General features: G+C 38.9%; 1 protein-coding gene, 1 long non-coding RNA gene and 1 gene segment (V, D, J or C); 2 read left to right on the top strand and 1 right to left on the bottom strand.

Annotated features, from left to right (window-relative positions):
- The first annotated feature begins 1,243 nt into the window (after window positions 1-1,243).
- Window positions 1,244-14,889, top strand: slc2a1c (solute carrier family 2 member 1c). The gene is made up of 12 exons (XM_074661730.1): window positions 1,244-1,387; window positions 2,079-2,217; window positions 5,882-6,021; window positions 8,033-8,131; window positions 9,158-9,318; window positions 9,402-9,642; window positions 10,694-10,856; window positions 11,098-11,282; window positions 11,620-11,721; window positions 12,002-12,103; window positions 12,977-13,180; window positions 13,735-14,889. Exons 1-12 carry the CDS (start codon window positions 1,244-1,246, stop codon window positions 13,912-13,914), a joined length of 1,860 nt encoding a protein of 619 aa, XP_074517831.1. The 3' UTR covers window positions 13,915-14,889.
- Window positions 14,890-36,740: 21,851 nt separating this feature from the next.
- LOC141784048 (T cell receptor beta variable 16-like) lies at window positions 36,741-37,538 on the top strand. The segment is given in 3 exon segments: window positions 36,741-36,786; window positions 36,926-37,251; window positions 37,500-37,538. Coding segments are annotated over 3 exon segments (411 nt in total).
- Window positions 37,539-45,917: 8,379 nt separating this feature from the next.
- LOC141783547 (uncharacterized) lies at window positions 45,918-49,464 on the bottom strand. The gene is made up of 3 exons (XR_012597291.1): window positions 49,243-49,464; window positions 47,894-47,945; window positions 45,918-46,364 (listed from the first exon to the last, which is right to left on the bottom strand). It is a non-coding gene; the product is annotated as an uncharacterized LOC141783547 (long non-coding RNA).
- Between the last annotated feature and the right edge of the window lie 2,454 nt (window positions 49,465-51,918).

Genomic DNA, 51,918 nt, shown 5'->3' with positions numbered 1-51,918 from the left:
CTTCTGGTTTCACACGGGGCACCAACACCGGTCTCCTGGGAAAAAGTCTGGTGTTTTTTGACCCACCCATCCACCTCGACATCCTCCCTATGCAGCGTTTGTCGCTCTTTATACTTCCCGGTTTCCAATTACGTGTATTACATACAAATTGATTTTGTGAGATATATATATACACAAATCACAGTGCATTCTTTTTTCGTAGGTATAGCTACAAATGGTGTTTGACAACAGCCTGAAATGCTACACATTGTTCCTTTAAAAGCGGATATAATGTATCAAATGAAAATGTGGAAATAATGTGAAACATGTCCCGTCAACTTTATGAAGCTTTATAGCGAGTTTCAGCCACTGTTAAGCTGTCTGGCACGCAACTTTACTGTTTTGGTTCACTCTAAAATGCTAAAGAGACATATTTCCCACAGAGTTGGTAGAGACCAAAAACAAAGCTAAAAGAGTGAATATTGGACTTATAACAAAACATTTTCACCTGATGAATATGTCAGTATGCTGTTCACAACTCGTTTCCGCTGCCCCCAAAGAGCCCAAATAAAATCAGCTATTGCATATTAACACTTTAACGTTCTAGTGACGGAGATGTGACACCCTACAGAGCTAAATTTGGTTCCCAGAGCACCAAGATCTTGGATATAGCTGTCACTTATGAAAGTGCACATTATAGGGAACATTGTTAAGATCAACAATTTTCTCCTCTCTTCTTCGTCTTAATCCATCATAGTTGCACTAAATGCGGTACAATCATGCCAGACAACAACAATAATAGAGAACTGATCCTGATACTGTTTTACACCACATCTATTCAAACTATTCCCAGTTCAGACTCAGTCTTGTGCAGTATAAAGGCATTTAGAGCTGGAGAGTAGAGGACAAGCTCTCTGTGGGGGGAGAAGGAGTGCAACACTGACCCCTAACGGTGAAGATGGTTCACTGCAGACTGCAAGTTCACATATTGAACCCTGTTAGCCAGGTATGCACACACATACTACACAGTATCAGCCATGAATTCCACGAACTGGCAATAAATACTTTTTAAAAAAAAGGTTATATCTTGCAATTTTCTAATTTCATTGGGGACTTAGAAAAAAAGAATTGGCAGGTGATATTGTTTGAACTTATAAACATATAAATTAATTTGCAGCTTGACTACAGATGCACTCTGTTTGGCCTGTTGATTTGTGTGCGGTGTGAGATTCTCTGATTTAGTGATGGGACTTCAAAGGCGCGGATGTTGTCAGTGCATGATGGGAGGCGGAGGGCTTCGGGGGTGAGGTCGCTTGGTGATGGGGGCGGGGGGGAAGGCGGGGAGGGGAGCGAGGGTTGTATCACAGATGAAATTGGAGCCAAGAGGCAGCTGCAGTACATCTGTCTTGTACTGACACATGTGGCATTTGACTTCCAGTGTGAAGTTCAAAAGAGTTTTGTAATGACGCAGCTGCTTAGGGATGTATGTGCATGTGTGTGTGTTTTAGAGAGTGTGTGTGTGTGTTTTCTCCTTTGTTGAAGGTGGGGTGGAGGGGAGGCGGGGTGATAAACAGGGTTTCATAGGTGAGGACTGGAATTTGGGGTTTTGAAAGTGACGGTGTGGGCAGTACAGGTGCTGCATGATGTCGTCTCAGGACGTTTATAACTGTTTTCTAACATTTTGATCACCTACGCAATATGTGAATACTTAAACGGCACTATTAACTGATCTTAAAAATGGTTTATCCCTCATAAAAATTACGAAAAATATACAAATTCAACATGTATTGATACAGAGGATCCAGTCTCTTTTCACTAAAAATCTTGTGGAGAAATATAGGATATCTGTCCATGTAGGAGTTGCTCTGTTACAGCCCGATACAATGACCTGTTATTGTACATTTCCCACATGTTTTAGTAGTGATAAGTAGTTTTTTTTTTCACATTTGTGTGCATTGAAACACTTAGGAACAGATCAAACACCATTACAGGTAATTAGAGCGGGCAATTAGCCTGTGTGATAGCTAAACATTAGCGGTTGGGGGGGATGATGGTGCACACTGCTCACCATTTGTGCCCGATGCCCTCTGTTCCTGCAGCAGCACCTGCCCAGCAGCCTGCGCAGGGTCAGGGGGGGTTGCCTGCCAGGAGGCCAGGGCTCAGGGGTCAGAGGTCATGTTCCAGACAGGCGTATCCACACGCTGATTGAGAACTCAGCTGCAGGAACAGAGCTTGCAGGTGGACGACGCATTTTATCCCTACTGCTAATTATTCTTTCCTCTCCTTTTTTGTGCTCATACTGTGCTGCAGATTTGCGTTAGATATAGTCCGTTGACATCAGGGTGGTTTTGTGGGTAGATTTCCATCGCAAATAAAAAATGAAAGTAAGCAGGGGGCAAGTACATTCAGTACTAAACCTCAGTTTGCTTTCAGTGAATTCCAAGAATTTCAAAAGCATGAAATCATTCACTACTTACTGTATATGGGATTACATAGTGAGTTCACCATTTTGTAGTGCTGTCCAAATGTATAGTGAGAATGATTATACCCTATATAGTGGAGTCAAAGTATTCCACAAAGGAATACATCCAACGTGGTAAACACTACACATCCAGTAAAGGATGGAAATACTTTGGGTTTCACTCATTGCAGGAAAAGCAGAGCTAGACATCATGGCTAAAGCTGCATGCTAACTCTGTCACGGACAGGAAACATCGTATCGCGGTAACGTGCAGTCAAGCCGGCCCTCACTCTCATCTCCGTCGTTAAATGGGCCGGCGCTACAACTGTAGAGCACCCATATACTGACATTTATGTAAAATGCATTCAAACGGCCCCGATGGAGCTGACCATGGATGTATAAAGAGAACGGAGCGGACGGGAGAGCTAGAGACAGACTTGGCGAAGTTAGAGGAAGTAGTGTGAATATGTCCGGTTTTCAAAATAAGGTATTAACAAAGGGAACTGTATATACAAAACACATATATGGAAAAAAGATTAATTGGATTATATTTACCAGAAGTATAAAACATTACATGTCCCTTATAAATAAAAAAAAAAAATTAACAAATAATGCCTGACAATGACTGATATATTTGACTTCAGGACGTCTCTGACTACATACATGCTGAAAATCAAACATTTTTCCAAATTAAAAGTCCCTAGAAGTGTATGATTCAACTTTTCCCCATGGTCTACTGTTAAAAAAGTTAACAAAAATCGCAATAAATCGTAATATCGAAATCACAATACTTGTAAATCGCATATCACAAACATATGATATCAGCACCCAAGTATCGTGATAGTTTCCAATCGGGAGATATGTAATCTATTAGGACTGAGATGACCTATGTATTTATCACAAAAATACATCAGTCAGTACATACGTCAGTGTTTATTATGGATGGTCTACCAGCCGACGTTAGTTTGGCACGTTTTAATTGTACAACAGCAATGATGAATTTAACGGCGCAGAGAACCTGAGTAGTGTCCAAAAGTGTTTTCATTTTGTCGATGAGCTCACAATATAGTCCTGTACATAGAACTCCCTGGATCGTGAGTAGGGAGTGAACGAGTGAATGATTTTGGACACAGCCAGGGAATCATTTTTCATTTACTTTGACAGATTTAATCTTCTTATCGATGATTTAAAAGCGTAATATCTTGTTCTCTAAGGTCTGAAAATCACAAAAAAGACACAAAATACCAAACATGAGATATCTAATATTTGAAAATGATGACATCTATCAACAGTTTGGAAAGTAGCGATCCATAATTTACAACGTTAATAAGAAACAAAGATTTGAAATGTGAAACTAGCACAGTTTTATGGGAAGTCTTCTGTTTTCTGTCTTCAACACAACTCAAGTATTTCACACATGAGTCAGTGCAGCGCAGGTTTTTCTGTGGATCGGGAAATTATCTGTTTTTCATCACCTCCGGGCCTCCGGGGCCCACTTAGTACTTATTTGTACATATTTTACTTAGGTTTTATATTAAAAGATTATTTTCATGCACAAATGATGTGGTCTGTGGCGAGGCCGGGGAATGTTTCCTCACCCAACATTATGATTAAGTTCATCTTTCTTCTACATGCTTTTTTTATTTGGCTTGTGCAACTCAGCAGCGAAAAGCAGTTACTGCCCATTTGGATTTGTTCAAGAGGCATGTGTGTGTGAATATGAACCAACATGATTTCATTTTGCAGAGTCACTTATAGCCTGTATTTTACTAGTGGGAATGCCTCATGGGCACATATGTAGCCCATACATAGAGGCGTGTTTGCACATACTAGCACGCAAACAAACAGTCAACAGTTCATTCGATAAGACTGGATTAGATTAAACTTCACTGATCCATGTGAGGAAATGAGCAAAGCAACACAGGACGTGCCAACGATGACGATGCAATTCTTCAGCTGAAACTAAAGTGTGAAAACCGTAAAACTGAGGTAATACAATTTTCATCTAAGGAAGTATTACTTCATTGGCGGTAAATACAGGGACGATTACACACATACAATATATGGACACACTATTAAAATATAGCAAACACCCACGGGCACATATTGGAATGCATGCAAACACATGCAAGCACCAATCTAAGCACAGATAATCACCCTCACTATAATGAACGTTTGTATGAGATTATACAAACATTAAAAAACACATCAGGCCAAGATGGCTTTTAACGCTCCATCACTCCCCCTCATGTGACCTCTGATCAGGATCAGTCTGGTTTGGGGATTACTCTGATATGTACGGGGCAGACTGACAGATGTTGGAAACTGAGACATCCAGAGCTTCAGGCTGATGGAGAGCAGGAAGCATTTTTAGGCCAATATTAGGGCTTGTTGTCGCAGGATGTGGAGGAGAAAGACATATACTTGTGTTGTTGTTGTGTTGTGCTGTTAAATCCTTGAGGCTCTAAATTGTCACAGCATTGTGTGATAGGTGTTGCCTTTTAAAACTATCCTTGAAAGCACCCCACAGCCTCAGTCAGCTAATCTTGACCCACTATGTACAATTAAGTTTGCTGCTGTTGATGTTTATCTCTGTAGCTACCATTTAATTTCCCTAAAAACGAGTCATATTCATTAGATTATATAGCAAGTGGGCTCCTCCAGTAATTCAATTCAGGAGTGAAAATGGATGACTTATTTGCCTTCATTAGACTGCAACTATTATTTATTTAATTCTCCCAAACAGGTACACGAACACAGATGTTTGTGTTCAACAGACTCCGTCATAACAACTATGAGCATGCACAGAAACCCATTATAATTTACCCACATGTAAGCTATCAATGGGGTTTAATTACGTTTGGGAAACACTACAAAGAAAAGCGGGAGAAACCTACACATCTACGCTAATATAATAACAATGTTGGTTATTTAAATGTTACGGTGTAACCCTAACCCAAGTTTAATTTTTTCATCTTTCAAAAACGAGATTATAAACTGTGGCACGAGGTTGCAAAACACATTTCATTGTTTTTGAGTAAAAACATAATGTTTCACAGTTGTAGGGTTTCCTGCTCTTGTATGGGTTTAGATAACCCTATAAGGCCTTATGTTGTTAGAATAATCTCAGCATTAGTTGGATAAATTAAAGGTGCTGAATTAAAGAATTCAGAGCATTTCTATTGCCTCCGCACGGCTCTCAACATGGCGATGGCTGAGCAAGCGTTTTTTTCTTAATTCCTAGAAAGACATATGGAGATGCAAGGTCATCGACACTCATGAACTTTCCATTTCAGTGAACATCGTCACAGGACAAAGTTACCCACAACTCCACACACACACACACACACAGCTGAAAGCACGTGGCTGTGTTATTACCAAAATGTCAACTCCAAATGCCTTTCAGCCCTGACCCGGGAACAGTTGTGTTGTTTCCAACAGAGTTAATTAGAGATTTAGATGCAGCAGATAAACTGATCCTCAATCAGTTAAATATCATGACGTCGATCAGCTGGTCCATGAGAACCAGAGGAGGCCCGCCGCTGCCTTTCTATCAGGCCTGCCCCAAATTCACCAGCTGGGTGCGACTTCATAACGGGACTCACTGGTCCAACATATGTGTGTGTGTGTGTGTGTGGTTTCCAGTAGTGGTGTGTTCACTTTACACAGTCATATCTGAAACTCAGGGATGAAGACGGGATCAACGTACGACACTCAGGAACAGTGGTGAGAACTTGAAGAAAAGTATATAGAGATATAGATGTTAATGTAGATATTGATATAGTTGTAGATAATGGATAAAAGGTCTTTTCTGCATGCTGCATATTCTATGATAGTAGTAGTATAGTCAACATACTATCATGATGATAGTATGATTGATGACCATATTTCAAGTATATGAAGATGAAACTGGGTGCTCAAGGAGGAAAAAACTCCTGACATCCAGTTTACCCACAAAGTTTAATTATATTTTTAACTTATGTAAATATTTAATACTGTATATGAATCAACTGTATACACTATACAGTAGTTAATGTCTACAAGTTACATGAACATTTTTATGAGCAGTTATTCACCTCAGCGACTACAAGCTGGATAGCTTTTTGTTCTCTCTTTTTTGATTTATATTTTGGACAAGACGAGCGGTCTGCTTTACTCCACAGCACAGGTAAGTTGACAAAAAAAGGAAAGAAAAAAACTATATGTTGCAAGTATATCATTTTACTGACGGATTCAAATGTGCAGCATTTGTTGACATCCTTTCTCATAAAAATATATTCTGTGTCTTGAAGCATGTATGACATCTCTCTGCCTGGATTTTAAGAGTTTTGATTTAATGCTGCTGGGAGACTATCATAAAATTGTATTTTTAAGAACCATAACTGAAAATGAAAACACATTTGTCTAGAATAAAAAGTCTATAAATATTTAATATAATGTGAAATTAGTCTCCTTGCTACATTACCACATGTACAATGTCATCATATGTAAATGGCAAAAAGAGTCTCTAATTCTGGCATAATTTGGGTTTTTCACAGCAGAGGAAGTCAGAAGAAGATAAATGCACCAACATCTTGAGGGAGTGACACCCCGTCTCACCCAAACAAATGGCGGCGCAGGAGGTTTGTTTGTTTTCGCCCTTTTTATTCTTTCGCCCTTCTAAATTAACAGACAGATGGAGCATCAAAGCCCCTTTTCCACCGCAGGAACTTTCCCCCGGAACTAGGAACTTGTTGCATTTTGACCGTAGGGACCAGGGTCTAAATTCAGTTGGTCAGGGGGAAGTACTTTCTGAAAGTGCAGGAGCTATCAGGGTGGGGGTTTGCAAGGATGACCATCGCTGATTGGTCAAACACACAGCGCCGCTGCTTCAACTCGCGTACCGCTTCATTCATAAAACTAGGAGGTACTCTAGTATCAATTTATGACCATTTTAGGACGAGTGGAAAGCATTTCTCTTCGTTTGATAACATAAAAATAAAGTTGGGCTTTGCTCCCTGACTCTTTTTAAAAAAGACAGAGAAATAAAAAGAGATTGTGCGAGTGAGCTGAGAGACAGACGACAGTGCGATGGTGCTGTGAATGAGAGGAAAAGAAAGTTGTTTTCTGATTGTTTCATGGTGGTTACATTCTAAAGCACAAATAATTAACCATCAAACACTCAACAGATGATTTACTGTGGAGACTACTATTGAAATGCAGACAACAATGGGCTGAAAGGAACCTTTTAGTTCCTTGAAAGTAGTCCTGGACTAAGATTACCAGGAACTTCTTGGTGGAAACCCGTCTTAACACTCACTTGTGGTAATTAAATTTCTGCACATCTTGCCAGTGTGTGAAAATACTGTGGTTCCTGCCATCCTTGACCTTTACAAATAGTCAGAGGGTTGCTTATGTTTGGAAAACCATGTGGGGTCACTGAGCTCAGATCACACTTGCTTAAATCTACTGCTCATTAAAATAAATCTACGAGTCTTGAATATGTTGTTCAAGATTCATGTCAAAAATAAAGATTCATGTTACATGAAAAAGGTTAACCAGGTACTATTTAAGATAAGAATAAATAAATCACTAACCTGAACCCTGTTGCAGAGCCATCTGACGGCCACACTCCTGACCTCCATCCTGGCAGCGGTGCTCGGCTCCCTGCAGATTGGCTACCACACGGGCAACGTCAACGCTCCGGCCAAGGTGAGCAGGACAAACGGGAGCTGAGGGGGAAGACATGATGACATTACGTTGGTTGATGCTGATTTAACAATAGATTAGCTTCACAGTTCCTGATATCAACAAAATGTTCTCAAATTCCATTATTTTCATGGTACTTTAGCTTTAGAATTTGCTGTCCTCGACCAAAGAAATCCTTAGTCGACTAACATTCATATGATTTTGTCGACTAATCGATGGGTGATTAAATCAACAGGTCTGTGAAACTGACTTCTCCACAAAGAATCACACAAAAGCACCACCTTCAACGTGGAAAAAAGTATAAAAAATGACTAAATTTCTTTATATATTAATAGAAAATCTTAGTTGACTAAGACCAAAACAACCGATTGGTTATAATAATGGACTAAGAGGCTAAAAAAATTCCAAGAAAATCCCTTCGTTTTGAATAATACGTTAAAAAATGCATTCTACAAGGATTTGCAGAAAGGCCACAAAATGTCTAAGCAGAGAAATAGTCTTTCAATAAAAAATAAGTTTAGAACTGCAACAAAAAACATCATATAGACAGTATGGACAACCAAGACCTGGCTGGCACTCAGTATAAGAACCCAATATTTCATGCAGAGGGGGATGCTGGAATACCGCCTGATCGTCAAACAAATATCTCACAGCCTCAATAAAACACTAAATAAACTTAACAAGCCTTGAAACTCTCTGGCTCAGCTCCAGGTCTGGCGGGGTTCTGTTATTTCACAGGTAGACTGCACTACAGGTTTGCAAGTGAGGCAGATATTCTACTGTACATTTGAATTCTTCTCAATACTTAGCTCACTAAATATTTTGTCTGGATTACTTAGTGCAATACAGACGGTAAAAATGTTGTTGCTTGATTGGTCCAGTACATCACAAGAAACCAGGCTTTAAATAAGTTGTACCAAACTTTTATGTTAAGTCATTTATTTTGAAATGTCAGTGATTAGGTCACAACCCCCGATTATCTACAGTGTTTCCTGATGTTGATCATCTTTTTCTTTTATAACTGTTTAGATCATTGAAGAGTTTTTCAATCACACCTGGAGAGCCAGGCACAACCAGTCGATGCCAGATCACAGCCTGACTCTCCTGTGGTCGCTCTCTGTCAGCATTAAAGACTTCGGAGCCTTGCTGGGCTCGCTGGGAGTCAAATACCTGGCAGACTCTTACGGAAGGTAAAAACAGGGCTGGGAAAATATATTTCCTTTAATTCCCATCACGTTGTTGTCTTTTAATTTTTTCTCGTCCTCCCCTCCAGACGTAACTCCATCCTAATAGTGAACTGTCTCTCCGTGGTGGGAGCGTGCCTGATGTCCGCCTCCAAAGCCAGCGAGTCATTTGAGGTCCTCATCCTGGGACGGTTGGTGTTCGGTCTCTTCTGCGGCCTGGTGATGAGTCTTAATCCGCTCTACATCCAGGAAGTGTCCCCTACAAACCTGAGAGGGGCCTTCGCCACACTCAACCAGGTGTCCTTCGCCACAGGCATCCTGGTGGGAATGGTGAGGACAGGGCTGGAAAAAGTTGTTTGAGATTGATCTTTGCTCTCTTTATGCTCGTCGTCTACAAAGATAGGGTAGATAAAGTGAAAGGTTGAATACAGAACAGCTGTTTGTAGGAATTCTGTAACTTCTTATGTCTTAAATCTCAAGTTTCCTCCCATTTTCTTTACCTGTTGAAGATTTTTTGGGAGTTTAGTCTTGCATACATGAAGATCTGCAGGTAATGGTGCTGGCAAGGCTAGATTAGCAACATGTACATTGTTAAGACTGTTGTTAATCTCAAAATTTGTTTGGTTTTTATGCCTCCGACCATCGCTATCGCCGGCGCGGAGGCATAAAAAATATGTTCTCAGGTTGTCCGTCTGTCCGACCCATTCTCGTGAACGCAATATCTCAGTAACACCAGGGGGGAATTTCTTCACATTTGGCACAAACGACCACTTGGACTCAAGGATGAACCGATTCGATTTTCAATCATATATTATAAACCACATGACAGACGTCGGGGGAATTTGCTTGGTGGTCAAAGGTCAAGGTCACCGTGACCTCACAAAACACATTTTTGGCCGTAACGCAAGAATTATTATGCTAATTATGACAATTTCACAAACGTCTTACAGGATAAAGCAATGTAGTAATGACATTCTGGAGAGACGTGGATGTAAACTGCAACTTGACTAGTTGGCGAAGGTATCCCTCCGCAAGGTAGTAATTCTAGTTTTATGAATGCTTCTGATCTAGTTATTGTTTTTCTTCTTGTTTCTGTAAGGTCATTTGCGATAAGAATGACGCATCATATTTTGGTGTTAAGATGTGATTAATAACCTTCAGTATACTGTAGTGAAGTGTCCATGTACACAACACCAGAAATTTAGGACACATTTGTGTTGATGCTGTTTTGAGTTGCAGCTTTATTGTGAGAATTTATACAAATAAGTTGATACATATTTGCTGCAAAAATATATGTAATCTGGCTTTGATTTACAAATCGGCTTCACTCAAAGTAAAAAATACAACTGTCACACGAGGTTCCTGTTTGTGTTTGCTGCAGGTGGCTGGTCTGGAGACAGTGTTGGGTACGGAGCATTACTGGGCCTTGATGCTGTCGCTGTCTGTTATCCCGGCCCTGACGCAGTACCTGGTCCTGCCTTTCTGTCCTGAGAGCCCTCGCTACCTGCTCTTCAACCGCGGAGAGGAGAGCAAAGCAGAGGCTGGTGAGTCCAATGTTTTACTCCTTCATTTTAGTCTTTAAACTGGAGTTATATCATAGAGATGACCAACAGGGTAACAGTCCTGCAGTCACCGATTACAGAGAAAGATGAGCTGAGGAACTTCAGTTTTTAGATTCATGGCTGACTTCTGGGGATCAAAACGTGGAAATGCTTTTAATGCACTCTAGTCTCTCATCTCTGTGGACATACCACTTAAAAAGAAGATGTGGTTTTAACCCTGCAGCCCTGCTGAGGCTGAGAGGAAGCTCAGACAAGGTGTTCGCTGAGCTGGAAGAGATGAAGGAAGAGGCCGCCCACACTCACACCGGCGTCACCATCCAAGAGTTCTTCAAGAAGCGCAGATACAAGCAGCCAATCATCATCGTCCTCGTCATCAACTTGGGCAGCCAGCTATCCGGATTCAATGCGGTCAGTCTTATGAAATGTAATTCATCTGTGAAAAGGTTTCTGGCAAAACTCATAAGGCAAAGAGCCTACTGGTAAAATAATTGACATGAATTTGAAGGAACTAATGACACTTCCTTTTAGTGACAAAAACTGTGGTTAATTTGTTTGCATGGCTTGCTAACAGTCTGATGAATATTTCACTCTCAGCTTTGCTTTGTGGTTCTTATTCAATACATTATTCAGGCTCCGACTCAGATTCTGGGCCAGTGTGTCACGACAATACCCCCGTCCCTAAAAACACACAAAGATGGCCCAGTAACCCACTAAGCTAAAAGAAATGTCTGCTCTTTTCTTCCAGATCATCAATTATTCCACCAGAATGTTCCAGGCCAAGTTTGATCAGGCCAAATACCTGACTTTGGGCGTGGGGGTCGTCAATGTGACCTTCACTTTGGTGGCAGTGAGTACTAAATCTAGTGGTAACCTTCACATTTCAACTCCCTATTTGAGTAACTGTATTATCATATCGGCTGCTCATATATACCAACAGTCTTAAATCTACTAAATATACAAATTGTGTCATATTTTGTAGATTTTGCCATACATTGCATCAACATCTTGGATTAAAGATAAAACTGCCGTCACCATTTCCTCATGAATGCTTTAACAGCTTGAGCCACAACAGGATAATCTTTTTTAGCGTTATAGTTTCACCACTGTGTTGTTTCTTTCCCTTCAAGTTCTTCCTGATGGAAAGGGCTGGGAGGAGGAGATTGCTCCTGACTGGTTTCATCTCCTTAGCTGCGTGCAACTTGCTCATGACCATAGTGGATTCTGTGCTGGTAAGATCATCATAGAATTTCTTCAAATTTGGCACAAACGTCCAACTTGGATTCAAGGATGAACTGATTCGGTTTCACAAAGCACGTTTTTGGCCATAACTGAAGAATTACAATGCTAATTATGACAATTTTACACACGTCTAACAGGATAAAATTATGTAAATTGCAACTTGACTTGTTGGCGGAGGCATACAACCATGTGGGGGTAATTCTATTTGCACAAAAACGTTCTATCCCAATATTGGATATGCACAAGATATCCAATATTTGACAATGCTGGCATCCACTCCAAACAAATAACATTCAGGAGTATAGAGCCACTATCATGCCATCAAATATTAAATTAACCACCAACTATTTTGATAATCGATTAATCGGTTTGAGCGATTTTTAAAGAAAAAAAAGAGTCAAAATCCTGTGATTCCAGCTTCTTAAATGTGAATATTTTCTGGTTTCTTTACTCCTCTATGACAGTAAACCGAATATCTTTGAGCTGTGGACAAAACAAGACATTTGAGGACGTCATCTTGGGCTTTGGGAAACACTGATCAACATCTTTCACCATTTTGTGACATTTTATAGACCAAACAACTAATCGATTAATCAAGAAAATAATAAACAGATTAATCAACAATGAAAATAGTCATAAGTTGCAGCACTAAAGGAGAATGATTTTTAACTTAAGTCTCCAGTTCTTTGAACAAAACACAAACCCTACTTTTCAAATGTATTACGTTTTTTGAAAACAGGAGATGTGAGATTTGAATTAAATGAAAGACTACGCTAATACCATCCCCATTTTCGTTGATACAATTCAACATGAATTACTACTGTACATCCCTTCAACGAGAAACTTGTCTATCCACCGTGCAGCACCTGGTCCCAGAGCTGCGGAGCCTGCAGGTCCTGCTGGTCTTCTGCCTGATCTCAGCCTACGAGCTGGGCCCCGGCCCCATCTCATGGTTCATCGCTGCTGAGCTGTTCGACCAGCCTGGCAGACCCATCGCTATGGCCTTCACCAGCATGCTCAACTGGGGAGGGAAGTTTGTTCTGGCACTCCTCTTTCCTCCATTACTGGTGGGTTTATACTGTTGGCCTGCATGCTGTATGACGGAGTTAAACTTCAGGGGAAACTTTAGAGGTGGATTTCATGCTTTCTTTTGCGAGTTCCCTAACACCTTAGAGACATGACCGTTAAATACAGACTATAAATCTGTTCAATCTGTTATATACAACCGTATACCTTAAAACAGACATAAATCTGATCTGATCTGTTAAATATGTATAAATCTATTGCTAACTCCTAACATCAGGTTGAAATAATAGTAATTAAATTAACAGTTAACCAGGGAAACATCTGTTCGTTATAGTGCTGCAGAGATGGCAGCCGACCTGAAACTAAGACCAAGGAACCGAATCTAACAAAGTTTTTTGTTTTTCTACTTTCTTGTGTAAATCTGTTTTAATGCCTTTTGTGTTTTTGAACATTACTCTTCTTTATGTAAGTGTGCTGTTCACATGGTGTAATTATGTTGCTCGAAAAAGGTTTTGATCTTAAGAAACCATTCTTGGTTAACTACAGATCAAGCACCCCGATGAAAATAACACCCGTCTGTCTCTCTCACACACAGAAAATCTGCGGTGCGTACGTCTACCTCCTCTTCATGACCGTTGCTCTGGTCGCCTTCACCTTCACCTGGTTTCGCCTCCCAGAGACAAAAGGACGCACATTCGACGACATTGCAGAGGAGTTCAGAGGAGCGGAGGGCATCCCTTTGCACAATAAGACTGGATTCAACACTTTCCCGTGACCGACAATTCATCTAAGATTACATTAAACTGAATTGGAGAACAGTCCAACATCTTTCCTTGAATTGGTGTTTCCAGCAGCCTTCCAGCTCATTATTGGTCTGTGAAATCTCACGTATCTCTGAACTGTGTACACTTGTAAGATGTCTGTGAAAACCGACCACAGCTGTGTGAATAAATATTTCATCAAATATGATCTACTGCGGCTTGCAGGAACCGCAGAGGAAGACGAGCCAGGAGATCAGAGATCACAGGAGCAGATTGGGTTTTAAAACACCAAGGGGCAAACTGAAATTTACATGTAAATTACTGTACTGGTTCATTCAACGTCAGCATCTAATAACTCACGAGTCTGGGTCTCAGTTTTGTCATGTGTTAAGAAGATGTCTCAGATTTCTCTGTCTCTCTGTATGAAAACAGTGCCATCTACTGGACCAAACTTTATAGGAGATGTTGTTAATTAAACTACAATACAATTCTTTATTACAGCTACAGAGTCTAGTAACAAATACAGCAACCTTTTGTGCTGCAATACTTTCACTTGAGTCACCAGAACAACTGTGAATTTCAGTTTTGAACAGCTCAGTGTGTTACCACTAGCAGCTGTTCAGCTTCAGAGAAGACAGTCAATTTATATATATCGCTGTTAAAATGAGGGTGATACTAGCAGTACTACTACAATGAAATTATGTTGCAAAAAATATCAATTTTTTCTTAATCTACAGTATACTGGTACACCAAGACAGTCAACAAATATGTAACTGAACTGCAGCATTCAATTAATTTGCTCTGGAAACAGGGTTGTAATCAAATGAGGGATTCGGAGAAAATTAAACACACTAGGTTTTTTATCTTTATGAGAATTTTTATGTAGACATGCTGTAACCATAGAAATAAAAGTGAACTGTTGGCCATGGTAATTTAGTTAGTCATTTTCACTCCAAAATGGCAGAAGCGTAGCTCTGCTGCTCGGGGCTGACGTTGCAATTACAGCCAATATATCCATTATTACAGCCGCACACAGCTAACAGAAAGCTGGCAGAACCGGATGTCATATAAGCCTACAGGGCGGTGCCGAGGAAAATAACTCTGGATTCAGCTATTAGTTAAAGGGACTGTTTGTAACTTTCTAAGCGTATAAATGTACCGGGTCGGGACACATGCGCGCTCGCATATGCGCGCTCGCGTGTTGCCGGCGTCCCCGCTCCTCTGCCTGCTTGCCTTCACTCAGACAGCGCGCGCGTTCTCGCGTACTCGCTCCACCTCTAGACGTGAACACGCGCTCACTCCACACTGCAGAAGAGTTGCTTTAGCTCTGAGAATATCTAGTGAATGTACAGGGGACGTTTGTGCAGAAATAAATGCTGCAGCTCCTCCAGACCAACAGAGGTTTTCCGTGTCTTGTGAAGTGACGGGGCTCCTCAACGAGTTACGTTATCGTCTCGTTACCGACCGGGTGCCGGTGTCTTCGGCTGCCGGCTGCGGTCGGGAGGCGATAACGTAACTCGTTGAGGAGCCCCCGCTGCTGAAGCCTGCGCTGAGCAGGAAAAGCCAACACTAGGATCAGTATTGATTCATGGAGAGACCTTCGTCTGGTCAGCTAACATTACTGCCAAGCAGCTGAACAGAGGTTTCCCGTGTCTTGGGAAGTGACGGGGCTCTTCAGAGAGAAACGTTGTTGTCTCGTTACCGTCCCTGTTCACTCAGGCTGCGGGCGGAGGGAGACAAGTTTCTCGCTGCAGAGCCCTGCTGCCTGAGCCTGTGCTGAGGCAGGAGAAGGCAACACAGTATCAGCATTGATTCATGGAGAGACCTCCGTCTGGTCAGCTAACATTACTGCCAAGCAGCTGAAATATAGAGTGATATTGTGCTTTTAGCTGACGTGTGTCACCTCACTGTTTTGAGCGATGCTCATTCGTGTCTATTTAGAGCGAGTACAAGCTCGAGCCCGACGCTGATTTTCGTTGATTTCACGGCCACAGGTGTTGCTGTTAAGAAGCATTTGTGAAAGTTACAAATAGTCCCTTTAATTTTATGACTTTTAGGACATAATGATTTAAATGAGGGCGATTTAAGTGTTCATACTGGGAAGTTGATTTACCTAAAAAAAAAAGTTATCCTCTGATTTATATACGTCCATGGCGCATTGGCGTTTTCTGTCCAAAATGGCAAAAGCGCTACCGCAGCGCCATCTAGTGACTATTGTGAAAAAAACACTGGAATTTCACCTCTTTGCTTCTATACTCTTTGCTGCAGCTCTCCAACACTGGTTGCAATCTCCTCACCTCACCGCTAGATACCACCAGATCTTACACACTGGACCTTTAACCAGGCAAGTCATTAAGAACAAATTCGTATTTACAATTGCAGCCTGGTTGATAAACAATCAGGTCAAATATTTCCCAATCAAACCTCAGATCAGATGTTAGAATTTATGTTTTGTATACGTCACTGACAATGAATGCAGATGGGAGTGATGGACTGTAGGTGGACCCACAGCACCACAGTTACTCCCATTTACTGACAGTGTAGACTTGCATACAGAAGCTCAGAGGATCACATCATTCAACCCAGTGACTCCCTCCTGCAGCTCTTTATCTCTGTGTATCTATACGAGACTCTGGCAGTTTGTGTCTAACAGAACATCATGGATATTATCACATTATCAGTCTTTGTGCTGTGGACTGCAGGTAATTCACAATAAAATCTACTCTGATTCATTAATACAACTTTTAAATAAAGTTATTTTTTCATATTTTTACTTGCTGTTGTTTTTGTATGCCTTACTATTACACACACAGGTCTAACTGATGGAAGCGATGTCACCCAGACTGACATACTGTGGGAAAAACAGGGTGACAGTGCAACAATGAGCTGCAGCCAGACCAAGGGTGTTCAGTACGACCAGATGTACTGGTTTAGACAGCTGCCAGGAGAAACAATAAAACTAATAGTGCGCACAAGTTTCACCACCAAAGGTCACGACTTTGGAGATTTCGGCAAAGAGAGATTTTCAGCCACCAAGCCTGACTTTGAAAGTGGGAAATTCACAGTGAAGAATCTGCAGCCAGAAGATAAAGGCTTGTATTTCTGTGCTGTGAGTCAACACAGTGATACAGACTCATTCAATAGCTGAACAAAAACCTCAGTCCTCTGTTGGCACTACCGTTTCCAAAACTAATTATCTCATGTACTGTAGGGGGACCTCGAGGACCACAAATTCTCCCAGTTACACTTTGATCACACGCCACACAATACATGACACTCCCACCTGCTACTCTTTATCTCTGTAACTACACTGACAGTTGTGTTTTCTGACTTTCTGAACATGGACATCATCAAACATGGTCTCGTCAGCTTGTTTCTATTTCTGCTCTGGATAAAAGGTGAAATACAAAAAGATCAGAAAACTGCATTACTGACTTAAATGTCTATTAGAGGAATAACAAGCAAAAGTTCACTTTAATATGTTCTTGCTGTTTGCAAGTTAACATGTTCAATTCTGGTAACGTTTATTGTTTTTCACTCAGGTCTAATTGATGGAAGTGGTGTCACCCAGACTGACACACTGTGGAAAGACGAGGGTGACGATGCAACGATACACTGCAGCCAGACCAAGGGTTTGCAGTACAGCCAGATGTACTGGTACAGACAGCGGCAAGGAGAAACAATGAAACTGATCGTGTTCACAACATATGGCAAAGAAAATCACGACTTTGGAGATTTTGACAAAGGGAAATTTTCAGCCACCAAGCCTGACCTTGTGAGTGGGACATTCACAGTGAAGAATCTGCAGCCAGAAGATAAAGGCTTGTATTTCTGTGCTGTCAGTCAGCCCCACAGTGGCACAGTTAACTTGCAAGCCTGAACAAAAACCCCAGTACTGGGCTTTCTCTAAATGTTGTGTAATTACCCGACCACATAGTTATCACTGAAACTGCATTACAACACAAAGAAGTTAAGATTGTTTCACACTGTAAAAATTCAGTTTGAGATTTTGTTTTTAACGAGTTTCTGTTCTACCAAATTTGGCTGTTTTGCTAATAAACTAGCATATGAATATACCATTGTTATTTAGATTTTTTAAAGATTTTGTAACACACAGGCATTTATGGACCCTTATGAGCTGATAAGGGAATAATGAACATATTAATCAAAATTACTTAAAAGTAGGGCTGTCCCGAATGCCATTCTTTGTGCTTCGAAGATTCGTTCGGGCTGTCAATCGATTAAAATATTTAATCGCGATTATTCGCATGATTGTCAATATTTAATTGCGATAATCACAAATTAATAAAAAATTGTATCCGTTCAAAATGTACCTTAAAGGGAGATTTGTCAAGTATTTAATACTCTTATCAACATGGGAGTGGACAAATATCTTTGCTTTATGCAAATGTCTGTATATATTTATTAGTGGAAATCCATTAACAACACAAAGCAATGACAAATATTGATCATGCAGTACCTGTGAGGGTTACAGGCACATAAGCATAAAAAACATACTCAAATCATAACATGGAAAACTGCAGCCCAACAGGCAACAACAGCTGTCAGTGTGTCAGTGTGCTGACTTGACTATGACTTGCCCCAAACTGCATATGATTATCATAAAGTGGGCATGTCTGTAAAGGGGAGACTCGTGGGTATCCATAGAACCCATTTTCATTCACATATCTGGAGGTCAGAGGTCAAGGGACCCCTTTGAAAACACTGCAAAGCCTTTACTGAGGCAATTTACAGTATTTTCTTTTACACCAGCAGGGGGTGACAAACCTCAACAAATGAAAGGAAGATATCAAACCACACTTCCATTGACTCCTAGAAGCAAGATAACACTATTCCCTCCCTGCTGATGAAGTTAAAGCTGTGATGTAGACACTGCTCTGACACCTCCCCTCTTCATTAAACTGTAACAGACTCTCGTCCACAGGTGCTGAGCTGAAACGACTGGATAGAAAAGCTGATAGTGTCAAATCTTCACTTCTTCAACATGATATTTATGGTCTTTATATTTTGTTTTCTTCATCTGCTGAGAAATACTGGTGAGAAACACGGATATTCCAAAAACAGTAAGAAACTGCACAGCTGATGATTTCAGTATTTAAAATCTTGTCTGCTTTTTCCACAGCTGCCTCTCTCAGTGGAAGTGTCCTCCAAACACCTCCTTTCATCTTTAAGAGAACTAATGAATCTGTTGCCAGTGAGATCAACTGTTCACACAACATAACAAATTATGATGTTATTCTGTGGTACAAACAAGATGAACACAAAGCTCTGAAGCTTCTGGGATATCTGAATGTGAACTACCCGTACCCCGAGGACGACGTGAAAGGAAAAATCAGCTTCAACGGAAATGGCCGTGAACATTCAAGCCTCAATATTTCTGATCTTTCATTAAGTGACAGCGGTGTGTATTTCTGTGCTGCCAGTCAGCACAGTGCTGCAGATTCCCCTCACGTCAATACAAAAACTCTCCTTTATCTGTCTGCAGAGAGACAACGTGTTGAGGCTCCTGAACACCTGCAGACAGCCTCCATCTACACTGAGCCTTTCAAGATTTTATCAACTGTTTTGACACATGTTGACCTCATCTGACACTACAGTGACTTTGTATGAAAATAAATGAAATAAAGATTGTTTTAGCAATTACTCTAATATGGTTGTGAACTTTTCTCATTAGCTACAGGAAATTAATTTGAAGGGATAGTTCTGGTGTTTTGAAGTGGGGTTGTATGAGGTACTACCATAGTCAGATAGAGTAGATGACGGTCGGCACGCCCCCCTGTTTGAAGAAGCAGACACAGGTTATCGCACGAGAGCAAAGCAATGTATTGCTGTGGACGAGGCTGGCAGCAAAACGTTTTAGCCCCCTAAAAGAAAGGCCCACCTATAAAAATCAATACCTGTTTAAGTGTACGCTATATTTAGAACATTTTTGCCGGTTTGCCTTGCCATGAGACGGCTATACAGTCGATTGGGGAACTGAAGCCGTTATCCATGCTCTCGCCAAAGCAACCAAACTAGTTGCTAGTTGCTACTTGTTTGTGTTATTGTGTGACTTAGGGCTGCACAATTATGGCCAAAATGATGATCACGATTATTTTGATCAATATTGAGATCACCATATTTTTATTGAAATTTCACATTTAAGTAAAATGAGCGCTGCTTTCACTTCCATGTTGTGCTTTCTTTTTGAACTGTCAGAAATTCAGCTGAAAAACTTCCACATAGACGACATGTGTGTGTGTGTGTGTGAGACGTTATTGACTGTGGCGCTGTGTTCGGACGTAAAATCATCATGTGGCGGTTCCATACATATGTATGGCTTCTAACTGATGTTGTACCTCTAGCTGTCAGTTTAGCAGAGGTTTCTATGAGCGGAGCATTTTAAATGTCAATATCACAGTTGATCATGTTAATTTAATTGTGAGAAGCCAAAATCGTGATCACGATTGATATTCGATTAATTGTGCAGCCCTGGTGATATGAGACTCGATATCGTCGAGATATCTATATATCTATATATCTATAGATATATAGATATATATATCTTTAAACAATGAGTGAACTGTTTAGGTTTACATAAATAATAAGAAAACATTCCTGTCGAGAATTTCAAAATCTGACTTGATCATCCATCTTCTATCTTAAAAATATCTTTAGTATATCACAAAATAGATCACATCATCAAATCTGGCCTCTTCAGTTTGTCAGTGTTACTGATCTAAAGTACAGATAATCTACAGAGGATAATGTACTGTAGGGGGACCTCCAGTACCACTTAAACTACATCTTCAATAACAGTTTAGATTTGTACAGAGCAGCTCATATGGTCACGTCACGCAACGCAGTCAGTGACACTCCCTCCTGCAGCTCTTCATGACTCTGTAACTATATGAGATTCTGGTAGGTTGTGTCCAACAACATGGAGCTTATCATCATCACACAAGACCTCCTCAGATTGTCCATCTTTCTGCTGTGGACTACAGGTAAGTTACAAAACTGTAGATCCTGATTTAAACAAAAAACAAATTGACAAAGTTTTGCTCTCATTGGAATAGTTTATCATTTTGGAAATGATTTCAAAGAATATCACTGTTGTAACCTTTACTGCTTCACACTCAGGTCTAATTGATGGGAGTGATGTCACCCAGACTGACATACTGTGTGAAAAACAGGGTGACAGTGCAACAATGACCTGCAGCCAGACCAAGGGTACTGACTACTACCAGATGTACTGGTACAGACAGCTGCCAGGAGAAACAATTAAACTAATCGTGTTCACAACAACCCTCAACAAAGATCACGACTTTGGAAATTTCACAAAAGATAAATTTTCAGCCACCAGGACTGAGGTTGAGAGTGGGACATTCACAGTGATGAATCTGAAGCCAGAAGATAAAGGCTTGTATTTCTGTGCTGTGAGTCAACACAGTGATACAGACTCATTCAATAGCTGTACAAAAACCCCAGTGCTCTGTTGGCACTACCGTTTCCAAAACTAATTATCTCATGTACTGTAGGGGGACCTCAAGGACCACAAATTCTCCCAGTTACATCCTGATCACACACCACACAATACATGACACTCCCACCTGCTACTCTTTATCTCTGTAACTACACTGACAGCTGTGTTTTCTGACTTTCTGAACATGGACATCATCAAACATGGTCTCGTCAGCTTGTTTCTATTTCTGCTCTGGATAAAAGGTGAAATACAAAAAGATCAGAAAACTGCATTACTGACTTAAAGGTCACCTATTATGCAAAATGCACTTTTCCATGTCTTTTAAACATCAATATCTGTCCCCAGTGTGTCTACAAGTCACCATAGTGTCATAAAAGACCGTCCTCTCTTTTTCTCCTGCTCCGTTTGTCCGGAAATGGGTGTCGAAAATCACTGAGCAGCTTTTCCTTCTCTTCTGACGTCATTAGAGAATTGCAAGCCATATAAGGGTTTCCTGGTGGAACCAGAGAGAACGTCCAGCTAGCTGACCCCGCCCCACAGCGTCTCGCTCTCTCCTCCTCAACCGAACTATGAGCAAAGTAGCTCTTACTCCCATCATCTAAATATAACATGTTCTTTCACAAAGGCTTTATGTAATTACACTGTTTAAACAGCTGATATTTATATATTATATATATTTGATGTCATGCATGTAGAAGAGTACAGGTAGTAAATAGTGACTGTAAGCAACACAACACATTTCTGTTTCACAGTCAAACTTTATTTGAGTAGACAGATGACAATATTAATTATTCACAGCATTTTTAATCATCCCACCTGCAGTTATGTTGACATGGTACAGGAGAAAGTCTTTCAGCTCCGGTAAACTATGGTAAACTAAGCTCCGGTGAGCTAAGCTCCGGTGGTCTGTAGTCATGGTAACACAGAGACAGCTCCTACAGTAATTAATATACCATTACTCTGATTACTTCCATACATTTATCAGGTGTCTTTTACCAGAAATAATGAACTGACTACTGTTTCACATCTTCTATTTTCCACCCTGATGGTCGCTGTGTTTACACACCGTCTCATAGCGGTAGCATGTAGCTACATGCTAACGGGTTAGCTCTGTATCTCCATGTAAACAGAGCCATCTGCTCACAGCTATCTGCTCTCAGCTATCTGCTCTCCTCTGGGATAATTCTGTCGGTCATTTCTCACAGATGGACCTGTAAAGACAGACGTAAAACAGAGTGTGTGTTTACGGTTTACAGAGTTGATGCATGAGGTAAACACTGAGCTAACTAACAGAGTTATAAATATTATTATTTACCTGAGAAAAACCGTCAGGAAAACCTGGAATCTGGACCGCAGATGTTCATCATTTGTCGCCAATTTCTGATCAGATTCCTCTGGTAACGTGCGCTGGGTGAAGTTTCTGGTTTATAAACTTTAAAGTAGTTTATAAACTCTTCCTAGCTGCTTCCCCCTCTCCCTGCAGGTAGCTCTCTCCGTGAGAGCAGAGCTCCAGGGAAGGGGGAGAGAGTGACGCTGTGTTGAGGACGTTTGATTGACAGAAAACGCTGACCAATCAGAGCAGTGTGGGAGGAGACAGGCTCTGAATCAGGGTCTGTCAAAAAGAGCCTCTGAGCAGACATATTCAGGCTGACAGTATGAGATGAATAAAGTTTTTTTTTGAACATTGCAGCATGTAAACATGTTCTAGTGCAACATTAAAATACATCTATGAACCTGGAAATGAGCATAATATGAGACCTTTAAATGTCTATTAGAGGAATAACAAGCAAAAGTTCCGTCGGCAACACTTCATTTTACAGGTCCGCAAATTTCATGGTAATTAGGTGATAATTATCAAGTAATATATTTGAAATTTCTTTGGAATTACAACCAAATTACCCCAATATTTACCTCAATTTATCAGAAATTACTTTATTTGGCTGTCTTGACTTGGGACTGGACTCTGGACTTTTATTATTATTATTATTTTATATCTATTATAAACATTATTTAATGATAATACTCTGCTATTTCCTAATAAGCGGTAATAAATAGCTGGTAATTTATTTAATACATTTCCAGGAAAAGAATATAAGTTAATTGAAATGCTTTATTTCCATGTGTGCTGGTAAATAGATCATAATTATCAAATAACTTCTTTGAAATTTCTTTAAAAAAACTCCCTGAATCATGACATTAGCTACCAGGTTACATTTGTGTAGACAATAAGTCACACAATGGGGAAATTTGTGCCTGATCAGAAGTGTCTTCTATTAGTTTTCCACCTCCGATGAAGAGCAGCGTAGAGCTGCTTCTCAAGCCTTAAGGCCCTATTTTAACCATTATATGCTTTTTTAGCATATAATTATTAAATCATGTTTATAATAAAGTAATTTTTGATAAATTTTCAGGTAAATATTGGGGTAATTTGGCAGTAATTCAAAAGAAATTTCAAATAGGTTACTTGCTAATTATCACCTAATTACCATGAAATTTGCAGACCTGTAAAATGAAATGTTACCAGTTCCCTACAATACGTTCTGCTGTATGCAAGTTAACAAGTTCACTTCTGGTAACATTGACTGTTTCACTCAGATCTATAGCTGAACATAAACCTCAGTGCTCTGTTGGCACATCTCTATCCCTCCATCTCATGTACTGTAGGGGGACCTCAAGGACCACAAACACTCCCAGTTTGATTCACCGTGCATGTTTTTATACAGCAGCTAACAGGATCAGAGACCGTCACACACTGCAGAGACACTCCCACCTGCAACTCTTCATATCTCTGTTACTACACTGACAGACATATATGAGACTCTGACTTCCACAACATGGACATTATCAAACATGGACGCCTCAGCTTTTTAATCTCTCTGCTGTGGATGAAAGGTGAATTAAGAACTCATTGCTTTACAGTGTATTTGCTATTATTTTAGGGATGTCAGCAGATGATGACAATGATTTTATACTTTATAAGGTTTACAATTAACCTACTTGTTATACACACAGGTCTTATTGATGGGAGTGATGTCACCCAGACTGACATACTGTGGGAAAAAAAGGGTGACAATGCAACAATGAGCTGCAGCCACACCAAGGATGCTGACTACTACCAGATGTACTGGTACAGACAGCGGCCAGGAGAAACAATTAAACTAATCGTGTTCACAACAACCCTCAACAAAGATCACGACTTTGGAAATTTCACAAAAGATAAATTTTCAGCCACCAAGACTGAGGTTGAGAGTGGGACATTCACAGTGAAGAATCTGAAGCCAGAAGATAAAGGCTTGTATTTCTGTGCTGTGAGTAAACACAGTGATACAGACTCATTCAATAGCTGTACAAAAACCCCAGTGCTCTGTTGGCACATCTGTTTCCAAAACTAATTATCTCATGTACTGTAGGGGGACCTCAAGGACCACAAATTCTCCCAGTTACATCCTGATCACACGCCACACAATACATGACACTCCCACCTGCTACTCTTTATCTCTGTAACTACACTGACAGTTGTGTTTTCTGACTTTCTAAACATGGACATCATCAAACATGGTCTCGTCAGCTTGTTTCTATTTCTGCTCTGGATAAAAGGTGAAATACAAAAAGATCAGAAAACTGCATTACTGACTTAAATGTCTATTAGAGGAATAACAAGGAAAAGTTCCGTCGGCAACACTTCATTTTAAAGGTCCGCAAATTTCATGGTAATTAGGTGATAATTATCAAATAATCTATTTGAAACTTCTTTGGAATTACAACCAAATTACCCCAATATTTACCTCAATTTATCAGAAACTACTTTGTTTGGCTGTCTTGACTTGGGACTGGACTCTGGACTTTTATTATTATTATTATTTTATATCTATTATAAACATTATTTAATAATTATACTCTGCTATTTCCTAATAAGCAGTAATAAATAGCTGGACATTTATTTAATACATCTCCAGGAAAAGAATACAAGTTAATTGAAATGCTTTATTTCCATGTGTGCTGGTAAATAGATCATAATTATCAAATAACTTCTTTGAAATTTCTTAAAAGAAACTCCCTGAATCATGACATTAGCTACCAGGTTACATTTGTGCAGACAATAAGTCACACAATGGGGAGATTTGTGCCTGATCAGAAGTGTCTTCTATTAGTTTTCCACCTCCGATGAAGAGCAGCGTAGAGCTGCTTCTCAAGCCTTAGGGCCCTATTTTAACCATCATATGCTTTTTTAGCAGATAATTATTAAATCATGTTCATAATAAAGTCATTTTTGATACATTTTCAGGTAAATATTGGGGTAATTTAGCAGTAATTCCGAAGAAATTTCAAATAGGTTACTTGCTAATTATCACCTAATTACCATGAAATTTGCAGACCTGTAAAATGAAATGTTACCAGTTCCCTACAATACGTTCTGCTGTATGCAAGTTAACAAGTTCACTTCTGGTCACATTTACTTCTTTTTTACTCAGATCTATAGCTGAACAAAAACCTCAGTGCTCTGTTGGCACATCTCTATCCCTCCATCTCATGTACTGTAGGGGGACCTCGAGGACCACAAACACTCCCAGTCTGATTCACCGTGCATGTTTTTATACAGCAGCTAACAGGATCAGAGACCGTCACACACTGCAGAGACACTCCCACCTGCAACTCTTCATATCTCTGTAACTACACCGACAGACATATATGAGACTCTGACTTCCAGAACATGGACATTATCAAACATGGACGCCTCAGCTTTTTAATCTCTCTGCTGTGGATGAAAGGTGAATTAAGAACTCATTGCTCTACAGTGTATTTTCTATTATTTTGGGGATGTAAGCAGATGGTGACAATGATTTTATACTTTATAAGGTTTACAATTAACCTACTTGTTATACACACAGGTCTTATTGATGGGAGTGATGTCACCCAGACTGAAATACTGTGGGAAAAACAGGGTGACGATGCAACAATGAGCTGCAGCCACACCAAGGGTGGCAGCTACTACCAGATGTACTGGTACAGACAGCTGCCAGGAGAAACAATTAAACTAATCGTGTTCACAACAACCGTCAACATAGATCACGACTTTGGAAATTTCACTAAAGATAAATATTCAGCCACCAAGCCTGACGCTGAGAGTGGGACATTCACAGTGAAGAATCTGCAGCCAGAAGATAAAGGCTTGTATTTCTGTGCTGTGAGTAAACACAGTGATACAGACTCATTCAATAGCTGTACAAAAACCCCAGTGCTCTGTTGGCACACCTCTATCCCTCCATCTCATGTACTGTAGGGGGACCTCGAGGACCACAAATTCTCCCAGTTACATCCTGATCACACGCCACACAATACATGACACCCCCACCTGCTACTCTTTATCTCTGTAACTACACTGACAGTTGTGTTTTCTGACTTTCTAAACATGGACATCATCAAACATGGTCTCGTCAGCTTGTTTCTATTTCTGCTCTGGATAAAAGGTGAAATACAAAAAGATCAGAAAACTGCATTACTGACTTAAATGTCTATTAGAGGAATAACAAGCAAAAGTTCCGTCGGCAACACTTCATTTTACAGGTCCGCAAATTTCATGGTAATTAGGTGATAATTATCAAGTAACCTATTTGAAATTTCTTTGGAATTACAACCAAATTACCCCAATATTTACCTCAATTTATCAGAAATTACTTTGTTTGGCTGTCTTGACTTGGGACTGGACTCTGGACTTTTATTATTATTATTTTATATCTATTATAAACATTATTTAATAATTATATTCTGCTATTTCCTAATAAGCGGTAATAAATAGCTGGTAATTTATTTAATACATCTCTAGGAAAAGAATACACGTTAATTGATATGCTTTATTTCCATGTGTGCTGGTAAATAGATCATAATTATCAAATAACTTCTTTGAAATTTCTTTAAAAAAACTCCCTGAATCATGACATTAGCTACCAGGTTACATTTGTGTAGACAATAAGTCACACAATGGGGAGATTTGTTCCTGATCAGAAGTGTCTTCTATTAGTTTTCCACCTCCGATGAAGAGCAGCGTAGAGCTGCTTCTCAAGCCTTAGGGCCCTATTTTAACCATTACATGCTATTTCAGCATATAATTATTAAATCATGTTCATAATAAAGTAATTTTTGATACATTTTCAGGTAAATATTGGGGTAATTTAGCAGTAATTCCAAAGAAATTTCAAATAGGTTACTTGCTAATTATCACCTAATTACCATGAAATTTGCAGACCTGTAAAATGAAATGTTACCAGTTCCCTACAATACGTTCTGCTGTATGCAAGTTAACAAGTTCACTTCTGGTAACATTTACTGTTTTTCACTCAGATCTATAGCTGAACAAAAACCTCAGTGCTCTGTTGGCACATCTCTATCCCTCCATCTCATGTACTGTAGGGGGACCTCGAGGACCACAAACACTCCCAGTTTGATTCACCGTGCATGTTTTTATACAGCAGCTAACAGGATCAGAGACCGTCACACACTGCAGAGACACTCCCACCTGCAACTCTTCATATCTCTGTTACTACACTGACAGACATATATGAGACTCTGACTTCCAGAACATGGACATTATCAAACATGGACGCCTCAGCTTTTTAATCTCTCTGCTGTGGATGAAAGGTGAATTAAGAACTCATTGCTCTACAGTGTATTTTCTATTATTTTAGGGATGTAAGCAGATGATGACAATGATTTTATACTTTATAAGGTTTACAATTAACCTACTTGCTATACACACAGGTCTTATTGATGGGAGTGATGTCACCCAGACTGACATACTGTGGGAAAAACAGGGTGACGATGCAACAATGAGCTGCAGCCACACCAAGGGTGGCAGCTACTACCAGATGTACTGGTACAGACAGCTGCCAGGAGAAACAATGAAACTAATACTGTTAACTACTCCAGACTCTAAACCTGACTTTGAACCAGACTTCACAGATAAGCAATATTCAGCCACCAAGCCTAACGCTGAGAGTGGGACATTCACAGTGAAGGATCTGAAGCCAGAAGATAAAGGCTTGTATTTCTGTGCTGTGAGTCAACACAGTGATACAGACTCATTCAATAGCTGTACAAAAACCTCAGTGCTCTGTTGGCACATCTGTTTCCAAAACTAATTATCTCATGTACTGTAGGGGGACCTCAAGGACCACAAACACTCCCAGTCTGATTCACCGTGCATGTTTTTATACAGCAGCTAACAGGATCAGAGACCGTCACACACTGCAGAGACACTCCCACCTGCAACTCTTCATATCTCTGTTACTACACTGACAGACATATATGAGACTCTGACTTCCAGAACATGGACATTATCAAACATGGACGCCTCAGCTTTTTAATCTCTCTGCTGTGGATGAAAGGTGAATTAAGAACTCATTGCTCTACAGTGTATTTGCTATTATTTTGGGGATGTAAGCAGATGGTGACAATGATTTTATACTTTATAAGGTTTACAATTAACCTACTTGTTATACACACAGGTCTTATTGATGGGAGTGATGTCACCCAGACTGACATACTGTGGGAAAAACAGGGTGACAGTGCAACAATGAGCTGCAGACACACCAAGGGTGCTGACTACTACCAGATGTACTGGTACAGACAGCTGCCAGGAGAAACAATTAAACTAATCGTGTTCACAACAACCGCCACCAAAGATCACGACTTTGGAAATTTCACAAAAGATAAATTTTCAGCCACCAAGACTGATGTTGAGAGTGGGACATTCACAGTGATGAATCTGCAGCCAGAAGATAACGGCTTGTATTTCTGTGCTGTGAGTAAACACAGTGATACAGACTCATTCAATAGCTGTACAAAAACCCTAGTGCTCTGTTGGCACATCTGTTTCCAAAACTAATTATCTCATGTACTGTAGGGGGACCTCAAGGACCACAAATTCTCCCAGTTACATCCTGATCACACGCCACACAATACATGACACCCCCACCTGCTACTCTTTATCTCTGTAACTACACTGACAGTTGTGTTTTCTGACTTTCTAAACATGGACATCATCAAACATGGTCTCGTCAGCTTGTTTCTATTTCTGCTCTGGATAAAAGGTGAAATACAAAAAGATCAGAAAACTGCATTACTGACTTAAATGTCTATTAGAGGAATAACAAGCAAAAGTTCCGTCGGCAACACTTCATTTTACAGGTCCGCAAATTTCATGGTAATTAGGTGATAATTATCAAGTAACCTATTTGAAATTTCTTTGGAATTACAACCAAACTACCCCAATATTTACCTCAATTTATCAGAAATTACTTTGTTTGGCTGTCTTGACTTGGGACTGGACTCTGGACTTTTATTATTATTATTATTATTTTATATCTATTATAAACATTATTTAATGATAATATTCTGCTATTTCCTAATAAGCGGTAATAAATAGCTGGTAATTTATTTAATACATCTCTAGGAAAAGAATACAAGTTAATTGAAATGCTTTATTTCCATGTGTGCTGGTAAATAGATCATAATTATCAAATAACTTCTTTGAAATTTAGTAAAAAAAACTCCCTGAATCATGACATTAGCTACCAGGTTACATTTGTGTAGACAATAAGTCACACAATGGGGAAATTTGTTCCTGATCAGAAGTGTCTTCTATTAGTTTTCCACCTCCGATGAAGAGCAGCGTAGAGCTGCTTCTCAAGCCTTAGGGCCCTATTTTAACCATTATATGCTATTTCAGCATATAATTATTAAACCATGTTCATGATAAAGTAATTTTTTATACATTTTCAGGTAAATATTGGGGTAATTTGGCAGTAATTCCGAAGAAATTTCAAATAGGTTACTTGCTAATTATCACCTAATTACCATGAAATTTGCAGACCTGTAAAATGAAATGTTACCAGTTCCCTACAATACGTTCTGCTGTATGCAAGTTAACCTGTTCACTTCTGGTCACATTTACTGTTTTTCACTCAGATCTATAGCTGAACAAAAACCTCAGTGCTCTGTTGGCACATCTCTATCCCTCCATCTCATGTACTGTAGGGGGACCTCAAGGACCACAAACACTCCCAGTTTGATTCACCGTGCATGTTTTTATACAGCAGCTAACAGGATCAGAGACCGTCACACACTGCAGAGATACTCCCACCTGCAACTCTTCATATCTCTGTTACTACACCGACAGACATATATGAGACTCTGACTTCCACAACATGGACATTATCAAACATGGACGCCTCAGCTTTTTAATCTCTCTGCTGTGGATGAAAGGTGAATTAAGAACTCATTGCTTTACAGTGTATTTTCTATTATTTTAGGGATGTCAGCAGATGATGACAATCATTTAATACTTTATAAGGTTTACAATTAACCTACTTGTTATACACACAGGTCTTATTGATGGGAGTGATGTCACCCAGACTGACATACTGTGGGAAAAACAGGGTGACGATGCAACAATGAGCTGCAGACACACCAAGGGTGGTGACTACTACCAGATGTACTGGTACAGACAGCTGCCAGGAGAATCAATGAGACTAATACTGTTCACTACTCCAGACTCTAAACCTGACTTTGAACCAGACTTCACAGATAAGCACTTTTCAGCCACCAAGCCTGACGCTGAGAGTGGGACATTCACAGTGAAGGATCTGAAGCCAGAAGATAAAGGCTTGTATTTCTGTGTGTGAGTAAACACAGTGATACAGACTCATTCAATAGCTGTACAAAAACCTCAGTGCTCTGTTGGCACTACTGTTAGTGAGTCTATTTATCTGCTGTACTGTAGGGGGACCTCAAGTACAATCACAGAACATTATATAATACAGAGACCCTCCCACCTGTAGCTCTTCATCTCTCTGTTGTAACGTCACACCTCCCGTCACACAGACTGACAGCGACTCTGGTCTCATTTAGTTCACAACACAATAATGATCACAGGTGGTCTGATCAAACTCTCTGCAGCTCTGCTCTGGATTGTAGGTACTGAACATTATGATGCTGATGAACCAGAGGAGACACTGTTACTTCAGCTTTAAATTCTATTACATACTAATGATGTTATGATCTTTCTGACTGCATACTGAGGACTCGCTGGTGGTCCTGTAACATGACATGTTTTTTTTTACCCCCGCAGGTCTAACTGATGGGAGTGATGTCACCCAGACCCCTCTGGTGTGGAGGACCGAGGGTCAGTCGGCCACGATGAACTGCAGTCACACTAAAGACATCTCACATAGTCAGATGTACTGGTACAGACAGCTACCAGGGGCGGGAATGAAGCAAATAGTTTACACGACTACATCTCCCCCACATCAATACGAGAGCGGCTTCACTGAGGACAGATATCCAGCAAAGAAGAGCGACGCTCAGACTGGATCTTTGACAGTGGAGAGGCTGCTGCCTGAGGACAGTGGAGTGTATTTTTGTGCTGTGAGTCAACACAGTGATGCAGGCGCCTCAGACAGCTGTACAAATACTCATGTGAATAGAAGATAACTGTCTCTTTGGTGGACTACAGAGGGAGCTCTAGACTAACACTGATACTGATATATGGTATGCTACAACAGCACTTACAGACTTTTGATAGCATTCATATTATGTGTGGTATTAGTGGCTGTTTCAACATTTGGCTGAGAAATGTTTTTTACATTTATTATTGATTAATAATGTCAAAATGAATGTAATACCACATATTCTGTACTCTCTCCGAACATGTTTCTAGACATTTGTAGAGCTCTTATTTGATTTTCTTGTATCCTAATTCATTTTCCTGTTTCTACACTGTGTTTATTGCTAATTTCATTCTGCTTTAATTCCAATACATTTTGAAACCTATTCAAAAAAGGGAGAATGCTGGAAAAGCTCAATGTTATTTTAGTATGAAAGCTCATTCTTGACAAAGGAAATAGTATCTTGACAAAATAATCTTAATTTAAGTAGGGCTGCAACTAACGTCAAGTGGATTGATCAACGTTCTGCATGCACGATCGCACTGCAGAGTCGGCCAAAAACGGCAATGCCTCATCCTCGGTGATGGAAAAGGCAGAAGAATTGTCAGTGATCAATATGACCTGGACAGATGTGATCACTATAAGCAGTTTCCACTGTATTGTTAGGCCTGAGTTTCAGGGTTCATTTCAGGTCTTTGTTATCTTGTTTCCTGTCATAAGGTGGCAGTACAGTACAGTATGTCTGTGGTGTGTAGTGGCAGTTCAGGAAGAGGATTATACATTATGACACCACCCCCAAAAACAAGTGTGATTTCCTGATGGAGGGGGGTTATCCAGCGAGATTCAGTAGAACTGCACAGTACAGTGGTGAAACACATAAAACACAACAAGATGATCGCTGTGTTCTGCATAGCCCTTAATGTCATACTGGTTTCAGGTAGTGCAACAAAAGTTTTCAAAATATTTTTCACAGGTTTATCATCTAAAACTCCTGTTGAGTTATTTTATATTTATGAGGACTCCTATTCATAGCTCATGATGTATATTGTTTTTTGTTGATGCTTTTCCCACAGGTTCCTCTCTCAGTGACCAGGTCTACCAGACTCCACCTGATATGTACAACAAGCAAGAAGAAAAAGCCACAATCAAATGCTCACACAGTATTGACAGCTATAATCGAATCCTCTGGTACAAGCAAACGAAGGACGGTCAACTACAGTTCCTGGGATACATGTTTAAAGAAAATCAAAATCTAGAGCCTTCTATTGTAGATGTGAAGATGGATGGGAATGCAGATAAAGACCAGACCTGCACATTAACAGTTGAAGGACTGAGCCAGAACAGCAGTGCAGTGTACTTCTGTGCTGCTAGTTTACACAGTGCTTCATATCACTGCTCCTCAGTACAAAAACCTCCTCATCTCAGCATAACAGCTCACAGCCCCTCACAGCTGCGTTCCTTCCTCAGTATATCATTACTCAGATCTTTATACTGAGTAGGGCTGCACGATTTTGAAAAAATTGCAATCATTTTGACAGATATTGCAATTGCGATATGATTTGCGATATTAGAGAGAATGATAATTTTTACATCATTATTCTCATTTTCATTGAAAAACATTAAAATGATTATGGAGTGATTTTTGCAGGGATCTGTACCAAACAAAGAGGTTTTCTTAAGCCTGTAGAACATGATGGGCTGGGCAATATGATAATATAATGTTTGTATACTCCTGTGTGAATTAAATACTTGACAAATGAAAAGTATGTTTCTCATTTTAAGAACTAGAGTGCAAAATGAACATAACAGTTTTAAGTGAAATTATAGAGACAAAAGAAATAAATATAGTCCTAGCCTATATCACGATAGAAACGATATAAAGAAATATATACAACAGACATTTTTAAAATCGCTTTGTAGGGCTGTGTATTGGCAAGAATCTGGCAATACGATACACATCATGATACAGGGGTTACGATTCAATATATTGCGATACTGTAAGCGAGGCGATATATTTCGATGTTTTTATCTAATTGGATGAAAACTGTCAAAGTATAAAGAACACACCACCACATGCATAACATCTGAGTGAAAAAAAGTTAACTTTTTTATGCAATCTTTGCATGTAAACTATTAATTAAAAAACAATAGTGTTTTTGAGAATCAAAACACCATCACAAAACATAATATTGTGATATTCAATTTTTTCAATATTTTGTTACACCCCTATCGTTTTGACAATATATATGGTCATATTGGCCGGCCCTAGTTAAGATGAGTTATAAGCACAATGGCACCACCCATATAATGACTTGGGAGGGTTTACTCAAAGAGGAGGTTGGAAATACTCAGTAGTATAACTGCTTCATTCAATGCAACAACAAACTGATGAGCTTATTTTCTTCAAAATAACCAAACACACAAAAAAAGAAAAACACAAAATGCTCATCGTATTCCTTTGCATTACTTTTAACTCTATTCTGGTTTCAGGTAATGTCCTCACAACTATTTAAAGAACTTTGTTCAACAAAATCCATTTATACATTGGCTTGTGTGCATCCAGTCTCACATGCTGCTGCTATTTCAGATGATTTTGCATTATTTCACATTTCATATTATTCTGTTTTTCAGTTCACCAGTGTTTATGCTCATTGTTGTATTTTGTCTGATGCTTTGTTGATCCTTTTCCCACAGGTTCCTCTCTCAGTGACAAGGTTTACATGAGTCCAGCTGACATAATCAAACAACCTGAAGAAACAGCCACAATCAAATGCTCACACAGTATTGACAGCTATGATCGAATCCTCTGGTACAAGCAAACGAAGGACGGTCAACTACAGTTCCTGGGATACATGTATAATGAAAATCAAAACCTAGAGCCTTCTATTGTAGATGTGAAGATGGATGGGAATGCAGCTAAAGACCAGACCTGCACATTAACAGTTGAAGGACTGAGCCAGAACAGCAGTGCAGTGTACTTCTGTGCTGCTAGTTTACACAGTGCTTCATATCGCTGCTGCTCAGTACAAAAACCTCCTCAGCACACATTGTTTAATCTCCACGTTGAAGCTCACAGCCCCTTGCACCTGTATTCCTTCCTCTCATTAGGTGGCAGACAAGATGGTTATAATGTTAAGACGATGAGGAAGCACTAGACACCACCTAATGACTTCCTGTTTATTTGCTGATAATAACAATATTTGCTCAAAGTGGAGGTTGGAAAGACTCAGTAGAAAACACAATGATCCCCAGCAACGAGATTATGATCTTATATTCTTCAATATAACCAAAGAACACAAAATAATCATCTTATTCCTAAGCATTATTTTTTAACATATCTGGTTTCAGGTAACGTCATCAAAATTATTTCAAATTTAGAATTTTCCACAAAATCTGTTGATATATTTGCTTGTGTACAACAGCCAGTTTATACTGCTGCTATTCCAGATGTTACTGGTTTTATGTTATTCAGTTTACTGGTGTTTATGCTGTTTTGTCTGATGCTCTGTTGATCCTTTTTCCACAGGCTCCTCTCTCAGTGACCAAGTCGACCAGACTCCAGCTGACATGTTCAACAAACCCGAAGAAACATTCAAAATCAACTGTGCAACATTTAATAACACAAGATAACTTAACTGCTAATTTCTTCTCTGCTGCGAACAGCTGATCAGCTCGTAGCGCATCTTTCTGTCACTTGACCACACACTCGCTACGCACACATACCAACTTAATATGTAAACATGTGGATACCTGACGGTACCGTAGGAAGACGCATCCAGGGGACGCACCCCTATTTTTTACCTGATAATGCTACACTGAACAAATCAGTGTTGAAATCGGCTTTGACAGTGGAGAGGCTGCTGCCCGAGGACAGTGGAGTGTTTTTTTGTGCTGTGAGTCAACACAGTGATACAGGTGACACAGACAGCTGTACAAATACTCATGTGAATAGAAGATAACTGTCTCTTTGGTGGACCACAGAGGGAGCTCTAGACCAACACTGATACTGATATATGGTATGCTACAAAAGCACTTACAGACTTTTGATAGCATTCATATTATGTGTGGTATTAGTGTCTGTTTCAACATTTTGGCTGAGAAATGTTTTTTACATGATTAATAATGTCAAAATGAATGTAATACCACATATTCTGTACTCTCTCTGAACATGTTTCTAGACATTTGTAGAGCTCTTATTTGATTTTGTTGCATCCTAATTAATGTTCCTGTTTCTGCACTGTGTTTATTGCTAATTTCATTCTGCTTTAATTCCAATACATTTTCAAACCTATTCAAAAAAGGGAGAATGCTGGAAAAGCTCAATGTTATTTTAGTATGAAAGCTCATTCTTGACATTGGAAATAGTATCTCTACAAAATAATCTTAATTTAAGTAGGGCTGCAACTAACGTCTATTGGATTGATAAACGTTCTGCATGCACGATCGCACTGCAGAGTCGGCCAAAAACGGCAATGCCTCATCCTCGGTGATGGAAAAGGCAGAAGAATTGTCAGCGAGCCAGTAAATAGCGAAGCAGTCCGTTTCATTACTTTGTATTCATGTAATAAATATATAAATGTCAATTAGATGATAATCTGCGTTAGAAATTAATGAATAATCATGTGCTTATAGTGATCAATATGACCTGGACAGATGTGATCACTATAAGCAGTTTCCACTGTATTGTTAAGCCTGAGTTTCAGGGTTCATTTCAGGTCTTTGTTATCTTGTTTCCTGTCATAAGGTGGCAGTACAGTACAGTATGTCTGTGGTGTGTAGTGGCAGTTCAGGAAGAGGATTAAACATTATGACACCACCCCCAAAAACAAGTGTGATTTCCTGATGGAGGGGGGTTATCCAGTGAGATTCAGTAGAACTGCACAGTACAGTGGTGAAACACATAAAACACAACAAGATGATCGCTGTCTTCTGCATAGCCCTTAATGTCATACTGGTTTCAGGTAGTGCAACAAAAGCTTTCTAAATATTTTTCACAGGTTTATCATCTAAAACTCCTGTTGAGAGTTATTTTATATTTATGAGGAGTCCTATTCATAGCTCATGATTGTATATTGTTTTTTGTTGATGCTTTTCCCACAGGTTCCTCTCTCAGTGACCAGGTCTACCAGACTCCACCTGATATGTACAACAAGCAAGAAGAAACAGCCACAATCAAATGTTCACACAGTATTGACAACTATAATCGAATCTTCTGGTACAAGCAAACGAAGGACGGTCAACTACAGTTCCTGGGATACATGTTAATCAACTCAGGAGCCCCAGAGACTGGACTGGGTGTGAAGATAGAAGGAAGTGCAGCTAAAGACCAGACCTGCACATTAACAATTGAAAGACTCAGTCTGAACAGCAGTGCCGTGTACTTCTGTGCTGCTAGTCTACACAGTGCTTCATATCACTGCTCCTCAGTACAAAAACCTCCTCATCTCAGCATAACAGCTCACAGCCCCTCACAGCTGCGTTCCTTCCTCAGTATATCATTATTCAGATCTTTATACTGAGTAGGGCTGCACAATTTTGAAAAAATTGCAATCATTTTGACTGATATTGCAATTGCGATGTGATTTGTGATATTAGAGAGAATGATAATTTTTGCATCATTATTCTCATTTTCATTGAAAAACATATTAAAATGATTATGGTGTGATTTTTGCAGGGATCTGTACCAAACAAAGAGGTTTTCTTAAGCCTGTAGAACATGATGGGCTGGGCAATATGATAATATAATGTTTGTATACTCCTGTGTGAATTAAATACTTGACAAATGAAAAGTATGTTTCTCATTTTAAGAACTAGAGCGCAAAATGAACATAACAGTTTGAAGTGAAATTATAGAAAAAAAATAAATAAATATAGGCCTAGCCTATATCGCGATAGAAACGGGAAAAAAATATATAAATAACAGACATTTTTAAATCGCTTTGTAGGGCTGTGTATTGGCAAGAATCTGGCAATACGATACACATCATGATACAGGGGTTACGATTAAATATATTGCGATACTGTAAGCGAGGCTATATATTTCGATTTTTTAATCTAATTGGATGAAAACTGTCATAGTATAAAGAACACACCACTACATGCATAACATCTGAGTGAAAAAAAGTTAACTTTTTTATGCAATCTTTGCATGTAAACTATTAATTAAAAAACAAGTGTTTTTTGAGAATCAATACACTATCACAAAACATAATATTGTGATATTCAATTTTTTCGATATTTTGTTACACCCCTATCGTTTTGACAATATATATGGTCATATTGGCCAGCCCTAGTTAACATGAGTTATAAGCCCAATGACACCACCCATCTAATGACTTGGGAGGGTTTACTCAAAGAGGAGGTTGGAAATACTCAGTAGTATAACTGCTTCATTCAATGCAACAACAAATTGATGATCTTATTTTCTTCAAAATAACCAAACAAACACAAAAAAAAAACAACACAAAATGATCATCGTATTCCTTTGCATTACTTTTAACTCTATTCTGGTTTCAGGTAATGTCCTCACAACTATTTAAAGAACTTTGTTCAACAAAATCCATTTATACATTTGCTTGTGTGCATCCAGTCTCACATGCTGCTGCTATTTCAGATGATTTTGCATTATTTCACATTTCATATTATTCTGTTTTTCAGTTCACCAGTGTTTATGCTCAATGTTGTATTTTGTCTGATGCTTTGTTGATCCTTTTCCCACAGGTTCCTCTCTCAGTGACCAGGTTTACATGAGTCCAGCTGACATAATCAACCAACCTGAAGAAACAGCCACAATCAAATGTTCACACAGTATTGACAACTATGATCGAATCCTCTGGTACAAGCAAACGAAGGACGGTCAACTACAGTTCCTGGGATACATGTTAGACACTTTAGAAGCCCCAGAGACTGGACTGGGTGTGAAGATAGAAGGAAATGCAGCTAAAGACCAGACCTGCACATTAACAATTGAAGGACTCAGTCTGAGCAGCAGTGCCGTGTACTTCTGTGCTGCTAGTCTACACAGTGCTTCATATCACTGCTCCTCAGTACAAAAACCTCCTCATCTCAGTATAACAGCTCACAGCCCCTCACACCTGCGTTCCTTCCTCAGTATATCATTATTAAGATCTTTATACTGAGTAGGGCTGCACAATTTTGAAAAAATTGCAATCATTTTGACTGATATTGCAATTACGATATGATTTGCGATATTAGAGAGAATGATAATTTTTGCATCATTATTCTCATTTTCATTGAAAAACATATTAAAATGATTATGGAGTGATTTTTGCAGGGATCTGTACCAAACAAAGAGGTTTTCTTAAGCCTGTAGAACATGATGGGCTGGGCAATATGATAATATAATGTTTGTATACTCCTGTGTGAATTAAATACTTGACAAATGAAAAGTATGTTCTCATTTTAAGAACTAGAGTGCAAAATGAACATAACAGTTTTAAGTGAAATTATAGAGACAAAAGAAATAAATATAGGCCTAGCCTACAGACGTAGGCAAAGTTGTTGGTAACGTTCCGTTAAAGAGAGAAAAACCCACAATGGTCACTGAAATAACTTGAAACTGACAAAAGTAATAATAAATAAAAATTCACTGAAAATGAACTAATGAAAATCAGATATTGTTTTTGAATTATGGTTCAGCAGAATCATTTAAAAAAACAAACTAATGAAACTGGCCTAGACAAAAATGATGGCAACATTAACTTAATATTTTGTTGCACAACCTTTTGAGGCAATCACTGCAATCAAGTGATTTCTGTAACTCTCAATGAGACTACTGCACCTGTCGACAGGTATGTTGGCCCACTCCTCGTGAGCAAACTGCTCCAGCTGTCTCAGGTTTGAAGGGTGCCTTCTCCAGACAGCATGTTTCAGCTCCTTCCACAGATGTTCAATAGGATTTAGATCCGGGCTCATAGAAGGCCACTTCAGAATAGTCCAATGTTTTGTTCTTAGTCATTCTTGGGTGTTTTTAGCTGTGTTTTGGGTCATTATCCTGTTTGAGGACCCATGACCTGCAACTGAGACCAAGCTTTCTGACACTGGGCAGCACATTTCGCTCCAGAATGCCTTGATAGTCTTGAGATTTCATTGCACCCTGCACAGATTCAAGACACCCTGTGCCAGATGCAACAAAGCAGCCCCATAACATAACCGAGCCTCCTCCATGTTTCACATTAGGTACAGTGTTCTTTTCTTTGGATGCTTCATCTCTTTGTCTGTGAACATAGAGCTGATGTGACTTGCCAAAAAGCTCCAGTTTTGTCTCATCTGTCCAAAGGACATTCTCCCAGAAGCTTTGTGGCTTGTCAATATGCATTTTGGAAAATTCCAGTCTCGCTTTTTTATGATTTGGTGTCCTCCTCGGTTGTCTTCCATTAAGTCCACTTTGGCTCAAACAGTGACGGATGGTGCGATCTGACACTGATGTACCTTGACCTTGGAGTTCACCTCTAATCTCTTTGGAAGTTGTTCTGGGCTCTTTGGTTACCATTCGTATTATCCGTCTCTTCAATATGTCATCAATTTTCCTCTTGCGGCCACGTCCAGGGAGGTTGGCTACAGTCCCATGGACCTTAAACTTCTGAATAATATGTGCAGCTGTAGTCACAGGAACGTCAAGCTGCTTGGAGATGGTCTTATAGCCTTTACCTTTAACATGAAGGTCTATAATGTTCTTTCTGATCTCCTGAGACAACTCTCTCCTTAGCTTTCTGTGGTCCATGTTCAGTGTGGTACACACCATGACACCAAACAGCACAGTGACTACTTTTCACCCTTTAAATAGGCAGACTGACTGATTACAAGTTTGAAGACACCTGTGATGCTAATTACAGGACACACCTTAGTTTAATATGTCCCTATGGTCACATTATTTTACATCTTTTCTAGGGGTACCATCATTTTTGTCCTGGCCAGTTTCATTAGTTTGTTTTTTTAAATGATTCTGTTGAACCACAATTCAAAAGCAACAGCTGATTTTCATTAGTTAATTTTCAGTAAATTTTTATTTATTATTACTTTTGTCAGTTTCAAGTTATTTCAGTGACCATTGTGGGTTTTTCTTTCTTTAACGGAAGGGTACCAACAACTTTGCCTACGTCTGTATATCGCGATAGAAACGATATTAAAAAATATATACCACAGACATTTTTATATCGCTTTGTAGGGCTGTATATTGGTAAGAATCTGGCAATACGATACACATCATGATACAGGGGTTACGATTCAATATATTGCGATACTGTAAGCGAGGTGATATTTTGATTTTTTAATCTAATTTGAGGAAAACTGTCATAGTATAAAGAACACACCACCACATGCATAACATCTGAGTGAAAAAAAGTTAACTTTTTTATGCAATCTTTGCATGTAAACTATTAATTAAAAAACAATACAGTGCTTTTGAGAATCAATACACTATCACAAAACATAATATTGTGATATTCAATTTTTTCGATATTTTGTTACACCCCTATCGTTTTGACAATATATATGGTCATATTGGCCGGCCCTAGTTAACATGAGTTATAAGCACAATGGCACCACCCATATAATGACTTGGGAGGGTTTACTCAAAGAGGAGGTTGGAAATACTCAGTAGTATAACTGCTTCATTCAATGCAACAACAAACTGATGATCTTATTTTCTTCAAAATAACCAAACACAAAAAAAGAAAAGCACAAAATGCTCATCGTATTCCTTTGCATTACTTTTAACTCTATTCTGGTTTCAGGTAATGTCCTCACAACTATTTAAAGAACTTTGTTCAACAAAATCAATTTATATATTTGCTTGTGTGCATCCAGTCTCACATGCTGCTGCTATTTCAGATGTTTTTACATTATTTCACATTTCATATTATTCTGTTTTTCAGTTCACCAGTGTTTATGCTCATTGTTGTATTTGTCTGATGCTTTGTTGATCCTTTTCCCACAGGTTCCTCTCTCAGTGACAAGGTTTACATGAGTCCAGCTGACATAATCAAACAACCTGAAGAAACAGCCACAATCAAATGCTCACACAGTACACTGAAAAAAATGTTACTTTGGATTAACTTAAAAAAAATCAAGTTAATTTGTTACATCTAATTTTATTAGTTTTTCTCAAATTGTATTTATGATTTGGTTGAAACCGTAATTATGATTTAATATAAATCAAAATATTTGTTTGGCCAAAGTCAAAAACTTACATTCACACAAAGTAAAAAGATTATTTATTATGAAGACCATAAACTATTTTTTTACTTTGTTACAACTTAATTTTTCATTTTGGAAAAAACTAATATTTACTATTACATCCAAGTAGAGTTTTACTTTGGAATAAACTAATTAAAATGCTTTAATTTGTTACATGCAATTTATTACTTTGTTACAACTTAGAGTTTTACTTTGGATTAACTTAAAAAAAACCAAGTTAATTTGTTACATCTAATTTTATTAAGTTTTCTCAAGTCAAATTTCTGATTCAGTACAAACAAACTAAAATTTGAATTTACCTCAATCAATATATTTTCTTTAGTTGCAAGCCAAAATGATACTTTATCTGTGTCAATATAATAGCATTTTTTGCTTTTTTACAACTTACATTTTCACATAAACAAAAGCTAGTAGAATTTTCACATAAGATCAAATTAAAAAAACATTTTGTTACAGACAATGTTTAGTTTAGTTTACTATGAATAAAGACAGGAATATTCTCTTCAAATACCTAAATGTTTATTGTGATGTCTTTTTAAAATATGCATCACCTTTTCTGTTATGTACTAAAAAAAAGAAAAGAAAAAAAAGGAAACCCACAATGAATTGTGCGGCCAATAAAGCTAGCAAGTATACTCAACACTTGAGGAAAAATACATAGTAACTATAAAATCAAATAAATCCTGATCTTTTCAATGTTTTTTAAACCTTATGCAACCTTTCTGTAACCTTAACCACAGATATCTTAACATGTGAAACAGGTTTGTACATCTCTCCTTTAGAACCTGAGATATGTAATGTAATAGCCATTAAGAAGTGTAAAAATAGATTCTAACAGTGTTCAAACTTGACTATCCTTTGATAAAATGACCAGAATGTATGAATGTCACATTATTTTGAACCATTATAAATGTGAGATCAAGAGACCCAAAAAAACAACCAAGGAAAAGTGCAGTTCAATTGCTGGGGGTGCAATCAATGAACAAAGCTTGCTCTTTTGTGCATAAGTCAGTTTAAGAACATTACCATTACTAGTACTGAATTGCTGGTCATTGGGAATTTAGCATTATTCACATTTCAGTGTTAATAACAGTGCCACAATATTTATACCACAGAAAGAATTCTGTTAACAGGGAAAATCTGAAATTAAGGCCATCTATCTTTCAACTCTTCCACTCCTGATTCCTTTCCCATAATGTCCTGTCTTTGCAGTGAAAAAGTCTTGTCCATTTTGTCCTTTATCACTGCACAGTTGTTTCGCTTCTTCACATCACTTAAAAGTGACAGTCTCTGTTAGGTATGTCGTTAGCCTTTCCACTTTTTTTTGCTGGCAATGCATCCTCTGGAGCCAGTTTTGAATTAAAGTCTGTTTCTCTCTCTTATTTACAATTAACAATGAAACTCTTCCATCATCTTGGAATGTATTTGAATACAATATATAAAACAGAACAAAAACATGCTGTATCCAAATGTCTTTCTTGATTGATCCAGTATTTAGAGCTTAACACTCAGACAGCACACTTTGCGTGTCATTTTCTTTGGCTCTATCTCCATGAATATTTTCTGCAGTGCATCAAAAGTGTATTTGAGCTCACCTGGATAGCTCAAGTTTAGAGCATAGATGAAGCCAAATAACATGGCACATGCATGTGCGACCGATGGCAACTCATTAAGGACTTCCACACCTTCAAGAACAATCCCAATGTCATGTGGTGGCTGGAGAGGATCCTCCTCCTCCCTGATGACAAACACTGCCATTGTACACCTCTCAAGCTCGGTTTCAGCTTCATCCTTCTGCACAACCTGATAAAAGACAAGACATTTATGAGAAAGTTATTCTGATGAAACCACTGACTGATGTACCAGTACAAGAAAATATCTATAAAAACAATTATCACAATCAAATCTCAATAAAAAAGTGGTGTTCTAGTGATGCTAAAATGTTAAGGACTTGCAAAGTCCAGCAGATAATGGCAAGCTCCTCCAAATATTTTCCTCATAGTAAACATTTGACTTTATCGCAAGTAAAGCATTGGTACACGTATTAATAATAGCTATATCCAAAAAGTTATAACATCTTAAATAGTACAATACAGTAGCATACATACTACTATAAGATTCACTATAATGTTAAAAGATACAACTGCCTTGTGTCTTCATATTTTCATTAATTTCAATCTGGCCACAGACTGACACTTTCCACAATCCAATATTTGGATATAATATTGATTTTATGTTCAGGCTTTTGCTGCTCCATCTGCACTGCTGCTGCTCTGAAGTGACAATTATTTCACACTGCACTTAAAATATCTTAATACGTTCCAGCCAAATATAGCCACACTATAGTGTTTCACAAAATATTACATATAAACTAGCACAGAGACTTAAGTCGTTGTGTTAGACATATTAAATTCTAAAAAAACGTGAGGATTAATGACCACTGGGGGGGCAGAGAACTCCACAATAATTATAGGCATAGTCAAATGTACAGTACATGAATGTATGATACGCTTGAGTATTTTTATAGGAACTGACACCATGTATATGAGCTTTAAAGTTTGAATATTCAATGTTTTATCTTGTCTAAAGCTTAAGTGATTCATGCAAAACTACTTACCAGATACTCCTTGATAAGTTTGTCCACGTCTTCCCCAAGGTACACAATAAGGCACTTCAGCAGACACTCTTTTTTGATTCACCTCGAGGCTCTAGGTGAGAGTACAAACACACACATATAATGCACAACTATGCTGTCCAATTTTGCAACTTAAAGTTGTAACCTGTAGATTCAAACACTACATAATGCACATATGGGAGTTACAGCGATTATGATTTACAAATGCTTTGAGCAAACCAGTTAAAAGGCCCGTCAAACTGAGAAGATAAACGTAGTACATCTTCCAATGTGTAATCTAACTCCACAATCAAATGTGTTGACAAGATGAGCACTATTGCTTCTATTTACAATGTTACTATTTATGTGATATAAGGCACATACTTGATCAAGAACTTTCAGTATGTTCCGGGTCTTCTCCCTGACAACTCCTCCCTTGTTTCTGATGATGTCAATCAGCTTGCTGTGGTGCTTGTCCAAGGACGCCAGGAATCGCGGTTGAAGTGGAACAGTTGTGATCCTCATGAATTCAGCATTAATCTTTAAAAAACAAAATAGCACATGCAAATGTTCTTACATTACATGTTACATTACAGCGGTGTGGTGTGTGAAATCTTATTTTTGACATCAAGTAGGTTTCTTATGATAGGGGATAATATCATTTACTTTACAGGCCACCACTGAAGTTACTTACCTCATCCATTGTGAACAATGCAGGCCATCTCTCTTTCAACTCTTCCACTCCTGATTCTTTTCCCACAATGTCCTGTCTTCGCAGTGAAAAGGTCTTGTCCATTTTGTCCTTTATCACTGCACGGTTGTTTCGCTTCTTCACTTCGCTTAAAAGTGTCAGTCTCTCATTTTCTAATTTTTCAGGGGTCTCTCCAGTTGGAATGTCAGGTATGTGGTTGGCCTCTCCTCTCCTAGGTCTCTTTACTTTTTTTGCTGCCAATGCATCGTCTGGAGCTTTGGACTTCAATGAATTTGCAAGTAATTCAGAACACCCGATGCCCTTGAGCTGAGTTCGGTAGTTGCCCATTTTTGTCTTCAGCCGCTGCTTCCACCCGTAGCAACCGTTGTATGAACCAGGTTCAGAGAGGCATGGATGTTTCTTGATTAGTGCTTCGGCAACGTCACTGAAGTCAGCATCTATTGGGTAGGCTTTGTACTTGAATATCTCTTCAGCTATCTTTTCCAGAATATCTGACTTTGTTTTCGAACTTAGTGTCAACCTTGTCTTGTTAGACCTATACACGGCATTTCCCTTTTCTAACTGCAGTTCAGTGTCATAGGAGAATGTTGGTATTGGAAATTCTCTTGGCCACATCTGAGTTCTTGTAGAGACAGTGCTGGAGGGTGTGGACAGGAGCTCTGTGTCATCTGATTGAGTTGACACTAAATCCTCACAGACATTGAGAATTAATTCTTGGCTGCAATCATCAGTTATGGGGACGACCTTGACAGTTGCAAAATCCTCAAGTTCCGCAGTAGATGTCAAGTTCACTAGTGCATCTCCAAAGTCTCTGTCTTGGTACTGCAGTCTAAAATTTGCATTTAACCCACACACTTTCCTGACTTCATCCATAAGCTGCTCCACCGTCTCTGGAATTCCATCAGGCAGAATTAGCTTCCTGGTGTCATCAGGATTCAGAATAATGCGCAACTTGGCTGGCCTTTTCACGGCCATGGCAGCCCATCCAAAAGGATCTAGTAAAAGTAAGAATAAAAACAGTAGTGTTAGTTGGAGTGCAAAATCGGACATTAACTTACATCTCATTCATATTCACAAATTCATTGATTCACAATTCTTCCTTTTCACAATATTATACACAGGATACTATATAATTTATACATAATTTTACCGGGAACTATTTTAGGAAATCTCTGATGCACAATACATTTTCTAAATGCAAAGCTATTAAGCTAAGAAATACAGTATATAAGTTGTTAGTCTATTGCACAGTTGTATCATACACTATAACAAATCTGTCTATTTTGATTATAGGTTAAAAAGAGGGTGCATTGTCTGACAATTAAATAGACACTGATAAAATAAAATAAAAACATTTTTGAAAATTTCTACATTTCCAACCACACACCCATACATATATACAACCTTATGCATGTATGTATCTCTTCAGAGAGATGAGGCGCCGTCCACCAACCATGTAATGAACCAGAGGGTAGGGATCGGTCAGTTCATGCACCCCAACAAGCCTTAGTTGTCTAGTAGTTGATATGACCAAGTCATAAGCTCGATAATGTTCCAGGTACCAGGCATCCACTTTTTTGACAATGAAAATAAGTGTCTCTTGTAGAACAATCATATGAACTATTTCACAAAACTCTGGAAGTCCAGCCAGCGATCCATGGGCCACCACCATTCCAATCCTATAGCTGAAGCCGTTGTAGGATACATTTTTTGCAAGGTTCACAGTGTCCATATGTGGGTGTTTCTGTTTCACTGCCAGTGCAATATCCTCATTAATAACATCAAGGGGAAGTGTTGAAACATCAGTAACCTCCAAAGATGGCTTAGAAAATCCACACATGTGCAGGTTATATGCAGTCTGAAATTGGTGCCTTTGAGCTAATGAATACAGTACATTTTTGTAACAGTTTGTATGACGGATTACTCTTTTGAAGAAGCTATGTTTTGCCTCAAATCTTATAGTCCATAGTGCAACAAGGGGGCCAAACTGGCGTATCAATAGGAATAGGTGAATAAGTTAACTCTGTATGAGACACAAAAAAACAGTGATTTCTTTTTTGGCATGATAACTGCAATCATTCTGTCTTTCTTTTTAATATCTTAGATCAGTTTTTAAGGATATTTAAAACTGCATGAAATTACTGACCATTGTATTTATTTATTGTTATTGTCTGGTAAAATTAACTTATATTACATTGGGTAGGTAACTTCTTGATATTTGTTTTGATTTTAGGTTATTTTTGTTTATAATTCTTGAAATATAATAATAGATAAAACATGTAAAAATACTGATATGAAGTGAACCTGCAAATAAATGTTCATACTGACATGTAATTTCCACTACATTACTAATTCAACTGAAATTATTAAAATTACATTTACATTCTGCATTAGTAAGTAGGCCTATACATCTGTGGTAAGTACAAAGCTATTCTCTAAAGTGCTGCATTTCTATTTTGGGTTTGTCATTCCTATTTAAACATACATGAAAATGATGTTCACTGTTGTTCATTTTGGGACTTACCAAATTCGGCAATGTGGCTAAACTGTGACCTTTTCAGGAAACAACAGCAAACCTGTAAACACAAAGCAATAGGTGAGATTTCACATTTAATTTTTTGTTGGGATAGTTAGCATTGTCCATAATTGTCACTACAGACTCTAATTTATTAATTAGGCCTTAGACATACTGGTGGTATTACAGTATACTGCATTATACTGACAGATGAGAGAATGGGATATGAATGCTTCCTCTTTAATCGATACTCACTGTCTAGTACTCAATCCATTCTCATCATTTTTGATTATGCTTAAAAAGAGGAAAAGTAATATTCATATGAGTTCACAATATTTATATTACAACATGTTGTTTCAAGAGCAAAAAGAGCAAAGTCACCATATAAACTAACATATTCCTCTTAGCAAAACGGTAACTCTGGATTAAAAAATGTGTAGGGCACAGAAAATTGTCATTCACCTGTCGTACTATCAATCCCTCCCTGTGTTGCTTATCTGAGCAGATTCACTGCTTGGAGGGTACCCTGATAGAGGGAGGTGGGGGTCTGGAGGGTACCCTGATAGAGGGAGGTGGGGGTCTGGAGGGTACCCTGATAGAGGGAGGTGGGACTCTGGGGGGAGCTGCATGGTTTTTCTGGCCTTTTCAGACATGGGATACCTAACTTTTAAAATAAACGAGGTTCCATGCAGTAACCAGACAGAGAGCTGAGGCTGTAAACAGACCGGCTGTGGATGAGAGACGGCCGGTGAACGTGCGTCACCTCTGTCAAATTACGTTTTGTTTGTTAAACACAAGTTTTAATAAATTGATTTCGTTTTTACTCCAAAGGTTTATGACACTTACAGTAACGTTCATTATGGTCGTCAATTCAGTAACGTTAAAGTGTCCGCGGAGTTTCACCTTGTCCTCCTCACCTGGCTCTGCTGCTGCTGCTCTCTGTGTCTCTGTGTGTCTCTGTGTGTGAGAGCGGCGGAGGAGTCCAGCCCCGCCCTGGTAGAAACATGTCCAGACCCGCCGGCCCTCTACCCTTCTCCCGGTCTCCCGTTATAACAGCCATGCCTCTCCCGAGCACTTTTCACATGTGAACTCCGGACAATGTCCGGAGAAAATAACTTTAGCTAACAACATTAGCATTAACATTAGCTCCAGTATTGACTTTGCACTTGTGAAACGTTGGTAAAGAAAGGGTTCTCTCTACATGACACATTAAAGCAGATAACCTGGTTTAGCTAGTGTTAGCTAACAACCGCGCAAAATACAAGAGAGTGTAAAATAGTTGTCCATCCTGCCACTAACCATAAATGTACACGGAAAACACATGTGCCCCTAAAAACAACACAATTTCTTATTCTTACCTTGTTTAAAAGAGTTTTCTTGAACAGCAGTCGTCCTCTCTGTTGAAGCGAGGTAATGGCGGACAGCAAACTTCACGAAGGAGCGAGCTGATGTGACGTCATGTGGTCACGTGACATGAAAATCTCTGGTTTGAAGTGAAAATACTATTTGAGTTAAATTATTGCTTTACTTTACTCCAGGGGGAGTATTATTTGCTTTAAAGCAAAGTGAAAAAAACTGGTTTAAACCAGAAACCATGATTTTCAATTAGACCAATATAAAAATGCACTTTAAATGAATGACACAGCCGTTGCACTTTTTTCAGTGTATTGACACCTATGATCGAATCCTCTGGTACAAGCAAACGAAGGACGGTCAACTACAGTTCCTGGGATACATGTTTAAAGAAAATCAAAACCTAGAGCCTTCTATTGTAGATGTGAAGATGGATGGGAATGCAGATAAAGACCAGACCTGCACATTAACAGTTGAAGGACTGAGCCAGAACAGCAGTGCAGTGTACTTCTGTGCTGCTAGTTTACACAGTGCTTCATATCGCTGCTGCTCAGTACAAAAACCTCCTCAGCACACATTGTTTAATCTCCACGTTGACACTCACATCCCCTTGCACCTGTGTTCCTTCATCTCATTAGGTGGCAGAAAATATGGTTATAATGGGAAGACGATGAGGAAGTATTAGACACCACCTAATGACTTCCTGTTTATTTGCTGATAATAACAATATTTGCTCAAAGTGGAGGTTGGAAAGACTCAGTAGAAAACACAATGATCCCCAGCAACAAGATTATGACCATATATTCTTCAATATAACCCAAGAACACAAAACAATCATCTTATTCCTAAGCATTATTTTTTAACATATCTGGTTTCAGGTAACGTCATCAAAATTATTTCAAATTTAGAATTTTCCACAAAATCTGTTGATATATTTGCTTGTGTACAACAGCCAGTTTATACTGCTGTTATTTCAGATGTTACTGGTTTTATGTTATTCAGTTTACTGGTGTTTATGCTGTTTTGTCTGATGCTCTGTTGATCCTTTTTCCACAGGCTCCTCTCTCAGTGACCAAGTCGACCAGACTCCAGCTGACATGTTCAACAAACCCGAAGAAACATTCAAAATCAACTGTGCAACATTTAATAACACAAGATAACTTAACTGCTAATTTCTTCTCTGCTGCGAACAGCTGATCAGCTCGTAGCGCATCTTTCTGTCACTTGACCACACACTCGCTACGCACACATACCAACTTAATATGTAAACATGTGGATACCTGACGGTACCGTAGGAAGACGCATCCAGGGGACGCACCCCTATTTTTTACCTGATAATGCTACACTGTGAACAACAAATCAGTGTTGAAATCGGCTTTGACAGTGGAGAGGCTGCTGCCCGAGGACAGTGGAGTGTTTTTTTGTGCTGTGAGTCAACACAGTGATACAGGAGTCTCAGACAGCTGTACAAATACTCATGTGAATAGAAGATAACTGTCTCTTTGGTGGACTACAGAGGGAGCTCTAGACTAACGCTGATACTGATATATGGTATGCTACAAAAGCACTTACAGACTTTTGATAGCATTCATATTATGTGTGGTATTAGTGTCTGTTTCAACATTTTGGCTGAGAAATGTTTTTTACATGATTAATAATGTCAAAATGAATGTAATACCACATATTCTGTACTCTCTCCGAACATGTTTCTAGACATTTGTAGAGCTCTTATTTGATTTTGTTGTATCCTAATTAATGTTCCTGTTTCTACACTGTGTTTATTGCTAATTCCATTCTGCTTTAATTCCAATACATTTTCAAACCTATTCAAAAAAGGGAGAATGCTGGAAAAGCTCAATGTTATTTTAGTATGAAAGCTCATTCTTGACAAAGGAAATAGTATCTTGACAAAATAATCTTAATTTAAGTAGGGCTGCAACTAGCGTCTATTGGATTGATAAACGTTCTGCATGCACGATCGCACTGCAGAGTCGGCCAAAAATGGTAATGCCTCATCCTCGGTGATGGAAAAGGCAGAAGAATTGTCAGCGAGCCAGTAAATAGCAAAGCAGTCCGTTTCATTACTTTGAATTCATGTATTAAATATACAAATGTCACTTAGATGATAATCTGCATTAGAAATGACAACAAAAATGTGGTTATAAAAATCATCCGCTTATAGTGATCAATATGACCTGGACAGATGTGATCACTATAAGCAGTTTCCACTGTATTGTTAAGCCTGAGTTTCAGGGTTCATTTCAGGTCTTTGTTATCTTGTTTCCTGTCATAAGGTGGCAGTACAGTACAGTATGTCTGTGGTGTGTAGTGGCAGTTCAGGAAGAGGATTAAACATTATGACACCACCCCCAAAAACAAGTGTGATTTCCTGATGGAGGGGGGTTATCCAGCGAGATTCAGTAGAACTGCACAGTACAGTGATGAAACACATAAAACACAACAAGATGATCGCTGTCTTCTGCATAGCCCTTAATGTCATACTGGTTTCAGGTAGTGCAACAAAAGTTTCAAAATAATTTTCACAGGTTTATCATGTAAAACTCCTGTTGAGTTATTTTATATTTATGAGGACTCCTATTCATAGCTCATGATTGTATATTGTTTTTTGTTGATGCTTTTCCCACAGGTTCCTCTCTCAGTGACCAGGTCTACCAGACTCC

This window comes from Sebastes fasciatus, chromosome 15, assembly GCF_043250625.1.
Source record: "Sebastes fasciatus isolate fSebFas1 chromosome 15, fSebFas1.pri, whole genome shotgun sequence".
NCBI classification, from domain to species: domain Eukaryota; kingdom Metazoa; phylum Chordata; class Actinopteri; order Perciformes; family Sebastidae; genus Sebastes; species Sebastes fasciatus.
This window is presented reverse-complemented; position numbering and strand designations above follow the sequence as displayed.

Excerpts from the sequence above, each read along its gene's own strand:
- slc2a1c (XM_074661730.1), top strand. The coding sequence starts at position 1,244 with ATGTTGTCAGTGCATGATGGGAGGCGGAGGGCTTCGGGGGTGAGGTCG. Across the intron at positions 1,388-2,078 it reads AGCTGCAGTACATCTGTCTT|CAGCACCTGCCCAGCAGCCT; the intron begins GTACTGACACAT and ends CTGTTCCTGCAG. Across the intron at positions 11,283-11,619 it reads AGCTATCCGGATTCAATGCG|ATCATCAATTATTCCACCAG; the intron begins GTCAGTCTTATG and ends CTTTTCTTCCAG.